General features: G+C 39.6%; 1 protein-coding gene across 1 annotated transcript; it reads right to left on the minus strand.

Annotated features, from left to right (window-relative positions):
* Positions 1–24,953: 24,953 nt before the first annotated feature.
* On the minus strand, positions 24,954–33,564 carry lrrtm4l1 (leucine rich repeat transmembrane neuronal 4 like 1). Its single transcript, XM_071530074.1, has 4 exons — positions 33,526–33,564; positions 30,968–30,979; positions 25,501–26,516; positions 24,954–25,413 (listed from the first exon to the last, which is right to left on the minus strand). Exons 1-4 carry the CDS (start codon positions 33,562–33,564, stop codon positions 24,954–24,956), a joined length of 1,527 nt encoding a protein of 508 aa, XP_071386175.1.
* Between the last annotated feature and the right edge of the window lie 38,525 nt (positions 33,565–72,089).

The following is a 72,089-nucleotide window of genomic DNA, read 5'->3' on the forward strand; positions in this document are numbered from 1 at the left end:
GCTTCGGAGCAGGTTATGTTCAGACTATCACATCTGAAAGCCTTCCTCTTTACCAATCAGCTCTCTGGAAAAATGGCATCACCATTTGTTGAGGATACCGTGAACATGGGTGAACAGATTGTAAGAAGCAGGGAACCTATTTTTCTTCCCTGATAATTTATTATATCTGAGATAATAAATGTTTGTAGCATTTCAAAGCTATTTGCTGTAAAAGAGGGCTTTATTAAAATAGCTATAACAGGGCCTCTATGAAATAGGTAGCACAGATTAGTAGACTATGGTTATCAAAAATGAATTCAATTTACTTTAAAGTTGCATATTAAGTGCATTGAAATTCTTTCATATGATTTCCAGAGTAATTGGTAAATTGATTAGTGAAATAGATTGCACCCATATTCCCATCACCGCAGCCCGGGGCAAGATGAGGCCGACTTTGTAAACGGAAAATCCTTTCAGAAACTCAATGTGATGACACAATACTGTATCAATGAAAAGTATGTCCACTGTACCTTAATGGCAGGACAGTGATGAGGCTATATACATGCAGAAACACTGTTACTTTTCACTGTTATAGTTTGTTGTCTAGTTGTGTGCATATTTTCTATTTAATTTTCCCTGCTGAATCATTTTACTTTCACTGCTGCAATGACCTAATTTCCCCATGGTGATCAATAGTTTCATCTTCTCTTATCTTAAACCGTCTGCCCTGGATCTGTCCATGTTGCATTATGATTGACAGAGCGAGTTGAAAACCAGTTTCCTGAAATCAGTTAGCGAGGATCACAATTATTATAATTTGTGAAGCCAGCTTTCGCAAATATGCCCTGACTATGCTGAACTTGCTCTGTGAGAGACAGGCTCCTGGTGGTTGAAAGGTTCTGGGGAAAACAGTGAAATTGAGCACATCAGCTAGCCCACTTGTTGCCATTATGTAATCAATATCACTAACACTTTCTGCCCAAAGTGGAAAATGCATGAACCATTACAACACCACTGGTAACCAACTGGTTTTGATTGATCGCTGTAAATCTATGGAATTAAGCAAAGCTATAACAAATCCATGATTATGTAAGCAAAACATAGCAAGTTGGAGCAAGGGATGTAATTTTTTTTTCTCCAATACTGATCTGAGCTATTAAATATTCAGCATCTGCTGATACAGAGTAGATATCCGATAGATCTGCCGATAGCTGATATCCGATAGATCTGATCCGATTTTGTAATTAATTGAAATTTTTTTACTTTTACACCACACTTTGTAAAGTAAAGCTCGAATTAATGCATGCGCAGTCAAACTCAGCGGCAGCATGGGGCAGAACGATAGTGTTGAGAGGGCAAACTATAGCGTAGCTAATGCCTAATGCTCCATTAAGCACAGAAAGCCCACATCTTCCACCACTGAGAGGGGCGGGTCATCCAGTGCAATAAACTCTTCTTCTGAGCTACTATCTGTGAAAAGTCGTGGCATTCCTTGCCTCATTGGTGTTAAAGTGCCTAAAATTAGTAGTATTGTAATGCAAACATTATAATTAGCATTCGCTCTCTTTTTCCCATGGCGCAGCCGAGGGCATCAGGAGCCAAATTCAGGTCAGGCAGTCAGTCAGACACCTGTCGCTTCGTGAGATGATGCGCTTCGTCAGATGCAGTGTTTCCTATACAGAGGCACAAAGTCAAATGTTGATCAGTGTATAGAAATTGATCTAAATCGATCTGTGATGCGCCTGATGTGCGCATCACGTCATGTCTGTCATGTTTAGAAGCACAGACAGCAGACCAGCAGCATTGAACTCAATCCAACAGAGTCTCCGGTTTAAAAACAAAAGTGAAACTTGACATTCCACAATCTGCTCCAAACTCGCCTAGGATTTGTGGACTGTTTTGCTGCCTTACAAACTTTAACGGTAGGTAACATTATTATCTTGTGGTATTTAATTTACATTAGTGGAATTAGGTAATTTAACCGTTCTGCAGTGTTTCAGTGGAGCACACGCCGTGGGCCTGCACAGGATCTGTGCTTGTTAAGTAATGCCTGACTGCAGACATGACTGTCTGCACTCTCTCTGCTGCCGTAAGTGGTGGATGGCACTTGTTTACGGCAAATACTTTTTTACATTACTTTGCATAAATGGATCAGAGTGGGAAAACTAAATAAATAAATAAAGAAATGGATCAGGGGTTGATTGGACAACCTGTAGCTGATACTGTACATCCAAATTTGCTGGAATCGGATTCTGATACTGGATATCGGATCCGTGCATCCGTAGTATCAAGGCAAGGATACAGTATGATACAGTAAGAGAACAAGGCAGCAGTAAGCATGTCGTCCCCCACGAATAATGAAGATACCCCTTTGGCCAATCATTATCAAGATGCATCATCTCTCCAAGTTTTGTCAACCTGTGATGTAGCAGTTTTAATTATAGTGACCCCATCAGGCCATGTGTAATTTTTTAAACACCAGATCCAAGTGACAAAATGCATAATCCCCCCAATTTTCGTCAAATTCACACCAGTGGTGTTTGAGATGTCACCTGAAATATCACGTTTAATAGACCGACTTAATTCCATCGCCTAGAGGACAAAAAGACAGAAGAGACGCAATTAAGGACGAAGTTCCCTAGCTATTAAATAAGAGCGCCTGTAGTTATTCCCCACAAAAAGTGACCGCTTCTAAGACAAAATCCTGGTCCTTTCAATAAACAGGTTACACGTTCTCCTGGGAGAGTCCAGAGCTGCCCCATCTTTCATCCACCTCCTCAGTAGTCTTCATGTGCTTTTAATTAGGGTGCTAATTAGCGGGATGCAAACATGATGTAATTAGTTTGCTCTCTGTCAGGGGAGCTGGAAGAAACACAGACATATGCCAGCCACTCTCGGCGGGATCACAAGCCTCTCTCTCCACTCTGGGCTCCAATTATCCCATTGTATCTCCCCACCCATTTGCCTGTACTCTCTTATGAAGCTGCATGGTACTGTCTTTCCCCATCAAAGGCTAAGAAAAGAGAGGTGCAGAATGGGAAATAGATTGAATACGTCATTTCTGTGTGAAAAGTAATGGTAAATTAATGATAGATGAGTGGAGCACTGCCCACACCTCAGCTTTGGCATGGGAGTGATTTGTGTAACAAGGTCTATGTAGGGGCACACACTGTTTAAGTGTGTGTGTGTGTGTGTGTGTGTGTGTGTGTGTGTGTGTGTGTGTGTGTGTGTGTGCACGTGCAAGAGAGAGAGAGTTAGATTCACATTGAACCACTCGCTCTAAACTCCACTCAAGATAGAAAGGACAGCAGATGTAAGTGCCACAGCTGAGCATATTCCTACATAGAATGAAACAATTATACAAGGAAACCATTACTAGGGAGCTCTTGCTCTCTGCAACTCACGCACACACATGCACACACACGCATAAAGACATACACACATTCTCAATTTTTCTCATTAATCAAGAACAAATGACATTCTTAGATATTACATTTTTAAATTGCAGTACAAAAGCAAAAGCCACTGTAAACAAAGATATCCATAATGTTCATGGAAGATCGCTTGGAGTAATTGGGGTCGTCACTTTGATATAGCAAAACACTGTTTGCTGGAAGTAAAAGAAAAAACAGGCAAAACACTGTTTGCTGGAAGTAAAAGAAAAAACAGCGAGACTTCCTGCTAATTTTCTGTCAAAAGGCCATTCATAAAACGCCTCTATAGTTTGTTTTCAAATCGCCTTTGCTGTGAACAAGGTCAGAGCAGTTAGGCCCGATCATCAAAACAAACATAATAGATTTATTATCTTTCTTGTTCTTCCTAATAGTTTTTTCTGCAGTTGTCTGGGAGGATATCTCATGCCTAGTATAAAATCAAAGGTAGATAAACTAACATATGCATACTAAACGGCACAAAATATATTTTTCTTCCCTTGAAATGCATCCCCATCTCCGCTTAAAGACATAAAGAATAAATGTCCAGATGAATATTAGTGCTGAGAGCATGAATGCATGAATATATAAATCTTGACAGCAAGTGCAATATTTCGCCTTGAGTCATACATTCTGGCTTGGGCTGAAAATGCAAAGTCTGCAATGACAGGGTTCAGAAATTTGCGGGATACTAATAAAGGCAAGCAGCCAGTAAGCTAAATGTACACACAAAATGCCTATCATTACAATGTCCTTAGGCACAAATGCATGTGATCATCTGTATAGACAGCAAACAGGCTGTAAACCAGTCAATAAAAAGGTGGCTAAACAATGAACAACATTTTGACAACATTTTGATTTGCAGGTAAAACAGGCAGCACCTCATCTTCTCCTCAATCTAAACTAAGAGGTGAGCAACCAACATTATACCAGCCACCAAAAAGTTATATCAGAAAAGCTTTTTTAAAGACCCTATTTTCATGTAATTCAAAGTGGATCGATGTTACACACTGTAAGTTCACTGCTGTGAACTGCGATTATAAAGATTTATGTCAGCTTGTTGGGTTAACACTATGTAGCAAATTACAGTTTTTCTTGATTGCTAAGACACATTTCTTGAAATTATGCTCCATTTCCCAAAAATCTAAACACAAATCCATAACTGCACACTCATCTTCACAAACTTCAAACTTCCATGTCAAAACCAAACTCTCCACTCAAAACCATGTAATCTTACATCTAAACCAAACTTTGCCTTCAGACATCACACAAAAGCCATCAAATACACACACACTACAAAGTAGCCATTACACACTGGTGAGATCAATTCAAAACACTACCGTGAAAACCTGTTACTGCAATGAATAATGTTTTTTTTTTAGTTATGGTTTTCCCCCAGAACAACCTCTTTACATGATGAACACAATATAAAGACACAACACATCTATACATTTTCAACATTTTTAATTCCTCAATGTACTGTAGTAAAATAAATTGAAATTGAGTGAAAAAGTAAATGTACTGTAAAAATATGCAACTGATAAAGAACGTAGAATACAGTAAAATAATTTCCATGTATTTACCAATATAAACCAATTAAAAAAAAACTGTTTGTAGATAAAGAAAGAAATCACATTTATTCTGCCTCAGCATCCCAATTTGAGAATCTCATCAGAAACTATTTGTCTCCTTGCCCTCCTCCTGTGTCCTCTTCCTCTACCTTCAGGTCTTTGTGGATCCATTGTTCCAAAACAAGTGAACTGACCCATGGCCCTTTTATCTATCTATCTATCTATCTATCTTTCTATGTATTTATCCTGAGGTTCTGATTGGTGTGTGAACAATTTTGACTCTTAGTGTTTCCACCTGGGGAATTGTGTGTTCATTGGGTTTGAGCTGTGATGACTTGAGTTAATGATATTGAATACCAGTGCTTTCTAAATGATCACAAGGTGCAGTCAGTGATATATGAAGGGATTTGTGTGTAGAGTTTTTCACAAAAAGTTCAACAAATGTGACTCATGTGTGAAAACAGGGGAATAGTGTTTTGGGAAATGGGTCTGTCTTTTGGTAGATGGCATCATGGTTTGGGATGTTTAGTTAATAGGCCCAGTTATAGTGTGTAAGCGATCGAGGAAAACTGTAAAAAAGCTGGGGTAAACTGAATTTAGGTGGGTTCACCCTCCACAACATCCCTGTCAATGGACACAAAGTATGTTTTACAAGAAGCAAACACTCACTGGCCCTCAAGTACCTATCACTTAAGCCTGAGCCTGGCTCTGAAAGAGCATGATTTGAAGTTAAGCAGTGAGAGATTTTGTGTGTATGCATTAGCAAGCAAGAAATGCAATCCATGATCTAAAGGTAGAGCTCAAAGATCTCCCTGAGGAAATTTGATGCAATGAGTTGTGGCTGGGAGCAAACCAGGCATGTCCCTGATGAAATGTGCGTGTGTGTGTGTGTGCGTGGGTGTGTATGAGAGAGAGAGAGAGAGTGAGAGATAGTGTGTGTGGGTGTGTGCGCGTGCACCTGTGTTTATCAGTGTGTGTGAGTGTTATGATTTATGATGATTATGATTTATGCTGGTGATGGACGACCACATTAGGAGCACAAGCGTTTTTCTAACTCTCTCTCTCTCTCTCTCTTTCTCTCTCTCTCTCTCTCTCTCCCTCTCTCTCTCTCATAGTAGGTGCACAAAAAATTATATTTCAAATTTCTGAAACAATGAAACAAAGAATTCAGCAATACTTTCTTGGCATTGTTAGGATACATACATCATCTCCTACAAAATACTGGAATTTGTTTGAAATGTCCCATGAAAGACCTAATGGGAAATAAGTTCCCATGGTAAGGACTTACAGTATGAAATAATAAATAGTAAAATAATACAAAAAAGCTCACCCTAAAACAGAGTTCACATATATTATTTCTGTGATCCTAGACAGTTCAATTAATCAACATTTATAAGCCTGAATAACTCATTCCTAAAGCCAGACAAGGGAACCATGACTCTAGTCTGTGATATCAGATATCATACAGTGCAAAAATATTCAACTTAATTTGATTTTGTATTCAGTCTCAAAATCAGATGTTCTTAAAAAAAGTGAAAAGAAGTAATGCCAATGGTGTGAGAAAATTCCACTCGTTTCTAACGCATTTCAAATCTTTCAAGAACATATTCCTCTTCTTTCTCACAGTTAGTGTACTGTTGTCCACTGAGCAGCCTCACTAGACCAAACAACACAGTCTCATAACATTTTGTGACATAAGCACAAATTCTGAAACATAGATTACGCAATTATGTGACAATAGCACAAATTGGACATGCCGTTGAACCAAGGTTGTTGGAGTTGAAGGTAAATGTATTCTCCCATCCACCACCAAACCTCCACACTCTTCCTTTCCACTGTGATATATATCAGACTTCTACCTGTTTCTAGTTGTGTCTCTGTCATGTAATCCTTTCATGCTGGGAAAACATAATATTCTATTGTAATATTTTCATGCACAGAGAATGTATTTGATCCCATGAAATGAAAAATAATCCCTCTTTTTTTTTTTTTTTTTTTTTTTTTTAGCTTTTTGCCAATGTTGCTGGACTTAGTGTACACCTATTTACTAATACAGGCCAAAAGAAAATTACAACAAATTATGATTTCTAGAAATTTGATATCAAAATGAATAGACCGCCTCTTTCCGGTAAACGGCATATTTCTGTTGATGACCCATCCTGCACTCGGGGGCGTATACAAAAATTTCAAAATTGCAACATGGGATGGTGTGTTTTGGCTTCACCTAAAAACTCTTGCGGAGAATATTCCTCCACAACCAAGTGTAGTGTAGACCAAGTGTAGTGCTGTCCATGTTTGATCTGAGGGGGTTTGACAGTGACACTCCCACGTCCTTCATTCAGAAATACCTCAATACATGGGAGAAAAATCATGCTCTCCATGCCACTTGATGGGGGACATAGTGCTCCTTTCACATAATTTTAGGAGGCTCAGAGTAAATGGAGTGCATCCCCTCAAGTGCCTCTCTCAATGGTACTTTGACCGTATTTGCTGAGGGAAGAGAAGACACTCATTCGGTTTCTCACCCCAGATTTTTCAAGCTCATCTGGGGATTCAAAACTGACCTTTCAATCACAAGCTATTCAAGCTATTCAAACCTTTCATTTTTACCACTGCGCCAGTGGTAGAAAAGTCATTTTTTTGTTCTATTCTAGTCAGCTAATATAAGTTTGGATAAGACAAGATCACTGACATCGAACAGAAATAAAGTTCACAGAATTTCCTCTCTTAAAGATATGATGGAGACAGACCAGGCAAGTCTAAATGTGCCCAAATATAACAGGGCTCCGGCCGAGTAGTCTTACAGTATTACTCCAACGGAAAACAAACAGTCTACTCTTAGGCTATTCTGCCTCTAGGTTCATGACCAAAAGGACAAGCATGTTAAATTCGGCTTAAACTGTTAAAGGAATAGTTCACTCAAAAACCAAAAATGAGAATTCAGTCATTATCTACTCACCCTCTTGCCAGTTGAACCACAGGTGAAGTTTATTAGTCCATAAAACACACCCAAGTCTTTGGGGACCGATCTTTAGAGTTCCGAAAAGAGCAGAAAAAGAACAAACGATATCCATAAAATTACTCCATACAGCTCTTGCAGCATAATCCAAGTCTCATGAAGCCAACAGTGAGTGGAAAAGGCCGATATTTATACCATTATTTAGCGCAATTCTTCACTACAGCCAGTTGTCTTCAAAAACGGTTGCATGTGCGCAGTCGTGAATCTCCTCCACTTGCTTGTTTACACTCGGCTACCACACACAAACTGAAAAAGCTTCACTCGGACCTAATGTTACCTTTTCGGTCTTTGGTCTCTTTCCTAGCTGTTGTAGCTTCTCTCCCCAGCGCCAATATCTAAAAAAATTATCCGAGTGAGAGGTCTTCCCGCATGGTTCAACAGAGAAAAGCTTGTGAGACTCCGTAACAAGGCATCATTGCGAAATACAACTGTGATTTTTCACGAGGCTCCGGCTAATCGCTGGATGTCAATAAATCCTTCTGCGTAGTCCGGCTGTGTAGTGAACTTTCTCCTCAGACGATTACCGTCCAAAAGTCCGGGGAAGAAAAGCGGAATTACCGCTTACCAAATTACCGCTGAAGCCGACTGCTGTGCCGGCCGCGACTCTACAATGAATGGAGGTATGTGAAATATTAAGAATAGTGTTAGACTGAGCAGACGTTTGAAAGTCTGATAAGTATTTGGATAATGTTATAAGTCACTTTCAGCAGAGTTTTTCAGTTTGTGTGACTAGGAGTGTAAACAAGGAAGTGGAGGAGATTCACAACACGAGGAGATTTGAAAAAAAAAAAGCTGGCTGTAGTGACGATTTGTGATAAATAATGGCGTAAATATCGGCCGTTTCCACTCACCATGCGATTGTTGGCTTCAGGAGACTTGGATTATGCTGCAAGAGCTGTATGGTGTCATTTTACAAATATTTTCTGTTCTTTTTCTGCTCTTTTCGGAACTCTTAAGATCGGTCCCCAAAGACTTAAGTTTTTGTGTTGTATGGACTAACAAACTTCACCTGTGTTTCAACTGGCATGAGGGTGAGTAATGACTGAATTTTCATTTTTGGGTGAACTATTCCTTTAAAACGGGTCAGGTTCAGTCACCACTGTACTGAAGCAGCACCTGTTAAAAAAGTATTTTGCGTCTCTGCTCATCAATGGCAAGTGCTATGCATTTGATTCTTGTCTTTCTATCCATTGCTAAAAATTATTCATGCAAAGCCCGCACACAACATTGCAAATCAGCTGGCTTCCCCATATCATCTGACTTGAACCTGAAGAACTGCCAAACAGCTGCAGTAGCCATCTTTTTAATTTCCCTCGCCTTCCACTCTGAGTATCTGTTGACACTCTGCCTGAAGGGGCAACAGTGTAATTGGCGCTCCAACTGCAACTACTATTGACACTGCCATGCACAACAGTTAATAAATAGCAAGCATAATGTGGTATTTTAATAGAAAATGGAACACAAATGATAACATGGTACTGAATGAACTTTACTCATTTATTATAATTAGCTCACACTAGCTGATAGTGTTGTGGTTGTAAACAAATATGTCAGATTAAATACAGACGTATGATTAGCTGCATTAACATTAACTTTAGTTCCTTTCATCCAGGGACCAATGAGGAGCTTTCTGACCATCCGAACCATCGACTGAATCTCACCACTTCCCTCTACAGCCTCTCTCCCCATTGGGAGATGCTTAAAAGTGGTTAGAACAGGCAGATCTCAGGCATGAAAATGTGCCTGATGTGAAACAAGTGGAACTGGCATATATTGACAATTGCATAGCGTTGGCGGAGGTTTGCGCTCTACTGAGTGCCATCTAGTTTTCTGACTCTTCCAATACTACTAGACAGCAGAGTTTGACTGTATATATAAAAATTCCTGATGAAAGATCTAACAGCTCTACCGCCTGACTGCATCAAATAACATGCTGAGAGTATAGCCACTTGTCTGAGTAGTTAGTTAGGCAATAATAATTACTATTTACTACTGAAGCAAATTCAAAATTCAGGCATATCTGGAGCAGTGACCTCCGCCAACAACCAGGTTAATTTTTGTGCAGCATTTACAGAATGGTAAGTGATAAGGTTCACAGTCGGTACCTCAGAAAGAGTTACCCAGATGACTTGTTTTGACAGTAAATGAATAAACGCGAGGGAAATCATGTTAACAGCATTATGTAAAAGAGAAGAAAGCAGGAATTGATAGCAATGCCATGTCAAATGTGCCAAAGGAATATTCTGTTCACTGATTTATTCATGGCGACAAGAATACTCAATCACAGGGTATCAAAGTACATGTAATCAACTCGAGTGAGAACCTAACCGCAGTAGTCAATAGCCAGGCTACTGTGCATTTCTTTTCTAGCTGATGATCAGAACTTTGTAAAAGAAACAAAATAATTTCTTTTTTTTATATTTTTAAAACTTTTTTGTCTCTACTATGATAATGGCATAACATGTAAACTTTTCAAACTGTCGAAGGTCACTCTAAGTAAGGCAACTTTAGGAAGCCTTCCTCTGCTTTACAAAGAAGGAGTGGCCTCTCTGGGTGGCTGCAGCTGCTGCCTGATGCCGGCAACGAACATTATGCCTATAGGGCACCATTAAAAAATATGTGATCTCCACAAATGTCTCTGCTCCCTTCTGAAAACCACCCTTTAATAATTCAAACATTTGCAGAGAAAAAGAGCCTGAGCATTATGAAATTAAAATTAATGTGACAAGAGAAAAAAATACTACAGTACAATTTCAGAAAAAACAACTTAAAATACCAAAAATGGTCAGTTGTTTTTCAACACGGACAAGGGCAAAATACAGCTATGTACAGTAACTACAGTATATAGCCAATGTTGTATAGTTGATGCAATAGTAGATTATGAATCTGATAATAATGGCCATTTACGATTAACCTTTTAGTTCTGCAAAAATGAGGATACTACCAAAACAGCTTAGTACCAGTATGATCTCAGATTAAGCCCGTATCATTTTTGCAACAGCATCTTTTAACAGCTGGTAAATGGTCTGTAGGTTACCAATTCCAAAATATAAACAACTTTGGGGCTCATTCATAAAATTATGCTGTAACAGAATAGCGGGGCTCAAAATTTGTGACCCGGTAATTTCACCTAATTCATAACTTTACAACAGCTGCGAATACTGTGACAGGGCCATATTACCACTGTGCTATCCTCAGCTGTGGGCCGGGTGACAGCCAATCAAAACCAATTTGTTAATTAAGCTTTACATATTTAACACCTTGTCCACCTGTGTGTCAGTGCAATGGATCGCACAGACGTGTCAGAACGTCAGAGAAAAGCTCTTCCTCCTCATGCTCTCCTACTGCTATAATTGCAATGTTGGCCATGATAAACTGAATCATATCAAATGGCAACTGGCTTTTATAACCACAATCAGTTATTAATAATTGTAAAAACGGTGTGTGAGTCATATTTATTAAACATATTTAAATGATTCCAGTGATAATTAATGCCCTGGGACACAACAGCCCCTTTTTCTATTAAAATAGATTCTGATGAACATACTTTGTATATAAAGTATATGGTGGATTTGTGTAATCACAATTTTGGATTGTCCCTAAATTACTATCTCAGGGATTATCGTCATCACGGATGTAAACAAAATCTGTTCCATGTACACTATATGAAATGTGAGTTTCTGAATTCCAGTACATGCACAAGGATTATTAGATATCCAAGAACACCTGTGCAAAACTTCAAAGAAAAATATTAAGTTTTATGCAATCCTGGGTCTTCAGAAATGCCTTGTATCAAAAATGACACATCGGGTTTTAAGGGATGTAAACCAAACATTTTCCAATTTAAGTCATGTACACAAAGCACCTGTGACTTAAAAAATTATTAGAAATGTTCACTGTAGCAAAGAGTAGATGGGAATAGATTAGCTGGTGTGTGTGTGTGTGTGTGTGTGTGTGTGTGTGTGTGTGGGGGGGTGATAGTCAGAGTGGAGTAGAGCATTTTTCATTTGCCACTTTTAAGGTTATGAAAGTTGTATAGTTGTTTGTATACGTTTACTCAGGACTACCCCTGGGTCAGAGTGAGACAGAGTGGGGATAGGAGAGCAGGGAAGGATGGGTGGCAGCCACAGTGTTTAGCTTAGGGTTACATTTAGTTGCTATGAGTTTCTATGGTGTAAATATAAAGTATTAAGTATGAGAAAACAGAAAAACAGGAACAGGAGAGCAGGGAATGCTATCAGTTTTGGTGTAAAAATTAAGTGTGAAGTATAATATGCAAAAAAATAGAACATTACTATGTCTTTTGTTTTACATTAAAGAGCCATAAAGCCATAGTATTTACATTGCCTAGTTTCCCTTAAAGCCCAATGTATAATTTTTTTATACATTTTTGTAACTACTGATGAGAATGTCGGGTTTTTATTTTATTTTATTTTTTCGCAAATATGTTTTATAAGCCTGACACTGGCTTAATGTTTATGCAAGTACACGAGGGTCTGGGCTTTAGAGTCTCTGTCTTATGTGTCATAGAATGTGCCAGTTTGAGCATCCTTGATAACAAAAACAAAATCGAGAGTATGTTGTGGAATGTCCTCTTGAATGAAAAATGCCAAAGTAATGCAAGCATTTAAACTCACAATATTTTTGAATACCCTGTCGTTGTTGAAGAGAAGTATGAAACACTTCAGGGCTTGTCATGCAGCCTCCCTTACTGTTTCAGGATTCATACAGTGCGTCTGACAGAGACAGCTCTATCTCAATCATTCAGAGTAAGGATGGACTGGTGAGTTGCCATATGGGGATAGTTCGGTTTTTGGGGAATTTAGCTATTTTTCCAGTCAGACGAACTTAATGCAATTTTTATGTGTCTGCACGCAGTTTGAAGGAATGGGAGCTAAATTGCTGCAAATCTACAGAATCAAGCAGCAGCTCATCTCAAAAGTAGGGAAATGAACCTGTTTAGTATATTCCACCTCAAATAAATATGGCTCTAAAACATACTGGTCTTCCTGAAAGTCTGGCATTATTAGCCTACAGTAATTTTCTGACGACAAAGACTGATGACTAGCTAGATACCTGAGCTCTTCTTCTTCATCTTCTTCTTCTTCTTTTGTCTTTGGAAAGCTGAGCTGCTGAAAGTTTTGAGTTTACAAAATAGCATTCCCACAAGAGGAGAGCAGAGGCAGAACCTAATGGTACGTTCAAGACAACTGGGAAACTTCCCACTTGGAATTTCTTACGTCCCACATCAGAGCGTTCAAGTGCTTGAGGTGGGAACCAAGATTTTTCCTCTTCAGTGGTAGGAAGTTTCCCAGTTGTCTTGAATGTACCATAAAAGAGTCCAGTCGGGAATGAGAAAGTTGATAGGACGTTGATATAATCTCTATAATTTCTTTATTATTAGTCAAATTAACAACTTTATAAACAGTGGTGGAAAGTACATTTACTCAAGTACTGTACTTAAGTACAATTATGAGGTACTTGTACTTTACTTGAGTATTTCCATTTTATGCTACTTTTGTACTTATACTCCACTACATTTTAGAGGGAAATATTGTACTTTTTACTCCATTACATTTATTTCACAGCTATAGTTACTAGCTACTAGTTACTTTTCAGATCAATATTTTATATTTAAAACATTTGATCATTTTTATAAAATAACTATAAAATAGCATTGTTATAGATTAGACTACCCAAAAGCATAGCTAAATTGTTAAGATTAGCTTCACGTTGACAACTTTAAAATACTGCTTACATGTACATGTATGTCAATAAATCAGTATTAATATTCCAATAATTTATGAAAAATATAACTCTCTAAATGGGGACAGTTTGCATAATGAGTATGTTTACTTTGATACAAGAACATTTTGATGCCAATACTTATGTACTTTTACTTAAGTAAGATTTTGAATGCAGGACTTTTACTTGTAATGGAGTATCTTTACATTGTTGTGTTGCTACTTTTACAAGTAAAAGATCTCAGTACTCCACCTAGAGGTCTTCACGGGTCTACCCAGACCCTAGGATCCGAGACCCGACCCGGGACCTGTATGGGTTCGGGTCCACGTTTTATTATGGTCAATCAGATCCGGGTCGGGTCCCATTCTATTACCGCAGGTCCCGGGTCTGTTTATCATTATGTGTAATACCCGAGTGGATCCGAGAAGACCCGTGATCAGCGCTGATCACGTGACGAGACGAGAAACGCATGGAAGCGCTGTGTAACTTGCGTGATGATCAGGCTGACCTAGGATCAGATTACACGAGCGAAAATAAGGTGAAAAAAATGTTGAGCAGCGCCAGCGAGTTGGAGCGGAGGAAAGGCGCAAGATGGATACCTTCTTCACTGAGAAAATAAGCTAAAAGAAAATGAATATAAAGAGGTCAAACCTAGCGGCACCTCTTCTGTTGTAGGCTATTGTAACCTATTGTAGGCTACGTAGCTGCTAGATTCCATTATGGAGTCTCACTGTCATCTACTGGACAAACTGTAGAATGGCACGACGTTTTTCTGTTATTTTGATCTCCTTTTATTAGGCTACCATGTAGGCATGATAAACGTTTTTAGCAGTAGAACGGCATTTAGTAGCAATTTTAATTACCGGGTTTGTCGGGTCCATAAAATGGGGTCTCGGGTCTCTCTCCTCTCGGACATGCACCGGGTTGGGTCTGTAATATCAAGGGCAAAAACGGGTCGGTATATATATATTTTTAAAAATGATCGGGTCCAATCGGATCTCGGAAACAATTTCCCGGGTCCATTAGGGTTCGGGTCCGTCATTTTGGACCCATGAAGACCTCTACTTCCACCACTGTTTATAAATAAGTAAATTACAATGTATAGCTTTGTTAGACCAGCCATCCATCTTTGGATAGGTTAAAAGGTCTATTTCCTACTTTTGAGAAGAGCTGCTACTTGATCCCCTAGACTTCCAGCAATTGAGCTAAGCTAACCATTCCTATACCTTCAAACTGCACACAGAGAAATTAACAAGGCCTGACTCTAAGTAGGGAAAATAAACAAATTCTCCCAAAACCGAGCTATCCCTTTAAGCCTCCTTAAGGAGCTGCAGCCATGTTCTTTCGCTTAGACTTGATCTCATGCCATTCCCTTCTTGGCTGATTGAACATTATACTCCTACCTCATCATGATATAAATAGCAACCTGGAATGTTGTAGCCTCCTTCTGCCCACTTTCAATTCCAGCTGATTTCCTGCAGGCTGTTTTTCACACATTGCCTAAGCTCAATTGACCTCTCGCTGCTCACAGACAGCAATTAAACTGGCAAACAGGAAAGTAGAGGCACTACAAGAACACACTCAAGATTTAATAAGACAAATGGCTTGATGCTAAGGATCAGTGTGGATGTGCTCGGGCAATGTCAATAGATACCTTTTGTTCAAAAACATTACTCATTCACTACTGCTTGTGTGCACATTATAGGAATGTGCATGGTAAGATACTGTGTGCGTTTGTGTGTGTGTGTGTGTGTGTGTGTGTGGGGGGGGGGGGCTTGGTGTTCATTTTAATTAGTTACGCTGTGCAGGTTAGTAATGTCATGATAGTGATAGTTTCCCTTACTTACATTCAGTGTGAGTGTGTGAGTGTGTGCTTTGTATTTATGAAGATTATGGTAGAATAAGATGTTTGTGCGCTATGAGACAACGAGTGAAGGTGGGTGGGTTGGTGCTACCGTTATCTGAGGATGAAGTATACAGTGTCTGCCAAAGCCTGCGGCGAGAGGAAAAGGGGGGCAGGTAGAAGATTACAAAATTCAATTTAGGGCAATGGAGGGGGTGGATCTTTTATATAAGGTGCCACTGAGCCTTTTTCCCCGTTTTGGTCTGACACATGCACACACACACACACACACACACACACACACACACACACACACACACACACATTCAAAAATCTCCTGTAGAATCTTTCCTCTCTGTCTTTTGTTGTGATATCCAGTAAAACAGAAGATCCCTATTTGTCTTAGCTTCAGGGGCAAACAAGGCTCCACATGCTGCTATTAATACACTACTCTTTGGGGTTTGTGGTGAATATGTGTGACTGTATTTCTCCAAGGGTGTGTGTGTGTGTGCGTGTTTGGGATGGGGAGAAAGTCCATGCCTGGGGTAAAAAGCCATATTTACAACATATCAGCACATGCAACATCCACCACAGCCTCTGCGGGGAGAAATCCTTTTGAGGATGACCCAGCAATCAAGGGAAGAGGGCATGAAATTGCACCACCGAGACAGTTAAGAGGTTATTGCTCTGGATAACTGAAAATACACCTCACCATGGGGTTTTGCCTGCGTTGCGTCGTCTGGTTTGCTATTTTGTTCACACTCACCATCCTTGTAGCCCCCGTTTTTCAAATGAGGGCAATGCCACTTCACATCGTAAATGAAAAGGTTTTTTCAGTTTTTTGTCAAACGGAAAAAGCACTGAACCAAGCAGTGAAAAACATTTCTCTCACCCTCATTAGCCCCTGTTACCATTAATATTGCTTCATTTATCGTCAAGGGAGAGCTGCATTGTGCTGGTTCTATTCAGCAACACATGCACCGGGTGTTTAAGGACTGCAAGTGTTGGAACCACTTGGTCAGTAATTGAAAGCTTCTTGTCATCCCATGAACGCTCTTAACGATCCCATCTTTTAAAACTGTATCTTGGCCTGATCGCTGAAATGATGAATTAAATAATGTAAGGCCAGAGAATTTGATGATGCTCACATTAAACCCTGCCATTTCAGTGCATAGTGTAGCCTATTGAAGAGAGAGATTGGAGAAAGGAGCTTTGCAAAAAAAAAAAAAAAAAAAAATGGGGGGAACAAATTACTAAACTCGTATCTGGAATGTGAAGCCTTCTGTATATTCATTGAGATCCCTTGGTGGCGTGCATGTGCATGCTTAATGGCTCCTTAAAACTGATGAGGTAAACGGAGAGTCAGCGACGAATGAAAGTGTTCCTCTAAATGGTGCCTGTCGAGTGGAACGGGACTTGAGGGGGAAATTAGCCAGGGGACATGCAAACCCAGGGCCGCGGCTGGCTGTGTGACATCCTTCTCTCTTCAAAGCCGTCTGAGGGGAGGAGGGGTATAGACACAGTATCTCATAGAGACAGGGAGTGCTTCAGGAAAGACCAGAGAGAGACAGTGAAATGGCATTCTCTCTCTTTTTTTTCCTCTGTCGCACACAAGGAGGCAATCATAACCCCAGCTACCTAAGCCTGACACTGATTTCTTTGACTCTTTTCTGTAACTGTCCGTGCCATAAAAGTGTTTCCATCCACCGACTACTCGATTTTTCCGCTTCCCTATTGTTTAAAGGCTGTACGTAGGTTTAATTTCAACTCAACCTTGTAAAGCATGTACTAGAGAACACCCTGATTCAGCTAAATTGTGACCAAGTATTAAGAAAAAAGAATAGCCGATGTTATTGTTCCCTCACAATGATTTTAAAATGAAATATAGGTTTACAAGCCTATTGGAAAAATCTAAAAAATAAGGTAAACACAACATTAAACACAGGTATTTGCCATTCCCTCTCTTGTTCTATCCCGCAGAAGGTATGACGTCATCTACCTCAGCATGACACAGACTGATTTGTATTCATGTCTCAGAGTGGCGCTGTCATTACAGATGCCAGTATGTAAAGGATTCAACTAAGGGAGGTCATGTATTCATTATAAAAATACACACTTTTTTATGTAATTTCCTCAAACATCAGCTAAGATCATTTGTGACATTCCATTATCAGTGAGAACATCCCTGTTTTTTCAGACAATTTCCATACACAATAAACTCCATTAGAAAGGAGAATAGGTGGCATTGATTTATGCTTTAGAGACGACAGAAATGTTACACTAAAAGCAGCTGTGAGTGTTATTTACTGCAATTATGGGCAAAACAGTGACACAGTCAGTGCCCAATCCATCAAGATTATCTTTGCAGTTATTATGGCTTTCATGCCATGGCTACCAATGCATGCATACTTTTTTTAAAACATTTATTTCATCTGAAAACAAAAACAATTGTTTACTACCTATCTGGTTCAATTCATAAAGTATGCCCCAGTGCTTTATCGGCTCATGAGAGGTGAATCTATAGTATTTGACAACAAAATTGCTAGGCTGGAATTAACTGGTTTATAAAAGGAACTGGAAGGTTTGTTTTTAAAAGTGTCTTGCTCCATACATCACTGAAAACTTGGGAGAGTTTCTTTGCAGTGTTGCAGCTTGCTTTGTAGCCTTCAAATAATATGTATTGCGTAGTATAGGGTATTGAGAGCAAGCGTTCTTCGAAAAGACCTCACTGTGTATTTTATTGTACAGTATTTCCCCATTCCTTTTCGATTACAGTAGTTCAGTTTGGCTCAAACTGGACCTGTAATCTGAGTTATGATGGAACTGCAAACTTGCAGGTGCATAATAGTTTATATTCAGTCATTAATACCTATCAAAAACCAGTGTCCATTCAAATTATAATTTTGAATGGAGAACTGTAGAATTTAACAAGGCCCAACCCTTTACTGTTGAGGCTTGTTATTATTCTCAATTATCTTGTATCTGAGATATAATCTGAAAGGCCATGACCCCTCTTTTTTTTTTTTTTTTTTACCAATTTTGAGTGCTTGTAACCTTCTCCATTGTCTTGTTGTTGTCTTCTTCTTGTGGAATTATATATCCATAATTGTTCAACTTAAAAACGTATATCCAAAACACTGCATTGGGTCTTACAGTGATAGTGGAGTAAAGTTGCTTTGTCTCTTTTGCATAAATCAACATTTTTTTCTGCTCTCTCTTTTGAGAGAGAACTGTCTTCGCCACGAAAGCCCCTCCAACCACTGACTGGTCAGTTTTTCTGCTGCTGCTACCTATTGATTAAAGACTGGATGGAGTTCAATTTCAACTCAACCCCAGATTTGCCTAGAGACATAAGAGTACTAAAGGGCGACCATTTCATTAAAACAAGGGGACGATTTTGCCACCTGAAGATGATTTTGAAATAATATATAGGATTAAAAGCTGAAATTCATCATTCAAAAATAAATGGCATATAAAAAAATGGGTATTATATGCAAAATCTGTGATATTGTGGGAATTATTATGAACTGAAAATTGAAACAGAATACTTAATGGTTGAGAGCAATGCAATAAAGTGGCTCAAATATTTTGTGTAAAAAATGGGTAAGAATGAGGGAAGCTTAAGACTAAAGCCGTGAATACATTCAATCCCAGAGCCATAATTTACATATTAGGGACACTTCACATTGGCTATAACTGTAGCATTGTTTAGTGCAGGTGACAGCAGCTTTTTGGTTTCAACTTTCACGTATTATCAGACAATTCTGATTGCTTGTAAGGAATCATCTCTTAATTTAGTAAATGCCTTCCTGTACATCCTGCTCTTCCCATGTAATTTCTTGATTCTCTCATTTATATCAAATCAAAGAGCTATTACAATGAATATGTATTTATCAACCATGTTAAGAACCTTGTATTCACCAGAATTAATTGTTTTGATTTCTGCACAATTTTTATAGTCATTGAGTGCTTAAAATTTTGGATTTGGAACACAGTTCTTCCCCACCCCCTGTAAGTCTCACATGTACTGTATGACAAGTAAAGACATCTGTTAAAACAGATGATTTGTGGGTGTAAATCTCCTTTAAACTAATGAGTCCATGCTTTTTTTCTGTTTCTATTTCATTTTATTATATCCTTGTGCTTCCCCAGGCCACATATTCCACAAACTAAATTATGGACGGGCACTGTAGGCTACGGTACATTTTAAGACGCCTCAATATGTGCTACATTCATGGGGAAAGCATACAGTAAGCTGTCACATATTGTATGCTGTAATCACCATGCAGCACTGCACTAACCATTGTGAAACAATGTTTGTTTTACAAAAGCATGTAGCCTACACATTTTTTAAATTTTCAAAAGATTTCAGGAAGGTTACAAAACACTATTTAGAGCAAGGTCTCTTTCTGTCCTGCTCGGTCTCTGTATTCGCATGACCTTCATTTGTTTTTCTTAGCAAGAAAAGCAAAACAAACCCTTCAATTCAATGTATTTTATCAAAGTGAGACGAATTTGACGTCATGATAGAAAATGTAATATTCACATTGCAAACCACATATATACAGTCAATTTTTTAAAAATTTTTTTGGTAAGTGTAACCATATTTGAAAATTTTAAGTTCATTTTACAGCCCAAAAATCTTGAGGACCAAACTGAAAGAGCCAAAGTAGAAACACAAAGGAGTGTTCCGGCTTTTTTCCTGGTACATTGCTGGGCTTTGACACCATAACATTCTTTGCTGGCCTTGACAATGCCTTACTGAGTCCCGCACACAGCAGGGAAAATGTGTTGCGGTGGCTGTTGTTCTTCAGCATTGCCATCCACTGGGACTGCTGGCACTGCACAGAGCCATAATGAAAGGCACAGCCAGCTGTGCCGGCCGGCAAGATGGCGTTTTCATCAAACTAAACCAGGCTGACGCCAGCTTCTCAATTATTAAATGCCTGAAATGAGCAACAGTGCTGAATAAAAACCCAAACTACTGCAGACACCCTTCAGTGGTTTGAAGGGAAGAGAACATTGTATTTGAGATGATAAGATTTGGGTTATGAAGAGGGAGACAATGCGTTGAAGAGAATTGCTACCGAAAATATTGATGATGTTATAAGAGAGTGTTTGATTCACTCTCTTCTAACACCATGATTGTGTTACTTGTAACTAAGTACAGTCAAACTGAGAATTGGTGGCAGATGCAGACCTAACAAAGCAGCCACAGGATTGTACCTACCACTGCCTAAGCCCTGATAACCCAAGCGTGAATTTTGTTTCAAAATACAGTTCCAGATTTCTATACCAAGTTTTTACTGATAATGCAAACTCACTTTGAGTCATAACAAATTATGTGATTGACCACTTCCACCAATCAATACATTAGTTTTTGACTAAAGCTCGAGTATTTTTTACTCTAGTTTAACAAGTTTAAGTTTAAGAAAATTTGACTGACTATAATTAAGATATAAAATTTTTTGACATTACATACATTGACGTACTGTTAAAAGCCGAGTAAACATTAAGATGGAAACATACACACACTGCGTGCACCAGTAGTATGCATGTTCCTCATTACAAATAACTGACATCATATAATTTTGTGTATGTGAAAAGCATACACTGATGAACCCACGTATATGTTGATGAATACCATGTGCAATGCTATTTTATTTAGTGCCTGCTTAAGCACACAGTGTATGTTTAGATGACATTATGCGCTAGCTTTGCATCGTCACTATGTCCACAGAAAAGAGGATATTATTATTAGGTATTACTAAGAGATATTGGGTATTATTGGGTACACCTCCCTGTTCACACCAACAGCTCGCTCCTCGACAGTGAGTCATGTGAAGATAAAGCATAAGTATGAAGCATGAAAGAAGGGTCGATTACTGTTTGACTAAAGGTTAGAATGGAAAAGACACAGGATTTAAGTAACTTTGAAGGTGGTATGACTATTGCTGTCAGACGCAACAGTTGCAGCATCTTAGAAACGGCTAACCTGTGATTTTTGGGCACTACAGTGTCTAGATTTTACCAAGAATCGGGCAATAAACCAAAAAAACAAACATCCACTCAGTGGCAGTTCTTAGGGCTAAAACACCTTGTTGATGAGAGAGTTCAGGGGAGCAAGACTAGTTCAAGCCAACAGGCGGGGTACAAGTATGCAACAGCTCAGTACAACAGCGGTGTGTAGAGAGGGGCTTCTTACAACAAAGAACTCATCAAACCTTGAAGTGGGTGGGCTACAGCAGCAGAAGACCATGCTGGGTTCCACTCCTGTCAGCTAAGAACTCCTAAGAAGATGAAACTACAGTGGAATCACCAAAACTGGACGACTGAGGAGTGGAGAAATTGCCTATATCCTGGTTTCTGGTTCTGAAATGCTCGAGGATGGTCAGAATTTGGCATGAACAGCATGAATACATTGATCCTGTCTAGTGTCAACAGTACAGGCTGCTGCTGGTGGTGTAATGGCATGGGAAATGTTTTCTGGGCACATATTGGGCCCCTTAGTACCAATGGGGCATCATTTCAACACCATGACATTGTTGTTGACCAGGTGTATCCCTTCACACAGTGTACTCTTTTGTTAATGGATACTCTAGCAGGATAATTTACTCAAAGTGGTTCCAGGAACATGGCTTTTTACTCCAGTGGCCTGCACTATAGAATAGACTGACTTAGGGCCGATTCACATGCAGCGCACTAAAAAGCTTGGAAAACGCGAGGCATGCTGAGTGGACAGTGTACACCGAACGTTTATCAGGTGCGCTTGGACGGTTGCACCACGGGTGTGCCTGGCGTTGCCAAACAACCAAAGACAACAACTTCACACGTTTGTTAGTAGTTATCTGAAGTAATGGATTACCATCGCAGTAAAGCCGTCGTAGTAGCTTTACTTCTTGATCTAAATGTGGAGCAGAAAGATCTCGCCATGAATACATCCCTCTCTCTTTTGCTTTCAGGCTGTGTGACATGCGGTGTGCTTGGGGCATTCCAAAAAGTTGAGATGTTTTTATCTCAGTGCGCCATGGTCGCGGTCGAAAAAACAAGCGTGTCTGCCGCGCGTCCCTATTGAAATGAATGGATTTGAGCGCGCAAAAGACGCGCCATGTGAACCGGCCCTTAGTAGACTCACAGAATATGTGTGTGATCCTTTGAATCAAATGACTTTCATTTTGCAGTAGTGATGACTGATCCCAAAGAGAAAATATATCCAATATATAATCCCTTGTTAACCCTGCTGGGTACTTTCAGTTTACCTTTTCAGACTTTTTCAGTTCATTCTCAATGGAGCTGTACATGAGTGAACAGTAGGACTGGAATGGATATTATACAAATTAAACGTGCTAGGATATAGAAAAAAAACAGTACTGAAAGTCAATATTACCCTAAAATCATATTACAGGTTTTAATTAGTTTCAGTATTTCAATGGATTAAGGGCATAAAACATTGATAGAGTGCAAAACCATTAGTCATGCTCTCTGACACATAAGAGCTTAGCCAGAAGTAGAATTTTAATGCTGGTTATATAGGTGCTTTATTATTATTAAATTTATGTAGCTAACAAAGAGTGAGGCATACAAAACAGTAGAGCAGATATTGGACATGGTGTCATAGATATTCTTGGCATTCAAATAAATGCCAAGCTCCTTCATGAAAACTAGTGGTGCTTAAGATCATTTGCTGGGGCTGCACCATGGAGACAGAGGCAAGAATTAAAACACTGATTCAATTTGAGGTGAAATCTTACACGTTAGTTGTTTCACTGCCATTTTTGTTCAGTGCTTTTGGCATGTCATTAATTTAGTCAGCAAACAGAATGTTTCAATTAACTACCTACCATATTATAAAGACCAAACATTTACAGATTCTTAGTTTGGGTTTCCTCTGATCTCCTTTTCCCTCCAGTTAAGCTTTCTAAACAGATTACCCCAACACAGATTGCAACACGCAACTACAGATCCAACCACATACACACACACACACACACACACACACACAGTCACCTTTCAAAATAAATCTTTTTGTGACATCTCGTGTAGATGTGCACCCATTGGTTCAAAAGGCTGCATATGTGCAAAAAAACATGCTTCTTGAGATCAAATGAAGACAACCTGCAATTCTGAGTTTTCAGGTGGGTGATTGTAATTACCCTGGTATATAAATATACTCTTTATCACAGCAGAGGGATCCGCATTTAAGTCATATCATAAGCTTTGGGATTACCCGTATTGCCTCGCCTCTGTACAGATTACCATAAATCTCCCCAAACAACTGAGGAACTGTTCCAAAAAGCCTCAATTTAGCACTGAAAGGCAGAAGGCCAGTTACAGTGTACATACAGTACATACACCTGGATCATGAAGATAGTAAAGCTAACTAACCATAGCAACCTATAATGGGTGTTCAACCTTGCAGATGATGAGCATGCTAATATGTGCCACTTTTTTAGTTGCATTAAAGGCCTCTCAAGCAACTCCTATATGTTATGATCAATACTACTTAATCAATGTACGCTGTGCACAAATTGATGTTGTGATGTCTTACAACAACCTGAAGGGAGTTCTTCCTAGGTTGGTAGAAGAGACAGGTTTGGATTAGTAAAAAAAAAAAAACTTTCCCAGTGAACATGAAATGTTCTGTAGAAACTCCACACAAAGGTTCAGTATCCATGTTTGTACAGGCACACCTACATGCACATGGTGCACACACACACACACACACACACACACACACACACACACGTCACACACACACACACACACACGTCACACATCTGACGATAACCTCAAAGCATTTGTGAGCCATGCCATGCTGCTGTGAAGAGTGGACATCTGTGAGATGCATATAAACTGCACAATTATTCAGGCTCTCTTGAAGTAGGTTTATCATCAACAGCTTTTGCAAAAACGGAAAATGTAGCTTTGCAAAAAGAGAATATACCATAATAAATACACAAATAAATAGATAAATATTGTGATGCAAAACAGAGAAAAGTTCATTGAATAATTGCTCTTGGAAACTGAATGAGTAAATAAAGCCATACTCAATTAACTACAGATTACAGAAAATTCAGTAACGTGTCAGTGTATTAATGTTGTCCTCTGAACCAAAGTTATGGACCGTTGCCCCTGGTTTAGACAGTAATGTCTGTTTTCCAGTCTGTGGTTTAATTTAAGAGTAAAACCTGAATAATTGGAAACTTCTAAGATTTGAAGTCAAGCATGTTATAAACCAAGAGACAAGGGTGCTTAACTCTGATTCAAAAGTCTCTGTCTACAGTGCATGCTTGATAAAGGATTTACCTCTCTCTTGAGCCTTTGTATTTTGATTTGAGTTTTTATTTTTAGGCAGATGCGGTGGGTCATACCTCACACTCCCTGGAGCCAGAGATTGTGCAAGTGCAGGAACCAGTGCCATTGCCTAGCACCTCCAATGCCTCCGGGGTAGCAGCAGGGTTGTAGCTCATGTAATACTCTTGGAGCTGAGAGCTCAGGTTCTGCTCTGGCTCTGGACTCTTTTTACGACGCTTGCGCCCCACCATGGATCGCTGCTGCAGCAACCTGGCTGCATCTGGGTAGCGCCGCCACAGCACATAGATAATGGTCAGGATGAGAGACATGGTGAAGAAGAGTGCCACGCTGCCCACCACCACTTTGTGCAGAGTCATGTGCTCCATCTCTGGGGGTGGCGTGATCAACAGGCTGTTAAGAGTGGGTCGAGTGCGTGGAGCAGAGTCTCTGGGGTCCTTGCTCACATGGCCTGGGAGGGTAGGATAAGGAATGGGTTGAGGTCTGGATGGGGGGAGAGGACCAAGGGTGGTGGTTGGTAACAGGGATGGAGAGCCGCTAGTAGGGGCAAAGGTTGGGTCAGGGGTAGCTTCAGAAATGAGCTCTGGCATTGGTGAGGATGTTTCAGTCTGAAAGTAATCAGATTCCTCACAAATACCATGGTTCCTTGTGGCTTCCATGATTTTCTCTCCTTGAAGACGCTTTGGGCTGCTGCAGATCATAGTGGTGTCTTTACTGCCCCGAAAATTCCTCAACCAGGCCACGAGTGGGCATATACCCATTCCACAGTCCCACATGTTCCCAGCCAGGCTGATGGAGGTCAGTGAGATCCAGGCTGACACAGCTTCCTGAGACACATTAGACAGCTTGTTGGATTCCAGGTTTAGGATCTGAAGGTTAGGCAGGCAGTGAAACACAGCTGGGTCCAGGGTCTGGATTTCATTTCCAGAGAGATCCAATTTCTGCAATGTGTACCAAGTCCATGGAAGGCCCTGGTTGACAACCCGGATGCGGTTCCACTGCAGGTAGAGAGACCTCAGGTTGGCTAAGCGTGGAAACAGAAAAAAATTGATCCTTGAGAACTGGTTGTGCTCCAGATGTAGCTCCATCAGCTTCTGCAGCCCCAAGAAGGTGGTACGGGTTAGAGCCTTTATTCGATTGTAGCCCAGATCCAGAAACTCCAAACTTCGACACTCCAGGAATGCTCGAATTGGGATGTTGGTGAGGCCATTCGAGCGTAGGTGTAGGTTTTGCAGCTTCCGTAGGCCATGAAACTGACCTGGCTGCAGCACCTCCAATTTGTTGTATGACAAGTCCAGACTGCGAAGGTTGGGAATCCCATGGAATGTTGCGTTGTGAAGGGACGTGATCTTGTTAGAACTCAGGATTAGCTCTTTCAGCCTGCGGACTCCCTGGAAAGCTCGGCTGTCCAGGGCAGAAATCTGATTGTGGTCCAGGTATATCCAGAGGAGCTGGTTGAGGTGAGCAAATTGATAAGGGAGCAGGGTGTGCAGGTCATTGTAGCGCATTGAGAGACCCTGGCAGCCCACTGAGATGTTTTCTGGGACATCTAAAAAGCCAGCTGACTCACAATGGACAATCTTCCCCTCACAGCGGCAGCTATTGGGGCAGGTACGCTCACCAAAGCTGAACAACAGGGGAGCCTGCAAGAGGAGGAGTAGAAGGAAGAGGAGGTGTGCCAGTCGTCCATCACACAGCAATGGACCTATAGAAGGAGAAGGAGAGAAAGAGAAAAGGAGAGGGAGACATAGAGAGAAGAGAAAGAAATTAAAGTACTGCTGTGAACACCAATTCAGAATACTGCAATTACATATTTTTATTACTTATTTGCTAGAGTGGTCCATGGACAAGAAGGAAATCCAGTCTCCTCTGTCAAGCTAAAATGATTCACAACTATTGCAGCAGATTTGCCACATGAGGAATAATTTAAAGTTCTTAGTCAAAGGGATATGGGAAGAGCTGAGAAGCTTAAATCATAAGAATGGTAAACTAACTGAAGAACTCAGAAACAAAGGTGCATTTCACAAAGAATGGAAGATTACAAGAAGGATATGATGAGAGCTTGCTGCAGTTGAGGAAGAGCTTAAATGGATACATAAGACCATCGGGGTATTAAAAGTACACATGCTCTTGATACAACTGAACTTCTACTTAGCCACTCCTTCCTTCTATACTCACTGAAGAATTCACCACCTCCAACATCTTCTCACCACTGACAACGTCTGTCCTTCCACTCCACTTCTTACCATTGATAACTTTGATGAGCTTAGTTATGTGACTCCCGTTACAAAAGGGAGCTCTTCCAATACCCATGTCATCAGTGGGCTTGAAGGTTGTGCATAGACTGAGTGTAAGTCCACACAACACTAAGTTAACTAAGAAAATTATTTATATCTACTAATGGTAAAGGCCTAAGAAAGATTTTGTGGCCCCTGTAATGCTAGCGCACATTCTTATTGTAGCTGAAAAGTATCACATGTGGCTCTCTACAAGAATATTCACATTCATCATATGGAGGACAAAAGAATGATTAGCATCTGAATAAAGAAGGTGTGTCAGACTCAGAGTTTAAATGTAAGCAACAAGGAGTTTTGAAGTTCAAGAAGATCATGTATCGCCATCGTCTTCTTGTGGAAAGCACAAAGCCTCCACTTTAAACTAAAAATAGTTGACCTCGTCTTCAAGATTTGCCACCACTTGCTAGACACCACTTGCAAGACAAGACCTCAGACCTCTCTGCTGAGCTGACTAAAGAAAGTCAGAAGTGCCCTTTTCCACAAATAAGAATTGCTCCAATTTCCCTCTTGCAGAGATGTCAGGGCTCTCCTCCTCCTTTTCCTCAGAGAAGGCAGATCCCCATTTTCCCCTCTTTCAGAGTTTCCATACTCCTCCAACCAATTTCCAAAGATGTCGGGCACCTCCTTCACCCTACTCCCAGAGATCCCAGGTCCCTCCCCTGAGCTATATCCAGAATTTTCAGAGTCCTCCACTAAATTTCCAGAACAATTAAGTCCCTCCCTCACACCAGATTCCATGGTTTCCAGGTCCCTCCACTCCAGATCCAGAGTAGCCAGGTCCCTCCATTTAGTTTTCAGAGCAATCAGGGGCTCCTTTCCTATTCAAAGCTTCCAAGTTACCAGGTCCCTTGTATGATTCCTATCCCGAGTCATCCAGCATGCCATATTCAGACATCTCTCACTACCTAATCCCATTTGCTCCCATCTCACTTTTCTGCATCCTAGGCATGGAATTAATAGTATTTCATCAAACCTAATGTTTCCCAACCCACCTGTCCCTACATATGTTGCTTCAACTCCTCAGTGTGAGAGTTATATCCTGGATCCAGCCCCTTAATCACTGTCAGCCACGCCCACATTTTCATATCAGTCTAGACAATTCATGGGTCTGGAACTGCCATCATTTGAGGGGTCAGGTCGGACACTATCTGTCCCAGGATTGTGACTGGACTATTATTGTAGACGGGAGAGACGATGCAGTGTTTCCCATACAGAGGCTCATCTGTGGCGCACTGCCACAATACCGGCACAGCTTGATTGATCTAAATTGTTCTTTAACACTGTACCTAATGTGCACCTCATGTCGTGTTTGTCATTTGGCGCATGCACAGACCATGAGAAGCCCATAACCTGAATACTTAGTGTGACATTTTGGTTGAATTCAACACAAGTATGCATGAATTATCTTGGATTTCAGTGAAAAATTTTACTGTTCCATGGTCTAAATACTGTTTCAGAGGGTTTTACACCTTACTGAGGAAATCACAAAACTTAAATTTAAAGATACTGAAGATTGGCACAAAATATCAGCTATTAACAGCTTTAATCCAAATATATCAGTATCATGTTAGCCTTCAAAAACCCATATTGGTTGAACTCTGGCATGGTCAAATTGCTAGTCAGACTGCAAAATGTTTAAAATCCCAACAAAGTGCGGAAAATTTGGGATTTCAAGTTTGACCCTCATGAAATTTGAGCTTGAATTGTAACATTATTTTAAACAGCCATAATCCAGACTGAATACTGAGATTGGAATAAATTTGTGTAAGGAAGTGAGTTATTTACCCCACTGCACAAGACGTGTTCATCAGGAAGGAGTCACATTCAAGTCAGTCAGTCAACTGGTGTTATGTAGCTATAGCATTTTTTGCCAGCAAATATTTCAGTAATGACTAGATTGAGCTAGCAGAGCTTTGTTTTGTAAAAGGCTTGGAATTTATTAAGTTTGGCCATTACTAACAAAATAGCGCTCTCTTGCGTAGATTGAACCTGGCACACCCAGAATTATTATTGTAATGTGTGTTTATAACTGCAATGGCTAATCTATGCTGACAAAAATAATGATTTAGTTAACTAGATTGAGCTACCAGAGTTGTATTTTGCATAAAAGGTTTGGAATGTATCAAGTTTGCCCAATGCTTGTGAAATGGCACTCTTTCATTGGCATACTTTGAAATCCTTGCTCATTTCTTCATAGTTGCCTACAGCAGCTTTAGTTATAGAATTCAAACGTGATAGCAAGCCATTTCTGACAAATTGGATTTGCTTAGCATTAAAAATGTTTGTGAATTAGAATGTAGCATCTGTATCCTTGTGTCTATATGGACAAGGAAAAATAGAGGGTAAAACAGAGTTTAGGCTACAAGAGGTAATCTGAATGCCACTGTAGAGCCATGATTCAGCAAAATTTTTCTTCGCAATCTCTAACCTCATTGGCTAACGCCAGTCTTTGTTATCAGATTTGTGTCATTGCCCTACAGTCACAGTACAGATTCCTCCAGATTCAAGCCGTGAAAATCAAACATGTTTGAAATAATCATATTGGCCTCCAACTGGATTGGGAGGCAAGTGATTGAGTCCAATATTCCATGCACAGTAAACTAGCTGTGCATCAGTCCCATCTGCTTTAAACTGGCTGTGACTGTAAAAAAACATGGATGTAGTGAATGTGACGTCAGGTTTCTGATGGGCCGTTTTCTGAAAAGGTTGCAGTTTCTGGTTCAGGTTCAGGTTTCAGAAGGGCCAAAAGATTGGGTTTACGATAGCCACCATTTTGCCATTTTTTGGAGCCGGAGCAGCCAAAGCGAGACTGACGGTTGTCTGCAGAGCCACCTACTATTGGCCCATAATCAGCGACATGTCGATCACTGAACAGGCGACCTGTCAATCACTAGGAAACCAACCCCATTTTATATCCATTATATCCTGTTAATGACAATTATTTTGAAAAAAGTGAAATTAACTACTGAGACCATAACCTCTTGTCGAAAAATTTTTATTGACTTTACATTTTGAGTGAGAAGTTGGGTTGTGGTCTCATTGACTTGCATGGAGTTGGACTGGTTTGGAGTCTCCTTGGAGCCGGCCTTTAGCGGACATTAGAGGAATTGCTGCCTGCTGACACTTCCTTATTGGCTTCAAAATTCACCTGTGGTTTTGGCCACTTGGTGTGAGCACAGAGTCACACTGATCAAGAAATCAAGTCAATCCTTCCAGGATTTCACAGAGGTTTTTGTGTATTTATTGTGACCATAAATGTTAGATTTTACAGCAGCAAAAATTGGGATTATGATTGGTGGAGTTTTGGTGTTTTTTGCTGGTAAATTGTAAATTGAAAATGGTAAAAATTGTGAGTCAAGGAAAAATGTTAATAATGTGCAACTATCTCCCATTGAGAAAGACTCATATGGAATCATTCCCTGTGATAACATAATGCATGTCACAGAAACTACTGGATATACTCTATGCTCTGATGAAGGCCATTAGGCCAAAACGTTAGCATGGCTGTTGACATGGCCAAAATAAATTGGTGAAATTGAGATTAGTCAACTTCGTCCTGAAGATCTGTGTGCACTACCCATTTACCTTTGGCTATTTGATGTTGGAACTATATGACTTTGGTCTAGCTCCACAAAAAAATACTGGGTAGGCGCATCCTTTCATCGCTCTAGTCACTACTGCGTATACTTTTGTCCTCATCCTTTTTTTTTTTATTTTCTGAACAGAAAAATAATGGCTCAAAGTTACAATAAAGGGAAAAAAAACTGTACTTGGATTCCAGTCTTTATAATATACATGTTCATCTCAACATCAGTACACTAAGTAGTTATCTGTAGACCACCCAAGCTGAACAATGAGGTCATTCAACTATTGTCTCATTTATGGCCAAATATGATAGAATTCGTATTCTAGATGATTTTAACATCCATGTTTGCTATCCAGCCCAGATACTCATCAATTTTATGAACCTTATTGAATCTTTTAATCTTGTTCAATCTGTGCATGCACCTGCATATTAAGCGGCACCTCCTTGACTACTTGCTGTCTTCTGGTTTTACACCAAGTAATGTTGAGACTAAAGATATGTCTCTGACCACAAATGCAATCCACATATTGTATTCAAATGCATTTCTACCTCCCCCCTACAAATAATGCACCTGTCTGCTCTTGTGTTTTAGCTCTACTTCAGCTAGTACATTTTCAGAGGCTTTTATGGCAGCTGTTTTGCTGTGAACTGCTACAGATTTGCAAGCCAACACTGAGGAGCTAGTCTCTCTTTTTAATAATACCTGCCTGACCATGATTGACTCTGTTGTTCCGTATAAGGATAAGAAATTAAATGTTAGAGTTGCCATGGCTCTACTTGTGCTTTAAAGAGAGTGTAGGAGAGCCAAATGAAAGTGGAAAGCAAATAGATTACAAGTCTTTTATGACATTTTGAAAGACCTCATGAGGAAATATCAAAAGGTGCTTAAAGATTCTGGTGCAGCTTTTCCTCACTGCGCGCATATCTAAGAATTGTTATAATCCAAGGGTTCTGTTCAATATGAGAGACTCTGTCACTAGACAAGTTTTTAACTTTTGTTATCAAAATGTTGAGCACAGAGGCTTCAGATCACTCTCCTTGACTGCGCCATATCTGAAATTCTTGTAGTCTTTGTACAGTATATTTTGAACCCATTTCTCGTCTCTAGCAGAAACTGTATGCAATCCTCAACTTGCCGCAATGCTGTTGCTCCTACACAATTTCTGAAGGAAATCTTTCAGACCATTGGTCCTGGTATTTGATTGCTTTGCTTTTCAAACAAAACTGGCACTTTCCTTTCTCTTTTTAAGCATGCAATGGTTCAACCCCTCCTTAGAAAACCAAGCCTAGAGCTCTTAAATCTCTGTAACTACAGTACAGGCATACCTCCAAGCTTCTACTTTATCTAAGGTTTTAGAGAAAGTTTTTTTATTTTTTATCTCAACTATTAGCTTTAACACGCCAAAACAGCATTATTGGAGCAATTCCAAACTGTGTTAGAACAATGCATAGCAGAGTGCCTGCCCTCATTTAAGTAACCAACAACCTTCTTATGCAGCAGACGCAGAACCAATGCAGCAGGACTGGATGGAAGTTCAATTATAGTGCAGTACCTTTGACACTGTAGACCATGTTATTTTAATTGACTCTCAAATTCTGGGTTGGCATCAAAGGACACTTAATGGTTTCAGCTTATACCTCTCATATAAAACATTCTCAACAATAGGAAACTCCTCTTCTTCAAAACACATTACTTGTGGAGTTCCTCATGGTTCAATTATAGGGCCAATCCAGTTTACCCTGTATATTCTCCTACTTGGCCATATCATACAGAAACACAGCATTGCGACTGACTCACAGATATATCTACCCCTGAAACCCATGTCCTCAAAGGGCCTATAGCCTCTCAAAGAATGTCTCACTGACAAGTGCTGGATTCTACAAACTCTTTTGCAGCTTAATGAAAAAGAAAAAAAAACTACCTTTGATTCATAATGAACTAGGCAATCAGCTAATGGGTCAGCCAATGTGAAGCCAGTTGCCAGCTGATTTTGATGCTGACTTGAGCTTTGACGAACCGTGAAGTGGTGCAGAGTTCATTCATATTGTTATCTCTTCATGTTTTCACAATGTAACTCTTGATTCTGGCATCAATCAAAACTCTCTTTCACATCTCCAGCTTGTAGAAAATGCAGCAGCTTTTAACTGGTTAAAAGCCAAAAAGCCAATTAAAACCAATTCTGGCTCCTCTCTACTGGTTACATGGTAGATTTGGAATTTATCTATTCTTCATCGTTTTAATCTTCTTGTTGATTTTTACTTTATTTTGAGCCTTCTGCCCAAAGCATGCTGGGATAGGCTCCAACTCCCCTTGACCCTGAATAAGAATAAGTAAGTAACCACAATAGATGAATGAAGGAATGAATGAATGGACTTGTTTTGAATGTTTGCTTTTGTTGGCTTGTTAAAGCACTTTGTAAACTCTTTTTTTAAAAGGTGTCTTCAATTTAATGATGAAAAATGTGCAGTTGTTATATTTGGGCAATCCAAACTCCAACTCTTGAAACTTTTGTCAACATTACAACTAATATTAAACTGGCTGCTAGAAATGATAAGAATTATGTTCAAAGTGTTCTCTCTTATTTCTACCAGTTGAGAGGTATATTACAATCAAGTTATTCCTTCTTTTTTTCTTTTGAGACTTTGTGAGAAAGTAATTCAAGCCTTTATTTCAACTTAATTTGTTCTTGCCTCAACTTCTTTCCTAAAAGTAGTTAAACTACAACTAACAGGAGAGATGACAACTACAACTAACAGGAGAGATGTTACAACTGTAAGCATAACTTCCATTAATGTAATAAACCATTAATGTAATAATAATTTGCAGGTAATAGTGTAATGATCCTGTTATATATAATATTGCAGAGGTAAAGATGGTATTGTCGGTATTGTGCTCCAGTTTGATGTACTGTATTTGGCCTCCTTAATGCCTCGTTTAACCCATCTGTCTTCTCTATCTGAAATGTGTACATTATGATCCTCAAAGCTGTGTTTCTTGTCCTGTAGGTGAGTGTAAACTGCTGAATCTTGACTGGGGAGGGTTCACTCTTCTATGCTGCACCATGCGTTTGTTGAGGGGCTGTTTGGTCTCACCGATGTACAAGTCTGTACACTCCTCACTGCACTTGACAGCATAGACAGTGTTGCTCCGTTGGTGATATGGTGTGTGGTCCTTCGGATGAACCAGGCGCTGTCTCAGCGTGTTGCCATGTTTGAAAAACACCAGACATTGTGTTCGGTAAAGATCCTCCAGAACTTCTTAGAAGCTTGTGTTACATACGTTACATTCACTTGTCCGCTACATACAACGCTGTCATAACATCTTTTCTTTGGCAATTCACAAACACACCAGCTTACATACACAACCTGGAAGAAGGGCATCTGTAAACCTACTTTTTAAGTGCTTATTAACACCTATGTGGTGTTACTTGACATCCTTGGTTTAAAACAAAGTCCAATCTCCAAAAACCCAAATGGTATTTGAAAACATTAAAACTCATTATGTAAGAACTACTCTGCATGCAGACAGAATCATAACATTATAAGCTCACACAATGTGTTTATTACAGCGACACCTGTCCAGGGACTGCATATGAAATGTAGCTAATTCTGGCGCAGTTACTAACTGTCTATTGTCCCTGTTAAATATATAAATAAACTACAGAGTGCTGTATTGTTCATTTGTATACCCCTTCCCCCAAAGCCTGTGTGTCTGTCATTGTGACTCATTCTAACCTATTCCTTTATTCTCTGATACTGGTTCACTTTCATTAAAATTAGTTATTTTTTTCTAAATGCATCAAGCATATGCATTTTTTATTCCATGAGTATGCAATATTTGCAAATATTGCATTATATACTAAAATCCATTTCAGAGGTCTCTATTTTAAATCAATGAGAGGAAGTCCTCAAAATATATATATTTTTTTGCAATACATGCATATTTCATTCATATTTAGTTTGATAAGGACGGACAGTAGCCAAATGTTAAGCAGTTATACTGTTAAATCCGCACCATTTTTTTTATTTTTATGTAAAATACACCCATCTTATCAGCCTTAATCACATTGGGGCTGCAATAGTGAAGAGCATCCCATAGATTTGCCTTACTTGCCCAAATTAAATTGTGGTGTCAGGTATGAACACTTCTTGGCTCACGGAAAGTGACAAACTGTCTCTTAACAGCAGCAAGCGAGCACTCCCTCCACAGAAAGCTGGACTCGCCAATGTTACATCTTTTTCCTGATGTAATAAAATCCATTAATGTAATAATTACGGTAATAGAAAAAAAAGGTATTACATTAACAGGAGGTATCATTTATTACATTAATTGGAAATGAATTATGTTAACATGATTATTACACAATTAGCTGCAAATTTGTATTACATTAATCGTTTATTATTACATTAATTGGATGTTAGATCATGGAACTCGCCTTTTAGCTATAGCTATATTGGCTTTGAGTTGGTTTTGTTTTCAGATTTTAATAATTACGTTTAAAGCAAATACAAAAGATGACTGTAAGATGATTTGCGATCAGAGCCCTAACACTTTTTTTTTTTTTTTTTTTTAAACACTTTGGACCAACCTTCTTGACGAAATGCAGTCAGCTAACTTCTGTGTCTTCTTCTGAGGCACAACACACCCACAGACACACACACACACACACACACACAGCTTGTTGAAACTATAATTTGTATATGCATTAGAAGTTACAGTATGACTATGTGGACTAGGTTTTCAAAATGACAGCGAGAGACATGGATACAAATACGGTAACTTTAGTGGTTGAATGTTCAGCTCTTGTGGCCATATAAGCATGACAAAAGTTTTTTGGAGAAATGCCTGGCCGACAGACAGATGAAAAGGTATTCTGGCACAACTTCACCTACTGACAAGGTGCATGGAATGGGCAGGTAACACTGGAAAAGAACATATTCCAGAAACACTTGCAGTACTGGGAACAAACGTTTATTAGCTAATAAACGTTTGCTCCCAGTACTGCAAGTGTTGCTGGAATCTAATCTTTTCCAGTGTATAGGGCAGAGACAGACAGACAGGCAGACAGACAGACAGACAGACAGTTAGTTAGTTAGATATAGATAGATGCCGACTATAACAAGGAGATATGAGAACAGTGAGGAGAGTTTGTGCATTTACAGAAATGCGTATAATGTGCAAGTACAATGTATTCTAATTATATTCACATGAACAAGTCTGCAGAATGCCATATGTGCATTAGGTGTCGTAGCTTGCAGACTAGCGCTATAACAAACTATGCACCTCATCAAATACATTACAGACTATTACCAGCTGTCCCATGTAACACAGCTCCAGGACGGAGGTACCATATGTACAGAAAATGACTTATGACTTCTGTGTACCAGCCTGCTACGGTTAGTCATTTAAAAAGTAGGAGTAGACACTGCTCAGCTTCCCTGGTAAATAGTGTGTGGAACACATTATTATGCCTAAACAGCATACAGCAGATAGCACACTGCGTATGCATTAATGAGTTCAAAAGATGAGATGCCACATACATAAGCCGGTACACCCCGCACACACACACACCTGCCCGTCTGCGATAATTTGAAGCTTTTACTCTTCTGAGCTTTGTTCCTTTTTTCTGAAAGACAACGTATGCCTGCTGCCTTATTTATAATAGAGTATTTCAAATTGTTTCATCCAAGAACTCCCACATACAAAGGCTCTAAGTGAGGCACTATGCCTCCTGCTGATGTCCTTACTGCATGGTAATACTAGACAGCAAGGAAAGACAGGTGTTAAAAGGAGAATCTGTCTCAAAACAATGCAACAGTTTGGCTCCTCATGTTGAACTCTTTATACAGGCTTACTCTGACGTTTGCCATTTTGTTTCATCTCGAGAACAAGTGAAAACATGCAGTTACAAGGTTACGAGTGCTAGTTACAAGGTTGCCATGTGGAAGCGTATTGGTGAATAATGCAATACTGTTTTTCATTAGCTGCATTGATGTTGTTATTTCATTTGTTATGGTTAAAGCAAAACCGAAGTATGACAGCTTTATTTCAAGTAAAAGGAAACCTTAATTTGATGGAGTCGTTCAATGTAGAAACTAGTAGGCCAACAATATTAAATTACAGAGATGAAGTAGAGGCAAAAAGAAAATAATACATTGCCAAGAGCCAACAGTATCTGTACAGATAGCACAGTTTATGCATTTGTCAAACTGAAATGACCTGAACTGGATGCAAACATAATCCTCTGCATACAAGCCAACCATATTTGCCCATCATGAATAACTAAAAGATTTCTTCTTCAAGCTGAAGATATATCTCATTGAAATTGCTTCTAGGAAAGCTTTTACACAACTTTCACACAATCCTGTGAAAAGGTAAGGCTGAGCATGTGTATTTATTTTATTTTTTACATTGGATTGGAAAATATTTAAAGTTATCCACCTGATTATCTTTTGTGAGTGCAGCATCCAGTTATAGAAGAGTGTAGGCAGTTCACACATACTGCTGAGTAGAAATGCCACGCCGTGACGCACAGATCAGAAAATACACGATGATTGACTCCTCGCTCGGTAGCTTCGCACAAAAAAAACAGACTTCAGTGTTATAGGAAGGTAAAGTCAACGTCACATCCGGTATAGACCTTCCTACTTTGTACAGCATAAATTACAAAATATAAGTAAACTATGCAATGTACTGGTCTGGCTTCCCAATATGTCACAGAATTTTGGGATATGTTCCCACTTACAGAATTTGAGGGCAATTTAACTACATATGCACAGGTTTTGATGTCTTGAACATCGCAGAGATCAAGTAGAACTTCACTTCCCATCATTCACTTATATCTCTTCTTTTCCTCGACATCTGATGTAAATCTATAAAACAAGCAATCATTTCTCCCATTATCACGGTCGCGATCAGGTATAAAACATGACAAGTCAATAGTAGTTCTACCCTCACCTATGTAATGTTAGCAACCCGGATCATAGATTAAGTTTTGGTTTATCCTAGTATGTATCTGGGATGGCTGCCGAAGCTGTAATTTTGTGTCCTATGTTATATAAATTTGTGACCTGTCCGTATCTACAGCATTTTTAGGAAAAGACAGTGTAAAATCACACATTATTTATTTGTTTATGATGCAGGACATAGCTACTATTTAAGGGGAAAAAGCAGTGTATAGTGTAATTTGGTTATATGAAGATGCACTTCTCGGCAACAATGGCTAGCCACACTAACATAGCTAGCAGCTCAGCTACTTTGTTTTGAAACTTGTGCACACGGTTTAGCAATCCATGGCTTTAAAATACATTTCCTGCAGCAAAGAGACCACAGATAGCTATGAAAAGTTAGTTTTTTTAATGTATTTTTTTGGTCTTTTTCAACTTTTTTCATAGGATTGAAGACAGGGCAGAGAAAGAGGGTATGACATGCAGCAAAGGGCAATTCAAACCCATGCCGCTGCAATGAGGACTTCATCTTAATGGTAAACGCTCGACCAGTTGAGCCGCCACAGCACCCCAGGAAAAGTTACTTTGATGCCACAGATTTCTAAACAAACTCACAGTTTTTACTGCTAAGATCACAGATTGTTAAACCGTATGCACGGATTCCAAAACAGTCGGGATTTCCACATCCGCTTTTTTCCAAAGATGGCCGGCAGACTTTGATTTGACTTGCTGGTACTGTGCTTCCAAGCAGTGCGTTCATCGCTGGTAGATTGGGTAGGTAGATTGCAATTACTTAGTAGAAAAAGTAGAATGGTGTGCCCATCCAACCCAACTTGGGTGCAGGTGCAGGATAAAATCAGCAACTTACAGAGAGACAAGGAAGGATGTCCGCACACTGAATACAAGCTCCCAAAGAATTTAATGCAACATTTCGACCAGCACGGTCTTCGTCAGGCAAAGCACCCATGTGAAGAAAAAAGGGCTATGTATACTCAGGCAGGTAATGACATCACAATTACATACAGGTGGTCACATGACATGACATTTAACTTGCCTATAAGCCCCCAGAATAATGCTGATACTGGGTATATATAATACACATAACAGATAGTAGGCTCAGAAAGGCATATGTGCCATAAAATAATCAAATAGCCTAATGATACAGTGAAAAGTAAACAGTAGTCAGCCTGGGGGAATGAACAGATAATGAAATGGCCACCAGGCACCTATATGGAGGCAATTATAAAAAGGGCTTTTTCCTCATTTAAACCAGACTAGTGCAGTGCCCGTTTGCTTTGAGCCCCGCTGCTGCACAGAGCGCTGTTCGCTTGTTTATTCAAAGTTTATTAATATTGAACGTGTCGCGTGTCCAATCCGACACTGACTGCACGTCCTTGGGTCCCCAGCAATACACCCGCCAAGTGTGAAGTAGATCGGGCGAACGGTTCTCAAGATATGTGAAGGACACACATACAGACAGAGATTCCTTGTTTATAGTATGATGGAGACATGGTATTCAGTGAGTGGATCCAAAAACCCTCATGCTGGAGAAGTTTCTTCTCCAGTTCCCCTCCCCTGGGGGTTTGGTGACCTTCTCAATGCCAATATACGTATCTGAGAGTGCTGATATTATGGCCGGCCTGTTTGAAGTAGAGTGCAATGTGGCTGCGTTCATCTCCAGTCCTGATGTTGTTACGGTGCTCACTGATGCAAATCCGTAGAGCTCTGGAGGTTTTACTATGAAAGCTTAATATTAGCTTAATACTTAATATTGAAAATTAATCACAGCTGAATTCATAACATTGAAATATTTTACTTTGAATACCATGTATGTGAATTTAGTGGTTCTGAATTCACCTCTTTGAACTTAAAATATCACATTTCTTGATTTGCAATTTCAAATTTTTTTCTAACAGCTAGCAGTACTGGCTCAGCAGCTTGTGGTCAAGAGTCCTGTCAGCGTGTGGCTGTATGTTTTGATATTAGAACAACCAACAGCGTTTCACTACTTTCACTACGATGGCAGGCAAAAAAAGGAAAGGGGACATAAGAGTAAACATGCAAGTAGGCCTAATGGTAGCTACTGTTAGAGTGATAGATAAACACTAATCCTATTTTAATGAGTCTTCTATAAATATTGGATTCATGTTATCAGATGAGTGAAGCAAGGAGTTGCAGTTGATGTGTATAATGCATTAGTGATAATAATAGTTGTAGGCTACATTAGAAATTAATTGTAGGCTAATGATGTACAGTATATCCAGCAAAGAAAGGTAGCATAGCTATTTTCTCTTCATGTGAGCATGATTGCTTGTAGTCACTCACATAAATCAATGTAAATTTCAGATGCAGGATGAAGGGTGGAGCAGCAGCACAGGGGCAGGCAGCAGGTCTCCTACAGCTGAGGCTCAGGTAACATTATGGTCATAGAGAGGGGAAATATGAACATGTCCATCAGGACCAGGTGAATTATCCCTACCACTTTCCAAAGTAAACCTACGCCCTTGCTGGTTATATTAATGTTATTATGCTCATAGTCGAGGTAAACATAATCGCAGTAAGATATGTGGAGATCGCATTAAGATGTGTTAATTGTAATGCTGCCTGTCTTGGCCAGGACACTATTAAAAAATAGAGAGACAAAAGAGAAAAAATAAATAAAATACACCATAGTCGCATTTCTTGAACTGTGACCAATTAGCGCATGCAGCTCACCATGTGAAGGTAAAAGTTAATTGTAGTCTGTACTGGGCGAGATTAGGTTGTTATTTTTACCAATAGCTGCCATCCACAACAGCTTGTAGGATAGGATTTCAGTTGATATCGCTATATCCATCCAAAGGCAGCTTATGTGCGTTCCATCTGCAGCCTCTAATTTGATGTGGTGCGCATTTTCAAATCGCTGCGCAATTACGCACACCTCAATACCTTCTGCACAGCTTCCAAGTTTCTACAGTGCAAATTAGGAGGACGGTGACACTCTGGAGACACGCTGGACACAGCGGCTCACAGCTGCATCCAAACACACCGCAACAACTGCATGTGTCGTCTCCTTCCTTCCAACTGGTTTCCCAATAGTAGAGCCTGAAGCATGGCATGATGTAATTGTAATAGAGATAGATAGGCATATGGCTGCGACGAACAACATGATCTGGTAGAGCACAGTCAGTAGTAGTAGTACTTGTTTTGATTACATTTGAAAGTGACAGGGCAGGAAAGGAGTTTTTTTTTTATCAAAACATATGTAAGCTATAGGCTGTGTATGCCATTTCCACAATTCTCTCTCGAAAAATGGAAGTGCTTCAGTCATGTAAAGGGAGTTGTCAGTTTATGCAATCATGTAAACTGCTTAATCAGACTATCTCCTTCATCGCAGTATTGGCAATAGTCACATTATTGTGTGCATGTAAATTCACTCGATGTGTATTTTTTTTCTTTTCTTTCACTTGAATAATTACAGTGCTTCATTAGATGATGTGATGGCATTTAATCTGAAAGACCAGCTCCCATTGTGATGAAACTGTTCACCAGTTAAACTATAACTGAAACTAACAAGAGTGTAACAAAGTGTTACATTCTGGGTCAGATTTCACCAACCATAAGATATGAGGTAGACTATAAAATACATCAGACGCATCGGAAAGAAACAGGTTGCATACAAAACACAGGAGCACATATAAATAATTTAAGTATGCTCTTTAAACGGTGCACTGCAATATGAAACTACATGGCTAAAAAAAAACACTCAACATTAGTTTGTAATCACTGTTTGTTTTTTTCTGTTATGATTAATATAATTTCCCCTACGTAGCATGTTCTGGAAGTTTTGGTCGGCAGCGCAGCAATAACCATATTTGGATGTTTGAAGTAAATTCATGAATTAATTTATTTGAAATCTTGTCGATTTGAAATAAAGTTAGATGCTTAAAGCCCCTCTACTTCCTTCACGTTCATATAGTTTGCTGGAGCAGCCAGAGAGGGGCCTGACGCTGGAGGTCTGCAGCCAGGCCCTTCTGGATCAGGTGGCTGACGGACCGTGCTCTGATAATCAATGCAATTGGTTCGATTGCATTCAGACTCGATTGCCTATAGCCTGTCCTTGGTAGCCCGGATGTTGCAAACTGAATTTTTTCGACTTTCGAATTTTTGGATCTCAATTTGACCAGTCAAATTTGAATGATGTTGCATTTGAATTTTTTTTACTTGAATTTTTTGGAACCGAATTTGACCAGTCGAATGTGAGCAACCTGAATATGTTATTTGGAAATTCTAAAAAACTTGAATTTTTGGATCTAAATTTGTGAACACTGAAAAAAATATATTTCAATTTCAGCTTTTGAAATTGCAAATAAAGAATTGGGTAATATTTTAAGTTCAAAGAGGTGAATTCAGAACCAATAAATTCAGATACATGGTTTTCAAAGTAAAATATGTCAGTGTTATGAATATTCAGTATTTAGTGGCTGCTAAAATTCAATTTGTTATGCCCCTTATTTTCTTTCATATTTTACTCACATACGCTATAGCCCACATGGACAGCGGATGAGTTAGATGATGTGGGTGGTGCTGCAGGTGATTGTGCCACATATAGGAATACTTTGGCCTGAGTGGGGGTGGCTAAAGGACTTACACCTGTGTGTAAAGGCGGATTGGGAGCAGTTGTCACATCTGTAGTTACCAACAGTCAGAGGGGGCATGTTTGATGGCACTTGGGGAGAAGGCATGTCAGATTTGACAAGAATGTCGAGGGAAGGTAGTAGGTCATTTGAAAACAACCATAGCGGGTTCTGTAAAAACATGTTTGAGTTTAGGATCTGTCCCGATGATATGCCAGTGTCTTCAAATGATATTCCGAAGCTCAAAGCCCAATGGGGAGTATTTGGTGATGCACAGGGCAGGGCATTATTGAATTTCTTATGCACCCCCTGTGCTTGAAGGCACTCCGACACATCGCTGAAGTGGTCACTCGCCACATCGATCCATTCCCTATTGTATCCTCTCCTGAGGAATCTGTTGGTGAGGTCGGCAGCCTGTCTGCTATAGGAAAACTCATCACTGCAAATTCTGCGAAGACGGTTGAACTGACTGAGAGGCAGAATCTTGATGAGTCGCTTAGGGTGGAAACTGTCCCCCACAGGATTGTGTTTCTGTTTGTAGGCTTTAGATATATATCTGTGTTCAGTTGCCTTCCCTTTCGTATACTTTCACGTAGTGCTTAATTTGACCTGCATTCCGGTACCTATTTGTGTGGACCCGGCACCTGGTGGCATGAAAGGCTTTTTTTTTTGTCTGCCATGTAATACTCACAATAGTTGACTCTCCTTTCCCCTCCCTTCCAAAAACCTAACTGTCTCATTTCCATATGAAAACAGGTGATTACCCTATTAGAAAGTAACAAGTGCATAGTAATCACTTCACACATGAGTGAGCTGCTCTGCAGAGTGTGTTATGGTAAACTTCAGACAGCGTCACGGCTAAAAGTTGAATTTGCTGTCCATATGTCCGCTGTGTGGACTATTTTGGAAAATTAGACAAGGTAAGCATTATTTTTTTGTTTGTAAACGTGTTAGCATATTCTGTAATCTATTAGGTCTCTGCTGGGACAATCAAAATTCATATCTGCATAGATGACTGCTTTTTTTGGAGTGCGGACCTGCAAGTCCCACAGTTAAATATGCGGGAAATTGCACATTATGTTGAGTGTCCAGAAATAATTGGTAATACCATGAGAATTGAACATGAGTAAAGAACATGAGTGAAGGGCTGTAAGCCCCACATTAATGTGGGCATTTCAAAACCAGCACAGTCCAGCTGAGTGTCGCATTTAGGCTGACTTCTAGCTGCACCACGAGCCATTTTATTGCATTATTCGCTGACATCGTTTCCTACATTCAAAATCGATATCCTATGAAAGTATTTGTATTGAATATTGATGCGTAACTACTCAAACCAGAATTTCTCTGGTAAATGGTTGAAGCCATTGCAGTTTCCTTTATGAATGATTAGGATGTCTCATAGTAGCCTATTTGGGCATTTTTATGTTGCAACCCGGTCTCATGGCAGTTCGTGAAATAGTCACGAAATTTAATCTATTGATTTGTGTACATGGACACGATTTTTCCATTTTTTTTGTGACACTCAGCACGATTTTCAAACTAATGTATTTCAATTGGAAGTATCTTTCGTGCCCTGCAACACGTTTTTTTTTCTGTCAGTCGGGACTCAGGAAGTAGTTTGACATTGAAATAAAACTGTGGCCAGTAAGGGTGTTGTGGTCGGGCTGGTGGATGGGCGTATATGTTTGCCTTCAATGCCGACGACCGGGGTTCGATTCCTAGCGTGTTCAAAGTATATTTCAACCGTAAGCCACATTTAAATTTTTAACAAACGTTTTTCTTATTTGAAGTCCCACTGACACGGAAGTTAGAGCGTCTTTAGCATCTGTACTGTGACGTATTTCCCAGTGAAATGGAATATTTGAGCGGTGTACAGTTACAAGAGGGATTTAAATCAAATCCTTCGCATTTGATTGGACCGCTAAACAGTGGGCGGGGCTTAGAGTTTAGCGCGATACGGAGCTACAGAGAGAAACAGAGCTACAGAGGACTGTTGGCTCCACACACACCTCCCTCACCTGTTGTTAGATCAGGAGGAGGACAAGGGAGAGATGAATGAATTAGACCTCAGCGACATTGTTTTGGAAATGAAGTTTTTGCCCACTGATATCTAAACACACATCTCTTCCTATCTCTCTCCATATTGCTCTGTCAGCTACTACGACCCAGAAACGGTGAAGTGTGGTTTTATATGACCGGTGTGGCTAGCTAGAGGTTGAAGAATGATTGATGGGTGGATGTGATGATATTATTGGTTGAAATTAGTTGGTTCATGCTTATGTAAGCACACGGCATATTTTGTTTTACAGGAAGAAAACATGATTGGATTTTGATATAAGAATACAAAGAAATTGATTTTTTTTTTTTTTGGGCATATATTATTAAATAGGTGCACAATATGACCGGGGATGTGATCTAAAAGGGTTAAAAATGCATTTTTCATTTCATCTCGACTTTAACCATGACCAAACCATTTCTCTAACCTTAACCAAGTTGTTTTAGTTGCCTAACCATAACCGTAGTAGTAGTTTTGTGCCAAAACTTACATTTTCAAATTCGTGGTGGAGGAACATAATTCAGGTCGTGGTGGAGGCACGTTTTTTAGGTTGTGTTCATTGCACGAAAAATGGCAAAATCGTGTCCATGTACACAAATCAATAGATTAAATTTTCATGACTATTTCACGAACTGCCGTGAGACCGTGTTGTATGCTGTGCACAGTGCAGTTATATCTTTAGTCTACTACTTGAAGGTCAGGTTTGTAAAAATGAGCATTATGTAGCCTATGCAATAATCAAATATTGTTATAGGTCTCCAGTAGTAGGAGCTCTAAGGTCATATAGTCAGTCATTTCGTAATGTTTCGGCTGTTAGTTCTACAGTAAGCTATATGGCTGCACTGAGCACCACCGTGCCTCCAATGCGCTTGTTGCCTTGATATGTTCTGGAACCTTTTCCCTCCAGACAGACTCGCGGGAACACCGACCAGTTGGTGTTGCGGGATCTCATCATTTACAAAATAAGCACTGCTTTCACGTCAAGGAAATGTAGAACATTGTTTATTACACTCCATCGTAAATTTCAAATGTTCAGAAGAATGTTTTCTTCACATGGGTCCTTGCTCGTGAAACTATGTCTGCGCCAAGATGTTGGAATTGCAGTGCAAAGTTTCAGAAAAAAAGAAAAAGGATATCACAGAGGTCTGTGTTGTCACTCACCAGCCCGAGGAATCACTCATTGTCATGGATGAAATATATTAATAACACATGCGAGGCAACACTAACAAATTTTAACTCATCTTGTTGGATTGAGTGCATTCACTGCACAGAAATGTTGCAGCCTGCCTTTTGATTGTGTTACAATGGGTATACGTGACTTTAACAAAGTCTAAAAAATTTAGTAGCCAAAGCATTAAATGTAAAATGAAGTTTTATACTTTGAAGTGTTTTAGGAATTAGATTATTTACATGAGGTGGCAAGTTTTTAAATCCACAAACGATCAAATCTGTAGTCCTGTTTAGCTCAATAGGCAAAGTATGGCACTACCACTGTCAGGATCAGGGATTCAATTCCCACTGGGGCCACCCATGCATAACATCCTTTAAAATGGAAGGCGCTTTGGATCATACTTATTTTGCAGGGATTCTTTAATGTAGACATTTCATGTTCTTATAGGGAAATATCTGGGTTTCAAGTAAAGGAGAAGAATCCTCAACCCTGCAAGATATTCTTGTTTATAGAAAAATCATTCTGAGCATCCAAGGAGCAATAGAGAGTAGTGTTGTAGTACTCGAGATCGGTCTTGCTCTCGAGACTGGTCTTAAGACCACATTTTGATGGTCTCGGTCTCGTCTCGGAATCGACTGCATTTTTACTCGGTCTTGACTCAGTCTCGGACAAAGAGGACTCGGAATTTTATTTCAAGACCAGTCAAGACCACAATTGCAGTAACATCATTACCTGCTGGTGCATTGTCTGATTTATTTATTTTTTACTGTGATTGGATATAAAACTTTCCCCCTTCAAATTGCAACCGATAACTTGGCTTATTTTAAGTTTGAAAGTTTATTAACCATTAACCGCTGCCACCCTCACCCCCCTCTGAGCTGCACCAAGAAAGAGAACGCAGGATACAGAGGAAGAGAGCACCATGTGTGGCTGAAGAGGAGAGAATGAGATATTTGCCTACAGAAATCACAGAAAGTTTTGCAAAACAAGTTCTAAAAACAAGCACCGATTCTATACAGGCCCGTTCAGTTCAGTTCAATTCAACGCACTGCATTAAAGCATTGCGACACAGGTATCGGTTAAATTATTTCACTAACGTTACTTAAATTCCACAAGGTAATAACGTTACCGTTAAAGTCTGTAGTGCAGCAGAAGACGTGTTATCAGGTTACTGTGTAAACCGTTACTAACACAGGTGAGTAAATTGTGGAATTTTAAGTTTCACTTTCGTCTGCACAGCGGGGCTCTGGCAGATTGAGTAGGGGAGAGCGGGGCAAGTTGTCACATTAGTCAAAGTCAAAACACTCACATAAAAACAATTTGTAGCCTATACATGACAGTAAATTATGAAAATTGTAGAGTGTTTCTTCTCATTTCAGGAACCAAATAATTATACATTGTACAAAGCAAGGGTCAGCTATAACCTGCTAAAATATTTTAATGTTTTAGTGAAGCTCTGTGCTCAGGGTGTTTTAACACTTCTGTTTCATTCTGCCCACTGTCTTGAGCCTTTCCAAAGGTCAGTGAAATCAAATTGCAATGTCCTAAATAATGCTTTCTTTCTTTTTAAATCTTAGCAGAGAAATGGTGTAAGTGTTGAGCCATCACTCTGATTACACGGTCTTGAAAATGGACTCGCATTGGTCTGGTCTCGGTCTCGACTCGGTCTCGCCCCCCTCAAAGTCTTGGTCTTGACTCGGACTTGATATGCTCTGGTCTTGGTCTTGACTCGGTCTCGGTTTAGGTGGTCTCGACTACAACACTAATAGAGAGGCAGAAAGACATAGAGCGGCGATAGAGTGACAGGAAATGAGAATGAGTGGAGAGACAACTTGTGTGCCATAAACAAAGCCCTTAAGTCTTCAGAGCAATATGCCATGCACAGCCACTTCCATCACCTCCGTTAAGGGTATATACTATGTTAGCTGGCCAAGCATCCACCGCAATATACAGAGTCATCAGTTTCACCTAAACGACAATCCCATTGGAGCGTTCAGAATGGTTCTTAGTGAACCTCCAGAGAAACCCTCACGCGGTTGTGTCACTTAAACTACATTCAGTGGATCACATGAGCCCAGATGAAACAGGCTTTAGCACAGAAGCTTTCAAGTGTGATTCAGACACTGAAAATCCCCAGGCTGTGAGATATGATGGAAAGCTACAACATTCAGCCACTGGCTCATTGACGCCTGCACCGGACAACCACTCTTAATTAGCACACATTGGTTCAGCATAGATTTCTGCGTAGACACAGAGTGATAAAAACCCATTGGACATGTCTATATCGGGCTCCCGTGGGACGCTTTATAGAGCGCAGTCTAGGGAGACTTTGGCTTGCGCTTTAGATTGATCATCAAGTCATTACTAGTCATTAAATGTGGTATGCTTTACAGGCATGGCTCAGGTTTTTCTCCTATATCATGCGTCTGATCCTGTTGGGACATAGAGACCTCGCTCACAAGGTGGGCTAATAGTCCCCAGGCATGTTTCTTTTGGCAGTGATGCATCAACAACGCTTCAAAGACAAACAGAATAAAACAAATCTTAATGATAGAGCCGGTCTCTGCTGGTATTCTAATGGGAACAGAAACAAACACAAGGACAGAGAAAAGGACAACCAATTACTTACCACTACATATGATGTAGTGGTAAGTGGTAAAAACACATAATGATTGCACACACACACATGCATTAACACATACGCACAATACCAGTACATTAAATCAGATCCCAGGTGCACTTGGTTCTGTATAAAACAATATATCCCCCTTTGCTCAGTTCCGGTTGTAATTACAGCTGAAGTTATTATGTAAAAGTTATTTAAGCGGCTTCTTCCTCCATTCAGTCTTCACTCAGAAGATAACTGTTAAATGTTGTGACACAGTCTTGCAGAAAATATATCATGAAATGCACAATGTTTCTTGTTCTGTCTCGTCTATGAAGAGATGAAACAACTATATTGTTCAGGTTGCTTGTGTTTAAAGTAGCAACTATCACAGCTTGCTTGCCTTCAGCTTCTTCTTGATTTGTTTTTTGTTTTGGTTCTTTTTTTTACTTAGAGTGCCTTTCAAAAGCTTTTCAGAAGCACAGAAACTATATATATTTATTAGAGTATATATACTCTAATAGATGATGTATAATTCCTTATAATATTCCTTTACAATTACACCATCTAAGGTCAGGTAATTTGGAAGCAACCTTTCTGAAATCCTCTAAGAGTGAGGCCGGTCCTTCCCCGAGACGGAGTGGATTCTGGCAGGCGTAGCAGACTCAGCTGTCGTCTTCCTTGGCGGTGCGACAAGTTGATATTTCATTTGAATGCACGGTGCTCTGAGCACTGACGCAAAGGCTATTACCCAGAGTGCCCAAGTGGGTTGGCCAACAGTGCTAAGGCTGTGCGGTGAAGCACTTCAAAGAAATGAAAAGTGTGTAAGAAAACAAAATATACCTACTGCTTCCTATTAAATGGTATACCATACCACAGGTAATACACGTTAAAAGGAAGAGTGTGTTGCTTTGGGGCAGATATTCAAGGTTATAGACTGCCAGAAAAAGTAAAAAACATTTTATAGGTATAGACTGTATGCATACACACTATACGTTCTGAAAATCTACAGCATAGATAGAAATAACGGTTGAGTTGCATAATTCCCAAGCACAACAGAATGTGATTGCGGGGAAATAGTTGTCAGTGATAACAACAGCTTAAGAAGCTTTAGTCGGTACACTCTGCAATCAGACTACCTGAAACATGTGGAAGGCATAGAGATTTGGGAGCTTCAAAAATGAACTTGCTACAGCTCCAAACTCCCCCCCAATCACCCACCCACACACACACACGCACACACACACGCCATCTTCCCCTTCCCTCCCTGACTGTCTTCCTCTGACACAGGAGCCAAGGGTTTTAAAGTGTGTGATGTGTGATAGAGCTTAGGCAAGCAGAATTCTAGGGCACTACAGTGTGTGTGATATATTACATTATTGAGTGTGTTCACTCAGATTTAAGGCACATAAAATTAAAAATACTTTTAGGGCACAGAAGTATGTGACATATCACCAGTCACAGGGCCCATCATGCAACAGTGATTAATTGGACACACTGGCATTACAATATTGAAATGTACCTTTTACACACTTAAAACCCATTATTTTACGCCCATTAATTTGAAAATTGGAGTGAGCTGTAATTTCAACTCACAGCAAAAGCATGAAGCAGTATAAAACGACTGATTTATGATAAAAGCTTCTTTTATAACTACTGGGGAAGAGTTGCAGCTGCACACAGCACATGCAGAGATAGGAGGAGCGGTCCTAAGCACACGCTGTACAGTGTAACAAGGACAAGATGTATGAAAAATGTGAGCATAGCCGGTTATTATCACACCAGCGGTAGCTGCGAAAGAAATACTGCATAAATTGGACGGCATGCATTAAAAATTTAAATGAAATTAGCACACAATTTTGTAACCTCAATTATTCTGTCTTCATTTGCGAGGGATGTACAGAGTGACAGAGGTCTAGTGAGTCTGTAACCTGCTGAAGCGTAACAGCGAAGGAAAGGCCAACCCACACAAGCACATCCTTGGAATCAGAGTCAGAGGCGAGGGAAGGGATTTACTCAGTATATTAAATTATTAGTGGTTATAGTTATATATAGATGTGTCTACGGGGTGATAGATAAGACGGGCAGACAGGCAGGCGGAACACAGACAGGCGGAGAGAGAGACAGACAGCTAGATAGATAGATAGATAGATAGATCTGTTGACCCCTTACTATTTTATACTACTGTCACTAACGAAAATCATCTGATCCCTAAAATATTAGCACTTAAATTAGGACCTAATGCCATGATTATGTACATTGATTTGCTAATCTAAGCATTAGCATTTCAGATTAAAGGGATTAATAGGATTCAGGATAAATGGTTTTCTTTTCTGTAAATTAGCAACACATATTGACGTCTTATTTATCCACAAATAAACACAGATAACAGTCGCCTCTAATCAAACATCAACTCCTCACTGTAAGTGCAGGACAGAAGTGGCTGTAGCTATGTGGAATCATGAAATTGTTTACATTGTTTCTAATCCTGTTATTCCCATGAGATAATATGTATAAAACCAGATCCTTGTTCTCAATGAAGCATGCAAGTGACTCTTTGCGTGCTTTGCATTGCAACTTGAGGTAAACACGCATGGTTGAAGACACTTGTAATGGAGTACTATAATTGCTGTCTCACAAGCTTTTAAGTGCGGCGCTGACTGACATAGTGCACCAACAATAAATAGTGTAAATTAAAAAAAAATATGAGAAACAACTGTCTCATAGATATCATGGCCTTTCACAGCCTACTTATGGGAACCACTTATTGTACTTGTCAAGGTTTTAGGGATTTCATTTGTAAGGAGGGAGACCTTTAAAAGGCTAATTGGCTATTTTGAATGTCAACTTCTTACAACAGCAATTCTTACGTGGCCATAGAGGCAGGTAACCATGGAAAAGGCAGCCTTAATGAGAAGTGTTTGGAATAGTGACTTTTTAGAGGCGCTTCAGCCAAGCCTTTCTGGTCCGGCGCCTAGCTACAGCAGAGCCAGAGCGCAGCCCGAAATGGTGGTGACTTTGGGAGCCTTAAAAATCTCCAGCATGCATATAATGTACTTATTGAAAAAACTATGGTTTAGCCTATTTGTCTATAGCTTAATTCTAATCAAACATGCATTACTTATTAGACCATACAATTGATTATGAACTTGATGAGTTCTGTTCCAAAATTACATATTCACTGTTTGAGAAAAGTGACACATGCTCACAATAAATAATTGATTGCACAAAAATGATGGCATTTTTTTTTAAAGGGATAGGCAGCAGCTTAATTCCTTGGTTGATAAAATAATTAATAACACTTACAGGTAAGAGAAATTGGATAATGAACTTCAGGTAATGATTTGCGTTTTTTCCAAAATGAATATAAAGCATTGTGGAAATGAATTTTTAAATTAGACGTTATTCACTACATTTAACAAACACAGTGGTTGGGGTATGGTCTGCTTCAGTTGTTCTTGTTTTATTTTTATAGGCAATACTACATGTATCCCGCAGTTTTATGGATTATTCTGTGCAGACAAACAGTTTGCTTCTCTGAGAACTGCATAGAAATAATCAGGTCGTATTACTAATTCTTCAACATTTACACCCACGGTGCTTAACATTCCAGCTAAGCGACTATAGGGGTGGAAGCACTTGTCAAAAAGTGACAGCAGGACGTTTTTACCGGCCCATACCATGAAGGATATTAGCACCTCGCTGTAAGTCCATTTCTCACGGACCCACACACAAGTATTAGCTCAGGGAGCTGTGACAGAGCAGCCAGCCGCGGTGATCGAAAACAGTCATGATGTCATGGAGAATATGACGGGCTGACTCCACAGTGTTTCAGCTGGCTACTGTACTGCAAGCCTACAGTAAAGGTTGAAGTCATGGTGTGGTGTGATGGTGTGGGCGAAGCTCTGCTCTGGTATGCAGTAGAAGTCAGCAGCGTGGAAGGTTTCTCCACCCAGTAATGAGTTTGTGAAAGGTAATAATTACATTTAATCAGATCTGCCTCACTGCTTAACTTTTCACCGCTTTCCTCAAGAAATTAGAGCCAGTCCCAGTGTGTCAGAATCACTTTAACTATTCCTAAGGGACTCGTTTTACATAAAGAAATCACCTACATTAACTATGAGAACTTAGAATCACCTACTTTTGGCGTTATAACTGTATCACGGGCAACTCTACACCAACAAAGCAAAAGAGGATAAAGCCATACTACTACATAGCCAACCATATAAAACCATAATAGATAGTGTCCTTCAGCAGCCTATACACAACATAATTAACGTCAGCAGCCATTCATGTACCATATGCTTTTTTTGTTGTTGAGTCTTTTTTGCAAGCTCAGCTCCCGCCGGTTATTGTCAGAGTTTGTTTTCAGTTTTGCATCCCATTTTACACTACATGAGTCTGAAAAAAACCCTTCACAATTCTTCCAAATACACACCAAAAGGACACGAAAAAGAAGGAAAGAGAAGGAGATTTGGGACAAAAGGCGTCATGTAAGAAAGTCCAGGACACTGTGCAACAAAGGGAACAAAAAAACTAAAATGGATGACCTGATGGTACAGTGGAAAAGGTATATCAGATACTGTAAGGGTTTGACGCTGTAAGTGAGTGGTGATGAAATGCATATTAATAAAAGCCAGTGTTAAAAAGTCCCTGATGTGGATATTCAAAAAGTTCACAATGAGGAAATATGCCTGACAATGACAGAATAATCTTCATTGATGGTTTGAGGGTTTTTTTTTTTTTTAACAAATGCTGCAGCCATTTAAACTGCTCAGGTCTTTGTTTAATTATTTATTTATTTTCATTTTGCTGCATCATACCTTAACATAGCTCGGGAATAAACACCATGAAAATCAGTCCAGCTACAGCAATTTGCCAATCTGTGCCACAACCTACTAAAGTGCATTTTATTCACATTTAGATATTCACATTATTTGTTTGTATGAGTACTAGGAGAGACCTTGCTTTCCCAATAAAAGTTATTTATTAGACCATACTGCATTGTTTGTATTATATCTTACCATGTCAAATCTATTATTCAATGAATAAAAGGAGTAACGCCTGTTTCGATCCTCCTTGGATCTTCGTCAGGTCCTTTTTTTCTGACCTGACGAAGATCCAAGGAGGATTGAAACGTTGTCACCAGTAAACTTTTGTGGCATGGAGCAAGTGTGCAGGCGTTACTCCTTTTATTCATTGACACAGTTCTTCTGATAGCCTTGCACCTAGGTGATGTGCGTATAACTACTCCTTCAACTTGAAAATCTATTGTTCAATCCATAGGATTGAAGAGATGAGATACAACAAACAGCGTCCACATGCCTTACAGCAGGTTTTCAGAGCACTTCAGCTGAAGTTTTACAGAGTTGTGGAACTTGGAACAATTACTGTCTTTACCTACTCTAGAAAACTGATGGATTATTGTGTAAATTGAAGGTTAGTCCAGCAGGATTGGCCTGTCACTCTTGCCTATAAGCAGTTTTCCTTCAGCAAAATGCTACTGCAAAAATCGTTGCTTTCAGACAAGCAGTCATCATGCACCTGTGTTGTTCATGGTGGCAACTCTCCCAGTTGAAGGACCAGCAAATATGCAGTTTCAATGTCTGTCGTTTGTACAATTTTGTTGTGGAATTCATCTGTGTTGTGCTTGTTATTGAAAACGTTGTTTTACTCATTACTTTTTGTCCAAAAATATAACATTATTACTTTAGTTATTACATCCTCAGAGCAGTAATTGGTGACGCTACTCATTATATTAGGCATACATTTTCTATTACACCACAGAAATTGGCAATTCTGTCCTCTCCAGCCTTTAAACTATTGGAATAACTCATTACCTCGCCTGTATGCTTCTGTGTGAATGATCAGGGAAACCAGCCTGATGTGTTCTTGTCTTGCTTTTGCTAGATAAAATCAAAGTAGAGGGAATATTTCCACCTGGAGAAAGTAAACTTTACCACCATTTCGCATCTATATCGGTTCAGTGCGTGTCAACTAAGAGGACAACTAGGCCTAAATGAGGAAAATGAAGTGTGGTCAGTTTCTGAGAGAGGATGATGACAAAATTGAAGACTTATTTGGGGCTGGTGACTGTGATGTCATTCTTGAAACTGAAATAGTATAGACTGCATTACTTGTTACTCTGAAACGTATAGTAATATTGCTGTAACATGTAGGTGACAACAATTACAGTATCACAATGTGACACTTCTACACAGATGCGTGGGAATGCATCCCTCCAGCCAGTCACTTTCTCAGTTAGCCTAATATGGAAATTTAAAATAGACAGCTGCTTAACTGCAACAAGTGAGAAGTCAAGTCAAGAGAACAAGATGGATTACAGGAGGGCCATTTGAAAACATGTAGTTACAAAGTAACTCAATAAGCTTTGTACACACATGCCCTCATATAGGCCACTCTGTTGCAGCTTGCCTGTATTTGCATTTGTGGCCATATGCGTGCATTTGTGCATGAGTAATAGTACTTTCACATTGCAATATCCCAAAGGACAGAAGTTGCATTGAAAAGACCATATCAAAACATCTTAAGACTGTGAATCAAAACAACTCCAGACTGCCTGCCACTGACAAAAACATATCATGATCTACTCTGTGAGGAGAATTCTACAATTCCTTTGAGCCCAAAACGGTGCAAATCTGACACAAACTGTGCAATGCAAGCCCCTGAAATACTGAAGTGTGGCTTTTCAGGTCTTGAAGCTGAGTGTTGAATATAGCTGAGTGGTGAATTAAGCTGTGGAGTACCCGTGGTCAGTAAAATGGAGGGGGTAATGAGCAGTGTAGGTTGAAATTGGAGGTGCCCAAGGCTGTCAGAAGAGAGTAGGCGCGGAAAGAGGTAGGACGGAGTCGAAACATGTCAAAAAAGCAGCTTGATTGTGGAGGGACTTGATGATGAGGCCATAGAAAAAAGTAATATATATTTAACTGAAATTCTGGCTTGGGGTTGTACGAATAACCTTGTGATTCTAAAATAACAATGACTCATTTTTACAGAGAATATTATTTTATAGCCATTCATCCTCACCAACTGTGCAATAGCCCAGTATGAGGGGCTGCGGGGGCCAAGGGCCACGTATCTGATCATTAAATTTCAAGCAATTAGGTCTATATAATAGATGACAGTAGTGGGTGTATCTTTTACCCCCGTGATGTTGAAGAGGAAGACAATCTCAGCTGCATTTTTCTCCTCGTATTTAAAACCCGCGAACAGAGAAGGAAAACCTCTTAGTGAATTGTTGCTCTATGCATACACAAACAGATACGAAAGGGGGGGAAATATTTGCAGAAAAAACAGTTTTCTAGGGCAGAAGTATTTTTAAAAATATTGAAGATTTCAGCATCGGACGCAGAAAAAAGCCATGTGAGATTCGAGGAAATGTATGTGTTTTTAAAAGTCGTCTGTTATCCCTATCTGAACACGCCAGTTGCACTCACAGATAAGGTGGACCTGCGCCAGCAAAATCAACCCATTTTATTGCTGTAAGACCACAAGTGCGCTCCTGAATAACTGATGGTGAGCATTTGTCAAATCACCGGGGCTCAGTGGGCTACTCCATTCTCCCCTGGCGAATCGTTTTAAAATGAGACTATCATCCACTTACTTACCCATGTTGTCTCATCGGTTCGTTTCCCCTGTCCGCCGTAGCGCAATCCGCTGCACAGATCACGACTTGCTTAGTGGCGCTCTCCAACAATTGGCACCGTAAACCGCGGAGCACTGCGCGCCTCTTAGAATAACACGAAGGCTGACTCACCTGCCTTCATTCTATATAACAGCCGACACGTCTATAATAACCAATTCAAGTTTGCGCCCATGCTTCCCGACGCCGCACAACTTTTGAGATCTATCACAAATAACCGTGCCATTAAGCCCATGGCAAGTTTAAAGTAATACGCCTGTGCAGGAGGGTTGCATCCGACCAAAAAAGGAAAACGTTCTCTGGGAACAGGTGCACACAAAAATGATGCACGCGTTGCAAAAGTTAGAGGTAAAAACTGGTTTGACTGTGCAGCGGGAAATAGCGTAGTCGCCGATGGAGACCGCTATCCTATGCGCAAACATCCAGAAAAACGGGATTGCAAAGCAGCGATCAGGTAGAGGCAGGCTCGCTGCCGGACCAGGCAGGCACTATCAGGGCTCGTGTGCATTTGCGAGCAGGTTACGTGTGCGCGCCCGAATGCGTGTGGGGGACGCGTGCGTGCGTGCGTGTGCATGCACGCGCGCATATATATGTGTGTGCGTGTGTGTGTGTGTGTGTGTGTGTGAGAGAGAGAGAGAGAGAGTGAAAGAGGCAGAGAGAGAGAGAGAGGCAGGGAGAGAGAAAAAAAAATTCAATGCAGTGTTAAACAGCTGCAGGCAGCTATGGTCGAATATGATCTTAAGATTTTCTGTTTTGTTATTGTTATCTCTTTTTGTTTTTTGTTTGGGTTTTTTTTTTTTTTTTTTTTTTTCATTTTCCTCACCCCAGCTTACCACGTTTGCAGATCTGATAGCAGTCTCTGCCTTTATGATGCTTGTCTTCTGTGTTGTTGTGCAGGATATGCTGAGGGCTATGTGGTGATCATTATAGCATGAGTGGGTAGCCTGATCCCACCTCATGTTGCATAATTATTGTGGATGGGATCGGCTAAATGCAAGAGTTGTATTAGAGCAAGGGAGAGAACACATGCTGTTTGACAAGCTTTCCAGGCCAACTTTTTTATTCATCCTGTGGTGAAACAAGCAGGTTTATTTTCAAGCTGTTTCCCTCATTAGGGAGCATGTCAGACATGATCCAAGCCACGGAGAAAAAAGGTTGTGAAGGGATTCACTGTGTCTGGCTGATGTGAAGTGATAATTGATTAGCTTTGTATCATGTCAAAGCCGCTGTTGGGTCCTCCTAATATTGGCTCTGCCATCTTATTACAAATTGCTACAAGAACATAAAACCTTACCTGTCTTCCTTTCATCCTCGCCTGTGTGTGTTCGTTTGTGCGTGTGTAGGTGTGTGTGTGTGCATGTGTGCGTGTGATTTTATTCTATTTTGAAGTACTTTGTCGAAGTTCTTGTCATAATCTATCACCGGTCCATATTACTTACAAGATTTGATTTAGTCCCACCTTAGTTAATCACTTCAATTTGTGATTCATTTCTGGGACGGTGTTTAGTCTTCTAATAGATACTTATTGTGGATGATTCATACGCAAGAGATGTAGAATGACGATAAATTTTAAAAATGTGTCCATTATAAGATATGACTTGTCTTTCAATTTAGCCTTGTCAGACTATTTTGTGACTTATATAAAGTTTTCTGACTTTGTGACATTGAAAGTATGAGGTGCAAAGTGGACAGGGACAGACCAAAAGCTCTATCCCGTTCAGTGTTTTTATCAGCCAGGCTGTTGGATTGTGGCATTGAGAAAAAAGTCAAAATTTTAACTGAGGTAATGAAAGTACCCAGAGAGTTCATATGATCAATTAAATTATTATACATCTTTATAGAGAGCCTATAAACACCTTTATACAGAGCCTGAAGTTAACCTGAAGGTTATGTTAGTGGTGATCAATTCAATAATTGTACATATATACAGTATATATCGAACTTCAACAAAGTATTTAAACACACGCACACACACGCATGCACACACACACACACACACACTCACACACTCACACAGGCCAGGATTAAAGGAAGACTGGTCATATTTTTTGTTCTTGCCAATATACAGTATACACTACCAGTCAAAAGTTTGGACACATTTGCACACACGCATTTGTCTTTATTTTTAATATTTTTAACATTTTAGAATAATAGTTAAGACATCAAAACTATGAAATTACACAAATGGAATCATGCAGTGACCAAAAAAGTGTTAAACAAATCCAAACTATCTTATATTTTAGATTCTTTAAAGTAGCCGCCGCTTTGGAAAGAAATTCATACATAGGATCAACTTCACTATCTATATTTGTCTAAAAAAACAAATTTCAAGCATTTAAGAATTAAGCCTTTAGATCAAAATGGCTTTAAGAGAATGAAAAACATGGTACATTCAATCAGGTGTGTCCAAACCTTTGAGTGGTAGTGTGAGTGTATATATATATATATATATATATATATAAAATTTAATTGACCATCACTAACATAACTGCTAACTTAATCACGCTCTCTGTAAAGGTGTTTCTTCCGGCATAAAGCCTTGATAATTTCCACAGCCATGTAATTGTCTGCTGTATGTCAGACAAAGTGTAGGCTATTCACCAGTGGGCAGACTGCTTAAAATGCAACGCATAATAAAAGCCCAGTTCATGTGCAACAACTTCCTTACTGACTGCTATAAGCACTAATTAGGAGGCTATTATGGGGAAAACCCATAATTAATGGGGTATACATGTAGAATACAATAGTGCAGAATAAGGTTCTAATAGTGGTTTGTAATGACTAATAATGAACCACACTACTAATATGCATGTTAATAAGCAACTTATTCATAGTTAATATGTGTTCCCTAATCTAAAGTGTCACAATTTTTTGCTATTCTCCAGTGGCCAGCTATGGACAACCATCTGAAATAATCGTTATCATTCATACTAGTAAGTATTAATAATCGTCAAATTGAATAGGCTACGCATAAAAGTTGGGAAGATGCATTAATGAAAAGTTTCCCTCAGACCCTAAGGCATTTTTGGTCACCCCCAATGTTGACTACGTTGTTACGGCCTTGATCCTCATATCACCTTCTCTCAAAGAGCCTAATTTATACTCTTAGAGTAAATGCTCTCCCCACAGTAACTTGTATAATAATTTAACTATTGACTTCCATCTCTTAATTTAATCTTGCAAGCTGTAATGGGATTGGTCAGGTGATATGAGGATCAAGGCCGTAACAACGTAGTCAACATTGGGGGTGACCAAAAATGCCTTAGGGTCTGAGGGAAACTTTTCATTAATGCATCTTCCCAACTTTTATGCGTAGCCTATTCAATTTGATGCAACGATTATTAATACTTACTAGTATGAATGATAACGATTATTTCAGATGGTTGTCCATAGCTGGCCACCGGAGAATAGCAAAAAATTGTGACACTTTAGATTAGGGAACACATACTAACTATGAATAAGTTGCTTATTAACATGCATATTAGTAGTGTGGTTTCATTATTAGTCATTACAAACCACTATTAGAACCTTATTCTGCACTATTGTATTCTACATTATACCCCATTAATTATGGGTTTTCCCATAATAGCCTCCTAATTAGTGCTTATAGCAGTCAGTAAGGAAGTTGTTGCACATGAACTGGGCTTTTATTATGCGTTGCTCTGGCTTATTAGGTGCTAGAATCACATATTATTATTGAGCGTAATTATTAAATTATTGAGGGAAAACCCATAGTTAATAGTTAATGTGTTCCCTAATCTAAAGTGTTACCCAAAAATAAATAACTAAATAAATAACATAAACAATAACAAAAACAATTACGCCCCCCCCCCATAATTTGTATTATGGTTACGGCCCTGGTGCGGATGTACAACAATAAGCCGTGTAACAAGATAAAAATTTCCAAATCTAAACTGAGAAAGAAAGATAAAAAAAAAAGTGGATCTTGTACCTAACTCCTTGTTTGGTCCGGCTCTGGGCAAAGCAACTTCAGTATCCGGCCTACTGGTCAAACCAGCAAACTCACAATTAGATGTGAGGGCTCAACTGAATGTCAGCCGAGTCCAGTTTCTCCCAGCCAGTCGCACACGGAGAACAGCAGTTCTTCGTCTCTGGTGAACTCCACCTAACAAGCTCGACCAGCTCCGGGTGTATGTGGTCTTAGGTCAAAGCTGCCGGTGGGACTCCCAGTAGGCAGCAGATGCAGGCAACTGGCAACAACTTGACCGCCCTCCGGCCCTTCAGCCCTTTACATATCATGCAATGCCGTGATAAAGTAATACTTGATTTTCTACATTTTCACATTGAATTTGGTGATAGCTTTTTGTGAGTTTTAGTAGTTCATATTGTAGAGGGAATATGAGAGTAAAACAAACAAACAGAATTTATTGAGCTGATTACAGGGATATTTTGGTTGACAATTTGGCCTGATTTGGGCAAGCTCTGCCAAATATATACAAATTTTTTCATGACAGCATTATCTATTTGCACAAGCCTATATATAATTTAACAGTCCTGAACATAAGTATATATCTGGGGCATAGGGCTCAGAATTGATTGAAATTGTTTGGTGCTGAGACCGGATTTATCCTTGTTGTTTTTCATGAAGGCAACACACTCTTCCTCAGTTGTACAAACAACAGCAACAATGAAGAAACAGTCACATGGGAGAGAGTGTAGGGGGCTAGACTAGTGTTGGTTGGCAGAATGTGCTGGGATGACTTTTGGATTTTTTTGTTTTTATTTTATGGCTATGCAAGACTCAGTTAACATTGACTTTTTGATGTTACTTATCATATTTAGCACTGTTTGAAGCATCTAGTAGAAAGAAAGTTGATTGTGAGGGAGAATCTCAAATTGCACTTGTATGGGCTTGTATTTAGTTACACCTGGCAGTCAAGTGTTGTCAACTCTTTTCTAAGGAAATTAGCTATTTAAAATTAAATTGGCTGCTCAAAAAGTTGCTAGAAGTCAACAGTAATTTGCATAACAATTTGCATATCTATATATTTACTACAGCTCCCGCTCTTACCCAGCAAATATTTGCTCAACCTGCGTCAAGACCAACAAGGCTAATAGACATCCAGCCATAACCTTACATTTGCCACTATGACAACATATGATCTGAGCAATTTAACAACCATATACAGTGGTAAAAGATTATTTAAAGGCATGTTGGAGATTTTGTTTGTGTCAAGTCCAAGTGCTATAGAAATTAGATGCAAATATGATGCAAATCTAATCCAATCCAGACCGTGTGCTGGCACAAAGGTAAAAGTCACATGATGCCAACCACAAGTCACAGTTACGGTGGTCAGCAGATGATGTTGGCATTTTGACTGGTGATACAAGGGAAGAGAGGCAAATTGTGACCCTTTTAGATTTCCACACTTCCCTTGTTGTATTACCAGTATACATGCGTGTGTGGGGGATCCTGAACATAAATATAGCTAAAATTAGTGTGTCAGCATTTATACAGTATATTACATCACTAATAAAATCACAAAATGCACACTGGCTGTGGCTGGGTTGGACTCTTTCAATGCCGCATTGCATTGGCTGTACTTAATGTATCCACCACACCTTAGACTGGGCCTTTCTCTTTGGGCAGCAGAAAAATAACTGAGGCAGTATTTGTCAAGTCAGGTTGTAATTTACTGCAATAATCCAATAGTCTTGCACATAAAATATGTACCTCACGTTGTTGCTTTGCCAATCACAAGTAAAGCTGAAATAAATGATTGAGATTGGCTGTAAGAATAATGGCAATAAAAGGGATTTTTCTGATGACATATTTATTTCTTTGAGGATTAAAGTATTGACAGTTGGCACCAAATTTATTTACAGTTTTCAGTACCAGAGAAGGCCGTCCATAGAGGCAAGGGAGGAAAACTGTGAAATATGTTTGCAATTAAACCTTTGAAAACCTCAGTGTCATTTATAAAAATCATTTTTCTATCCTCTTAGAGCCAAAAATCCACTATTGAAATCAGAAAATCCAAACGCCTAAACAGTGACCTCCAAAGGCAAGAGGGAAACAGTAGTCTAATGCGGAGAGTTAGTGCAGTTAGGACGGGTCTTATATCAATTTAATGGGTTTCAATTTCTTCTGTGTCGGCTTGTGATTGGCCATCCTCCCTGACCAATCAACAAACCAGAACATAATATTGACATCAGGTATTCCAATCAGTGAGTGCTTCTCTAGTTGTAGCAAGTGTGATGATATTAGATGACAGAAGAAGTCTGAGTCAGATTCTGAGTCTGAGTTGTGAACTCCAGTCCATACTTTGCATTATGTAGAAAAACCGGTGGACGACCAACTCTACAGGTATCCTTACAACGAAACATCAGGTTGTCAGGAGAAAATAAAGTTTCCAAGCACCTTTTTTATATCTGTAATTTTGAATTTTGATTCAAATGTGGTATTGTATTGTGGTTAGTCTTTATTGTGGACGACTGAGTACCCTTTCTGGGATTCTTGTTGTTCTTGGTTGATATGTGGCATTTCCGTGGACTGTCTTTGTTGCCATGTCATTTCATATTAGAATAACTGCAATCAATTACTTAATTCTTACATTATATTGTAATTGTACTGTGGTGTTGACCCCTTTTTTTGTTTTTTTTTGTTTTGTTTCTCTTTCTTTCTGTCTCCTATGTGCATACGTAGGTGTCTGTATGTCTTCTTTGCCATTTGGTGGTCTGTATGTAATTATTAGAAACTGTGAATTAAAAAAAAAAAAAAAAAAAAAAAAAGGTTGTCAGGAGATTTCCACCATGAATAAGTGCTGGAATGAGATATATCCTTGGCTAATGGACACTCTCTCATGACTTTATTGCTGGCCTTTCCCTCTGATGGGAAAACCACATAACGTCAGCGCTGGGTCTGGCAAAGGCTTTTTGGACAGCGCCACTATATTGCATAATTTTGTTTTGTGGTAGATTGTTGATTAATTAGATCGAGGTAGACTCATTCTCTGTAAAGTCCTTTGAGACATGCTTTGTGAAGACAACGACAACAACGACAGCGTTTCCTATCTGGCCGTATCAACTATTTAAACTACTAGTGGCTAATTTTTTGTGACTAGTGCATTTTAGGGAATAAATGACAGAACAGCCTGATATTAACTGAAGCTTTTAGGCTGGATATCTATCAACGAGTTGATAAGTGAGCATGTTTGCAGAGAGCAAATTACAGCACTAATGTCGGATGAAACAAATGCTTTGATCTGTCTTATTGATGCAATAGACTTGTTTAAATAAATGTATTAAGTTGTTTTAAGAAATCTTGTAAGCTATTATTTTACTGCTTACTTTTTCAGTGAAGACAGGGAAGTAGAGATGAGTAGAAAACGTGTAAAATCTCATGGGGCGGAGGGTTGGTTCCTTCTACTCCCCCCCAATTTGAACAGTCACCCGCCACCAACTGTTCAGTACTTGACTGTTTTGATGTGATTGAGATGATTAAGATCTGTGCATGAGTCTGTTCTGGAATCAGGTCCAAGTTTTTTTTTGTGGTGAAAACTTCTTGTCATATCTAGGACAACCAAATCTCGTATTATGAATAACAAATGTTAAATGTTTCAACTAGTCAGCGGTCTTCCTGTCACATCGCCCATGCTGTTGTAAGCTATCACAGTCTAAAAACTATCATGGGGTAGTCACCACTCTGAAGACTATGATTTAAGATCCTTCAGAGAAGCTTTGAATCTTAGAAGGAAAAATAATTTCTAAAACTCCAACACTGTTAATAAACAGCTACTGGTGATATACCTTGCATTTCTGGGCATTTTCTTATTCCCACAGATGGTGAAGTGGCAAAGACCAACAATCATGTAATTAAATAATTCATTAATTTAGAATGTGAATGAGTCTCCTAATATCTGAACATGTCTCTGTAACTATAACTATAATAATAAAACACTATACCCAGCTTTTCCAATCAATGTTTATCCACACAGAAGCCCAAAAGTGAAGTATAGTCTTTTTTCTGCATGATTTCAAACTGGCCTTTGATGTAATTCGTAGGGTGCGATCACACCTATAGTTTGTTTTCTTTGGTCCGAATCATGTCAGAAAAAGACACATTGTTGCACTTTCCATCTATAGTTCGTTTAGGGTTCACACTGCCTTACTACAAACAAACCAAGAGTTGTAGACAAAGGTCACATAGAAGGTACACAGAATTTGGTAGTGGAAACAAAATTTATGAATGAGAGTGAATGCACATAATATTTAGGCCTACATATTGGAGCAGAGCGGAATAAAATAACTAGTGTGTGTATGTACGGGAATCACTGCACTCCTCCGATCTTGCTATGGCTGTAAATAATATCTGTAAATAATATCTGTAACCATAGTAACACTTACCAATATGGCGGCTTCTATCATCCGTGTTTTCAGTTTACTTGACACCTGTAACACCAGTAACCAGAGGCATCAGTTTATCCATAAGACCTTAATAAACCACAGCGACAGCGGCGTCCTATTCTCTTTCTCATTCACTGGACAGTTTTGGCATTATCATAGTTTTTGGTGCAAGCCTTCTCCGGTGGTCTTACCAGCTCAGAGCTCATGAAGAAACAGTTGAGCATCAGCTAAGGCTGCGACTGGACTTCATATCCTGTCCATGTTGTCATGTTATCTAGCCCATGTTGCATTCTCACCACAAGCGAACCGCACCTCAGTCCACTTGGAAGAGGACCGAGACCCTCAAATGAACCAAACTAAAGGGGAGCATTCCATTTGGCCAAAATGCGTCCTTGCGGCCTCGTCTCCTCGCTGACTCGGCATCCACAAATGAGCCGCCATCATGAAGGACGTTCCAATTGGTCAAAAAACGCATGAAGGATCCTTCATGTCTCCTCGGGTGCATTGTCTTGTGTCTCCTCCTCTGTCCTCACGACCGCATCTCCTCGCTGACCCGGCATCCAAAAATGAGCCGCCATCATTAAGGATGTTCCAATTGGTTAAAAGACGCATGAAGGATCCTTCAAGTCTCCTCGCCTCCATCCTCCAATCAGACGTGGTCGGAGGATACTCAGGTGTATCCTCGATGCGGAAATAATGAGTGAAATCAATTAACCATTGGCACGTGCGGATATAAGCCCTCCTCCATACCATCAGAAAACGTGCGGACATTGGCAGAAAAAAAATCCACAGGTGTAAGTAGCCCCGACTTGTTATATATTTTTCAAACAGAAATAGCATAGGTTTTAAATGTTAGCCGAACATTTGTTAATGAAGGGTTACGTTAAATGTTCATATACTGACAGATCTGTTGTAGCTGTAGGATGTCAAACTTTTCCCAAATAGGCATCAGTAAATGATCTTAAGGCTTGAATGTGATTATAGGGACAGAGGAGGCCAGCTGATCCTCCAGCGCATTGAGAGGTTGAGTGGGGGCAAGTAACGTGAGTTTTATATGGAGTTATTTTATAGGATTTATCATTAATATGAATGACATTCCATGATCTAATAAGCCTGAATGAAATCCGTTCATTAGGACATAGACATAGCCTATAAATTTTAGGCTACCATACACGTCTCTTTCTAAATAGGACCTCAAGTCACCAGCGCCGGGCACTGGGACTGAGGATGGGGAGCAAACGGCTGCGGCCTGGCCCTGGTTCTCCCTCATGCATGAGACTACCAGCGGGAGGCCATCGGCACTCCCTCCCGCTTTAATAGACTCATGTGTGGAGGACCAGCAGCCGCTGTGCGCTCCCCATCCAGCCCCGATCCCAGTCCCCCTGATGAGCAACCAGGGCCATCAGATGCTGCTGCCCGCTCCCATGTGTGACCTCCGCGTCTTCCTCGGGTCCCCCGGCAGCCAAGAGGCGAAGAGGAGAGGGAGCTGCTGGGGTTTTGCCGGGAAGAGGCGACCGAGGACGCACGGGCTGAGCAGCAGATGGAGCGATTTGCATCTATATTAGAAAAACAATTTTATTTTATTTTTTATATAAAAAAATAAAATAAAATGCAAATGCCTCTGCCTTTTAGGCGTAGCCTACCTCTGTTTCCATTCTCACCATATTCATAACCTTGGTCACGGTGCGTAATGACCAGACATATTTTTTCATCATAAAAGCCGGTATGTTTTTGCTGGAATCACTTCAGTGTCTTCTCTGGATCACCAGTTGGTTTGCTGCGTTTGTTTGCTGTGTCTCTCATTCAGTATTCATCATGCTTGTGAATTGTGTTTGTGTGTTGCCATGGAATTTCTCTTCTGGAGAATAAATTCTTGCTAAACCTCATTAACAGCATTTCCTCGTTTTAAATAGTACATTTTGCTCTTACAGCTAGATCTGTGGTTATTGGAAATTTATTTATTTATTTAGGAATAAAAAGAAAGCACTTTGGTTCATTGCCAGTGAGATGTCAAACAGCCCACATGATCATTGTCTAATCCAAGTCGCATAAAGGATAAAATTTGAACAATTTATATAGCACCTTTCTTATTAGTGCTACAAAGTGCTTCGCAAAATTAAAATGTAGCATACAGCAAACAGAATAACAAAAAAACTGAATAAAAACAAAAATCAGGAAACGGGAAACTTTGTAGGCGTTAGGATTTTTTAAAATGTTCTACCTTCATGAGGTAGACAAGGCTCATTAGAGGCTGGCATAATTTAGATGAATTAAACATTAATCTGAACTTTGTTAACGTTTTTATGTGGATAAAACATGAGCCTTAGAATAATTTAGACAGCTGTCACCTGCGCGGGAGGAGCCTCAACGCAGCGCTTCACACGTCAGTTCAATATGGCGGAGTGAGGACGGTCCAATTGACAAGCCGGGTTCACTCGCCTCCTCGCATCATTTCCTCGTTTCCTCCGTGACCTTTGACCGAGGAGTCGAGGAAGAGACGCAAGGCGAGGAGACGAGGAGAAATCGTTACCAAATGGAACGCACCCAAGGAGAAAACGCTCTACGGGTTTGCATGAATTGAATCAAACAGGCTAGGTGTGAATGCCCCCTTAGAAGCAATCCTTCTGACTGCTGAAAATAATATAAATAATAAAGAGCATGAGAGCAATTGTTGAGACAATTCAATTTGCTGCAAGAATCAACAGGAATCCATATCAATCGCACCAACTTAACCCTTATTGAAGCTCTACAAGGAAAAAGAATGCGCACATCGGCTAGGTTTGGTTTTGTCTTTTCAACATGCTATTTTGTGTCTTGTGCTTTGTTTGGTTTCCTTGTGTTTTATTGTGTTTGTATACTATATTGCATCATTTTGTTTTGTGGTAGATTGTTGATTAATTAGCTCGAGGTAGACTCATTCTCTGTAAAGTCCTTTGAACTTTGTGAAGACTATATAAATAAACTTGACAGCATAGGCAATAGCTGTAGACTACTTTATCTTTCTCAACGTTTTGAGATCAATATATTACATGGCTTTGCAGACAGGGAACAGACAGGGCGGCCCTGCCTTGAGCTGTCCCATTCAGGTCTGAGTCCATTTGGTTTCCTGCCTGGCCGTATCAACTATTTGTTTGCTTTTTCATACAAGCTAATAATTACAGAATTAACATATTTTTCCTATTCAGGACAGTTACTCTGTCTTATCCTCTCATTTCCTCCTCCGTCCTGGTGGGAACAGTGTGCTCTAAATAAGATACACAAAGTAAAGCTCTACACAGACACGGTTACAAACAAGTACAGATCCTGTACAGGCCCACGGCGCGTGTGTAGCTGCGGCCACACTGATCCGTCAGAAAACGGACAGATTGACATATAGATTTCTGTCCATTGGGCTGTTTTGTAATGTCAACATTTTGGAAGAGGCAGAAATACAGCAGCCTAGCTTCGCTCATAACAGTGCTACTTCATAGAAACAAGTTGAATTCACTTGAGAACATTGTACTCACCTTGGGTTGAAAATAGGACAGAATGTCTAGTTCCTTCTTTCTCTACATTTTCATAACACAACCTGTCAGCTCCGCGGCTCAGATTAAACTGTCTGTGTCTGTCATTTGATTGTGCGTTTGTTTAACCTTGCCTGGCATCCCGGTTGAGTGGAGTTTTCCTGTTTTTAAGCACTGTGATTGGCCCGAAGGTCCAAACACCACCCAGCCAGAAAACTTTGGTCATAAAATGAACTGATCCAGCAGTTTAAGCTCCTAAAACAGGTACAACCACCGGTACTGCTCTGTGTTGATTTTTTCTGGGGGAAAACATAAAACTGGATACTTAAACAGTTAATTTGAAATGACTGGAATGGTAAACAGCAGGGATTTATGTAAAGAGACAGACAAAAAAAGGTAATAATGCTGGTATTATCCAATAAACAAATGCCATACAATATAAAAAAATACACTTTAATATTGAAGGTTTAAAAGGAAATACAAATTGAGGTTGCAGAAGGTTGGAGATATTAAAAACATTATAATGTTTTGTGCCCTAAACCCATAAGCTAAGCATGGTACTGTAAATCAGTTCAGTCAGTCAGCCAGCCATTATGGAAACAATTTAGTTAGCAAGAGGTAAGGTAGCACATCTCAAATTTCCAAGTCAAGGAGGACAAAATACTAACATTTCACTTATTTATTTGGCTCACATCACAATAGAAAAATGCTTTTACGTTTCAGCACAGAGCCTACTTCAGAGCATTTCATACTCTCTGAAGAACGGTCTGAAGAAGGATCTGTGCCGAAATAAATAAGTGAAATGTTAGTATTTTGTCCTCCTTGACTTGGAAATTTGAGATGTGCTACCTTTTCATAGTATCTGGAACATGCTCTGGATTTTGGGTTTAGCACTCCACTGAGAATCCCATTGTTGAAGCGCAACCTCCTTTTCCAGTTCAGTTTAGTTAGAAGCTTCGGGGCTTCATCTTTTTCTTGAGTGGACTAAATGGTGCATGTTAGTTTTGACATAAATTATGAACATGCAAATCTATTCTTGAACGCTGTAAACAGAGGTCAGTCAAGCAGATAAGGTCACATTATCATAATAAAGCCACCACCCATCTTCTCCAGTGAAGGTTTATCAATACACAACACTGAGAGTGAAGTGCGATTATTCCAGTGCATGATTTCGCATTAGCGTTTTTTTGTGGTTTCTCAAAGCAATCATATCTGACTGATTGTTGAAAGTGGACAGCATACATCATAGACTGACAGGCTATAGTGGTGAGTATGAAGGCCATATAGAAGCTTGGAAGGCACTATTGAAAAAGAGAAAAGGGAAAGAATCTGGGCTCAGAGATGGAAAAAGCCAGGCAGATAAAATACTTTTTTAGATGTTCTTTTCTGCCACTGTGAGCTGTACTGCAGGCAATAGCCATGTCCATGTCCATATATGGTTTGCCCACATGAGCACAGGCTTTAGTAGGGATTACCTTGGGCTTTCACAGTGAACACATTTCAGGCTTGTTTCCACTTACTAGACTTTTTTGCGCTAAAGCACGCAGGTTTGGAGCCTGTTTTCGGTGGTGGATTGGATTTAATAATGATGTTTGACTATGCATTAACCCATGACACTGTCTTGCCATTCCTTTTGATATATATTTTAGTGTAGGTGGGATGGATGGCACGGTATGTTTTTCATCAGTGAGTGGGCGGCGTTTTTTAATTGTGCAAAACTTGATACAAATCAAGGCCTGCATTAGAGGCACAAAGTCCTAAACCCTTAGCTGGTGGAATGTCATGGACTCGCAAAGCTTTTCATTGAGCTATATTCGAGATAAGATTTATTTCTGCATTGAGCATTAATATAAAAGTTTCAAGAGAAGTTTTCATGGTTTAAAAAACTGCTTTAGAATGCTAGCAAATTGATGGTAAAATCACATCATTACCAAAGTCATTGATATGCAAGTAAATAAAAACAGCTCTAAAGCAGAACTTTGCTTTTTATCGTGTATGGTAATTCTGATTCATCACCTTTTATAGTTTCTTAGTTTTGAGACCCCATTCGTGTCCCCATTTCTATGAAATTGTTACCGTTTGGGAACATGAAATGCTTTCCATACCGTAGGAATAATAATCAGCAATGACAGCTAAGTTCCCAATTGGTGCTGCAAGAAGTTGGAGATTGTTTTAGTGATTTTTCTTTTATCTGTTGAGGATAAAGCAACAAGGACTTCCTTTTATACAAACCGATAAAAAAAGAACCTCTAGCTTAGTGTACTTTATTCTGAACTGAAGATGAAGTTTCAGTTTTTCAATTTGTACAATTTCATACAGGTTAATCTTAATAGAATCTTCAGACTGTATGTGTGTTGATGTGTGTGTCGGTGTGTGCATGTGCGTGTGTGTGTGTCAATGTGTGTGTGTGTGAGAGAGAGAAATGGAGAGAAAGACAGGGAGAGGCAAAGTGAAAGAGGCTAGTTCTCATCAATACAGGAGAGTAATCAATGTTCATGAGTATGGGTCTTCTAGCAAACAGTGTCAGCAGCTATAGAGCAGACATAACTGAAAAGAAAGGTTGCCATTCTTTTTTTTGTGTGCCATTGTTTGTAAGGAGGCCAGCTAACTAGCTACCTATTTATTCTGCAGTAGGTCAAGAAACTCACTGTACTTTGTAACAATGAGGGATGGATGAGCTCACTGAGTAGTTAAATATATCTAAGTGGATTTTTTTTTCTCGCGGTTTGCAGACCTTTATAATGAAATTATCCTTCATCATATTCACACTTACTGTTCACCTCACACTGCATACATTTAGAAAGGGCCTAACCAAGGGCCATTTTTCCTTTTAGTCAATTGAGTTTGCTTCTAAGTGGGTGTCCAACTCATGATGTAAAGTCATAAGCTGCACACTTGGTTGCTAGGCTGCAGAGTCATATAGAGCAGTACACTGCTCCGCACCGCTCCGCATTGAAGGGAACCAGCATCCACCGAGAGAGAGGCAGCAGAAGCAAAGATTCGACTGAGCAGCATGTGTTCCTCAGTCCACCTAATGATGTATTCTAGCCATATTATAAACTATAGTTGCCAATTGTCTGCACTGTGCTTTCCTGTCCATGGTCACTTTATAATGTCTCCATTCTATACTGTTTTTTTTTAGGATGTCCTATTATGAGGACAGGCAGGTTTAGTAGCAAATCAGTACAAACAAGGGAAATGCAAAGGATAAGAGTAATCTTTTCTTTTTGCTAAGAATATCTTTTCTCTGGGCGACCTGGTGGCTCTCCGAGTAGAGCGCGTACCATAAGGCTCAGTCCTTCCCGCAGTGACCCGGGTTCGAATCTGGCCCACAGTCCTTTGCTGCATGTCCTCCTCTCTCTCCCTCTGATACCTTCCTGTCTCTCTCTAACTATCTCCCTGTCAAATAAAGCATGAAAATGCCAAAAAGAATATCTTTTCTCACATAGGATTCAGTTAATCAGACATGCACTGACAGAAACCGAAAGACAAATACAACTTAGCCCCATGCCTCAACTCCAAGATGGATCAATCTCCTCATCCATGCCAATTTTCCTTGCTATAGGGTTCAATATTGCATTTAGCAAAATTAGACTACAAAAGTACTACAAAAAAGAAGAAGAAAATTAAATAAACCAGCAGATTACAATCAGCATTATACATTACTAGCTTCCATCTCTGGAATTACATTCATGAGGAGGCCCAAATATTTGAAAAGAGAAATCTTATCTGCCTTCTCTCTTATTGTTAACACCATGCCAGTGGATTCTGGGAGTCTAAGACAAAGCCAACAGGCTGTCAACTGAAAGGGATAAATGATAATTATGACTACTATTTCCTTCATTTTGAAAATCTGATAAAAATGGTTTGCACACAAAGTGAATCTAGGAAAAGTCATGGAGGGATATTTTGAAAAAAGATATTTCAATTCTAAAATACAAAACAACGGCCAATTGATGGCGACTTGGTTTTTCTAGTGTTAAGCATATAAAAGGGCAAAGTGGAGCAACAAACAAAACAAATGCCTACCAGAAGAATATGATTTTATTTTTTGAGAGCAATAATCCCTAGAGGGCCATGGAAAAGCTGTGATGAATGTTATAATATTTATCTTTGTATTTTTTTTATTTTTATTTTTTTACAAACTTGACATTTTAGATAAAAACGAGATAAAAGTAATTCTCCGCAACCTTGGTTACCAGCCTAGCTATTTTAAGACAGTGCAAACGGATTTACATAACCATGGATACGTTGTACAACTGGCAGAACACAGATGACATCCAACGCCTCCACTCCACCTTCAATATGCATACATTTGATTTAATTGGAAAAACAATCTTATCTTTAATTAAGTACCCTGAACATTTTAGAGTACAA

The sequence above is a fragment of the Centroberyx affinis genome, unplaced genomic scaffold (genome assembly GCF_046629955.1).
Source record: "Centroberyx affinis isolate AG114_WGS23_722 - 3 ecotype Tasmania unplaced genomic scaffold, CSIRO-AGI_Caff_v1 ptg001879l_1, whole genome shotgun sequence".
Classification (NCBI taxonomy): Eukaryota; Metazoa; Chordata; class Actinopteri; order Beryciformes; family Berycidae; genus Centroberyx; species Centroberyx affinis.

Coding starts and splice junctions, on each gene's coding strand:
- lrrtm4l1 (XM_071530074.1), bottom strand. CDS start 33,564: ATGCTTACAGTTGTAACATCTCTCCTGTTAGTTGTAGTT. Junction 25,414..25,500: donor GATTACTTTCAGACTGAAAC/ATCCTCACCAAT, acceptor CCTGTTACCAAC/CACCACCCTTGGTCCTCTCC.